Source organism: Hetaerina americana, unplaced genomic scaffold (genome assembly GCF_022747635.1).
Source record: "Hetaerina americana unplaced genomic scaffold, ioHetAmer1.1.p SCAF_12, whole genome shotgun sequence".
In the NCBI taxonomy this organism is placed as follows: domain Eukaryota; kingdom Metazoa; phylum Arthropoda; class Insecta; order Odonata; family Calopterygidae; genus Hetaerina; species Hetaerina americana.
Window position 1 is genome coordinate 27,497,997 of NW_027286292.1, and position 70,000 is coordinate 27,567,996.

Sequence of the window (70,000 nt, forward strand, 5' to 3'; positions counted from 1 at the left end):
CAAAGCAATATTTTAGGGTGATGCTATTTTGTAAGTCTCTGGGTATATGCTGGTTGTTCTGGTCTGAGCTCTATTTTCAGTGGTCCTACTGTTTGTGATATCTGTAAATTTATATATATATATACATATATATTGCTTTTGGTAATGGCCTCAAAATAGGCAATTCAATACATGCGTACAGTCTGATTTGAGAGTAATGCATATTTTAAATTTCTTTTTCATAGAAAGTAATGCCATTGAGAATATATGCAACCATAGATTTGTGATTAATGTGTAAAACCTATTCTTGTGTTCTGTGCAGTGACAGTCGTGGGGAATTTATTGTGACTTTGGATGGTATGAATGCTACCAAAATGTGCGAAAGTAAATGCTTTGAGTATGGCAAAAGCACCTATGGGTACAAATCATCCAGTGCCCTTATTCTTCTGTGTACTGAATAATGGAGTAATAGAATTTAATAATTTTTTATTTGCTTTTATTTTTTCCTATCCCCACCCATGTTACTCCTATAATTTCCTTTTTAACAGCTACATCGACAATCAAAGAAATTCTACAGCATAGTTAGTTCTGCAGCATGTGAAATTCACTTATCAGGTAGAGAGGGCATTTAGTGTCCTTGTATCACTTGCCGTTTTGCCTAAAGATTTGGGATCTGAAAGAATACTCTGCTGGATATTCAGAGTTGCCAAATATGAAGCTAGGTTGCTGAAAGCTAAATTCAGTAGGTAACCATTGTTAAATATGTATTCTAAAATACTCTTATTAAATATTGATAACAGGTGAGATTTCGAAAAATTTTAATTACTAGTCAATCCTATTTTTTAATTTTCATTTGGAGATTTATCTTACCTTCCCTAACTTATGTAACTTAAGATTAAGAGATGATTTTGCTGATAACCCAATGAAATGTATTTGAGGGTCAACAAAATGGTCCTTTCTTGGACCTCAGGTTATACATCATTTTCTCAAACTGTTAGTGGATATGCCATACAAATACTGGAAAATGGTGCCACTAATATTTTATGAATTATTGTTGCTTCCTTTATTGGGTTTGTGAGAGCATTCAACAGAGTGGATTGATCAAAGCTAATTATGATTCTTCATAATGTGCAAGTGGACTGTAGGGAGTATCCACCAATCCAAAACGTCTGTGTAACTGTGCTCATTTAAGTTGGATGTTGAGAAGTGGAAGAATAATCAGGAGTGACCCTGTAATACTTGGAGTGCACCTATTGTTAATCACCTTACAGAATCAATTAATATGGGGAACACTCATAAGAAATCAAAGTAATTTTCTCCATAAATAGGATATCTCGGGAAGGAATGTATGAGTTTCAGTTAAAGTAGGGGGTATAAATAGAGCAGATAATTTTTGACAGTATTTTAATTGAAGATAAGCATTTTAGAAATGGCATCGGCATTTACATAAAGCTGAGACTTCATAAAGATTTAAATCATTAAAGACTCCTGGGGGAATTTTGAAGGTAAAAATGAATGGAGGTGTTAAGGAGTAATAAGATTTTCAAGGCCATGGTAGAAGGAAGAATAGGCAAGAAGTAGTGGGGAGGGGAAAGAGATTTTATATGGTAATGGGGAGCTTGAATGTAAGAGAAATTGAATAAAGTATAATAGTTCTAGAGTTCATCAAAGGCCTTTTGCCAAAGATCATTTGCTTTAAGGAATGCCTGCACATATATTAGTACTTACCCATGCTTTATTTCTATTTTATTAGTGGCAGTTTAATACAGGCAATAATATTATGCCCCCACAAATTAATTTTCATGGACTGGTTGTGTTCATGTTTGACTTAAGTTATGGTCAATGCCACTAATTGATAGGCCCCTAACCATGAACGCTAAATCTTAAAAGAAGTGTAATTTTCTAAATTACAACATACTGGACTGAATTGTTAGTCCAAAAATTTATCTTACCTTCTAGACCAGAAAGCCCACAGAGGATAAGTCTGATGGAATCCTGTCAGAACCTGCTGACTTTTAAAAAGAGATGTTTCAGGCGTGATATGGTGGAATGTATGATTAATTAAAAATAGCAATTTTCCACAAAATAAAATTTGATAGGACTGGTTTCAATGTAACTACATCATCAGACCTGATGATGATGTAGTTACATTTAAACTGGTTAAATTAAATTTTATTTTGTGGAAAATTACTATTTTTAATTTATCTGCTGACTCTGTGAAGATGCTGAGTGAGATATGCCTAGAGGAGAGGGATATTTTAGTAAGCTCTGAGAGTGTGTCCTTGTTTACATTTGTTCCATTGGCAGACACATTACGTCTCCTGAGCACCAGATTAGATACTGGCATGGTGAAATGATTCCACCACTTATTGAAATATACCTTCTTCGAATTCAATGGAAAATTTTTTGAGCAAACAGATGGAGTTGGGTTGGGGTCCCCTTTGCCCACCATCATAGCTTATTTCTTCATGGAAGATTTTGAAGAAAAGCTATGAACTCAGCTCCTCAACCGCAACCAAAACACGAGTATGTCAACAACATTCATATTCTGGCCTCGTGGGAGGGATGTCCTTGACCAGTTCTTGCAACTTATGAATGGCCAAATCACCTCTACAATGGATGGCAATGCCATCTACCCTGTCTCAATATTCTAATTCATTGGAGATGGGATGGGAGACTTGGACAAGGTTCTACCGAAAGCCGACCCACACCAACCTGTATTTTGAATGGCAGGAGCCATCATCCCTCACAAATATGGGCTGTGCTGACATTTTGATTCATCAAGTCAGGTAAATCACTGAGGAAAACAGCTTGCCCCAAGAACTGAAGCATCTCAGGACAATCTTCCATCAGAATGGAAGTTGAGAATGCCAGATTTCACTGACCATTAAAAGGTCCTTCCACCCAAGAGAGTGGAAGCAGCAGAAGGAAAGGGAGTAGCCAATCACCAGAGTTGCTCTCCCATCTCTTCAATTTCCAGCAAAATATCAAGAATATTAGCCAGACACAACATTGGGATAATTCATTAACCACCAGCAAAACCCAAAGATCAACTCATTAAGTTAAGGACCAAATTGGCCTTAAGATAAGGCTGAAGGAATATAGGCACCATTTGTGGTTGGCACAGGAAGGAAAATCTGCTGAACATTGGATCAGCAATGACCAATCTATCCGGTTTAATGATACCGGATATTTTCCTGCTCCAAGGGCAATTGGGATTACCCAGTAAAAGAATCAGTTGAAATCTGATTAGAAATTTTAATCAGGATTCCAGGTATTCACTCAGTAATGCCTGGAAACCCATTTTGAATAAAATATGACAATGGTGCAATCACGGAAGGTATGTGGAATCTATCGTTCCATGCCGACCAATCAAATGGCACCTGATTCTGAAGGGAATGTATATAAGGCAGCCAAAAAGGGAGAGACTGCACTTTTGCCCAGAACAGCATTGCAAACGTTGGCCTGAATGGAGATGTATCACATGGTGGATTACCGGAAGAGTTTCTACCCTCAGTATACCAAAAAGCACCAGATCTTACTGCAATGAAGTTTTGTTTAATGCCACCGGATTTTTATTTTAATGAACTAGGTTTCAACACTTCAGGTGAGGAATAGAATAATGGATGCAATATACGCATAACCATGCATAAAGGTGAGGGGTAGGAGGCCAATGAGAAGCTTGGAAGGTGCGGGATGGGTAGGGGGGTTAGTCATCTGTATGTTTTAGGTTCCCTCGTAAGGCAGGAGGTAGGGCCTAGATGAAGTTTGGGAGCATGTGGTCTGTTGGGGAGGGCTCACTTCCACCCAGTATATTCAACTTATGGAATCATAAGTTCAAAGATCCTGAAGAAACTTCTCTGAATTCAGGTATGAAATTCACATCCCAACTCCCCATATCCCAAGTACTAACAATAATCACCAAGGCAGATAAAGTTAACTTGGTTGTTATCACTATTAAGCCTGGTTATTGGCAGAAACATCATTATTCCACTTCAGGCGAATGACTATGAGACATTAAACAAGGACCCAGCAATAGCCTTCCAAAAGAAACCAGGCTCTTCAGTAACATTCTGATGGCTTATTCAGTGAATGGGAGAAATACAGTTTAATCAAAAAAATACCACTATTGCCACAAGGGTATGTATGGATTAATTAAAATTCACGAAGAGTACATGCCCATCCGGTCTGTGGTAGCCAGAATAGCCATCGCCTGCTTCCAAACTCAATAATTTAAAGGAGCACACCAGATTTTCACCGAATTATAGTATTAAAAATGCCTTTGACTTAACAGAAAAGCTGAAGGAGACCTTCTCGCTAAATTAATTTCCTTTGATCCCACCAGTCTATTTACTGATATCCTGGAGCATAAGATTGCGCAATGGAAATGTTAAGAATTAGGAACAACAATCCAGTGCTCATTAGAGAAATCAAGGCCCTCATAAACATTTTGATTGTCTCAACCAAAATTACTTCCTTTTTATGGAATGATATTACCAACAACAAGGACTAGCAAATCACTTCTGATGGAATAAATATTCATGAATAATTTTGAAGAAATATTATTCAGTTCAGGCAACAAATTGGCGAAATATATATACCATTGGCATAGATGTCAACGATATGGATATTGATATATAGATAACGATCTTTGCTGTGGGACTGACACAAAAAGGCAAGGAGAATCCTTGTGTCTAAATTCCTTATATAAAAGGATAAATTTCACCTTTGAAATGATCTTATAGATACAAACCAGCTATGTATTTTTGACTTAACCATCCAATTATCAAATGACAAACATGATTTTTCCATTTACAGAAAACTGACAACCACGAACAAAGTCATCCCAGCAGATTCATGTCACCTGTTCTAAAAGGAATTGGCAGGCTTCCATGAACTAATCAAAATTCACTTCCAGAAAGCTAATTGCAATAAATAGTTAAAGGTAATGAACTGCAATATATTTTATATTGCAGTCATAGTTGGCTACAAACAAATTTATTGAAAATATATTGCAATAATACAGCCAAAAGCTAGCAAGCTAAATGGTGTCATCCCTATATCTTGAAGAAAATGAGGAAATGGTTAAAATTCCACTTCAGGAAACATTTCATATGTATTATCATCTTGCTTCCCAAATAATATGTGTAGGGTAGCATTTATACACCCTTATCTTTCAAAAAGTTGACTCTTCAATGTCAAAAATAAAATGTTTACCTTGAGGAGGAGAGGAATATATATTCTCTCTCATGTGAGGGCTGCCTGCCAAAATATATCAGCAAGAACAGTGTAGGCATAAGGGGTTGAAGAATACAGACAATTCCATCTGAAGAAGAATTCAAAGTTTGCCAACCACCTTGGGGAGAAACAACATACGAGCACTCTTGCACCAAAAATACTTCATTTTGAAAGATTGTATGCCCTAGAATCCCTAGAGATAGTGCAAAACTCAATCCACAATTAAGAAGAACCAAGGACCTGTGTAATCACTACCAATGAAGGATAAGTGGTGAAAGTGCTCTCCCTACCACACCCCATGCTCCCCACCCTTACCCAAGTCCTAACAACCCCCCTGCTGTCCTACAAGTGGGCCTAAAACACGATTAATGACTACCCTCCCCCAGCTCGAAGCTGCCCATTGTCAGCCCAGGTGGGGGTGGGGTAACGTCCTCACCTGCCAACCCAGAGATCACAGTTTCGATTCCCACGTAGGGCCTGGGTGTACATAATTGTCTTCAATGTAATGTCTACATTTACATCACTACCCTTCGAGCCACCCAAAAGGTGTGTGGCAGGGGGTTTCTCAAATGGGTGGGGGCTACAAAAATAAATAAATATAGATATATCCACGCGCAGTTCCTACCTTGTAGGTTTACACTTATTGTGTTGAACTGACTCCTGGGGGATTTTGACTACAAGCATGCTGCTCTCTTATCGTTCTTGGAATAATGACATTTTAAGCTTGTCAGTCTTGCAGTCCATCTCTCTAATCTTACATTCATGATCCCTCTGACCGTAATATGTTGGGGTTCGTATTATGTTCTTGATGTCATTGGTAAAGGACCCATCTTTAAATATTTTTAATTAGTTTAATCTATATTGTAAACACCACTGTGTAAAGGAATCCCAGCCCAAATTTCCTAGCAAAGTAGTTGCGCTACTGCGTTGGTCATAACAATGATTTTCAAATCTAGCCCCCTCCGCTGAACTCTATCTAATTCCTAAATCAAATTTATCTTTTGAGGATCTCATATATTGGCAGCTTACTCTAGGTGGGACCTGACTAGGGCAATAAAACATCGTTCCTTCACTTTTTGTCGCATTTACCTAGCACTCTTTTTACAACTCCCAATTTTTTATTAGCATGACTGCATATTTCTCGTATGTGCTTGGTGGAATAATATCTCGTTTGTCTAAGGGCTAGGTGGAAGAAGGAACTATTAAATCTCAATCCCGTCGAATGAAGTCATTAATTAATTAGTCATAAACTTAAAAAAATTGGCCTCTTACCCTCACCTTCCCCAAAACCTAAGTGGTGAAACCTAAATTGTGAAAATAACAGTCCAATAGAATTAGCCAAAGCTTTATTATTTCTTCCAAGATTGATTTGTTCAAAGTCAAGCCTGTAAGTTTCCTCCGTTAAAATATTCCTCTATCACCCAAACTTTTTTTTCCACCTTGAATCTTCATTCTTTTGATGACCAATGTATGTTCCAGTAATGCATTGTAAAAAAGTACTATTTCATCAAAGTTGAAAATAGTATCACTTGGACTATATTGGCCTAAAATTATCTTATTCATTGTGTGCCAGTCATTCGAGATGTGTTAGCATCCTCGTACGTTTAGGGAAACAATATTGTATCCGCTCTTTAAATTGGCAAGATAGCCTATAGATTTCTTTCAGTTGTTAATATTCATTTTCAGTGACTTCCACGACTATGGTGCAGGATTGGACCATGTTAAGAGATGTTTACTTACAGACAAAAATCTCGCATGGAACCTTCTTAAGTTCTTCATATTTTGCCCCTTTTGATGGTTTTCCTCTGCAGAGTTTAACCTGAATAAACTAGTCTCAATTTTCTCTTTCCCTCTGCCAAATAAACACACCCAAACATTCACAAGTATGTGAACTAAATGTAAAGGGAGCATTGTGAATTCCTCATAAAATTCTCTTTAAGCTGTTCCATTAAGCTTTTGGAATCGCCTACAAATTTATATGTGACACATGAAACATAAAGTACCCCAGATCACAGGCTCTATACTATTTGAGAATACATTATGGGCTGTCCATTTATAAAATTACCTATGCCACAAATTTTCAACTTGCATCATGTTAAGTTTATTTTCCCTTGATTATCCATTTTTATAGAAGATACAAAAATGTTGCATAGTTTTAATCATGTATGTATTTTATTATGCACTTAATGCTTAGCTAATAAACTTCTTATCAAATGCAGATATATGGAAGAAAAACTAGTGAAAATAAGAGAATAAAACATTTTGGAACAGTAGCAGTCGCTTATAAATGTTATAACATAAAAAACACCAATTCTGTATTCACTTCACTTTGTTACTTGATTCTAATTCTAATTATTAAACAGTCTATGAGTATCATCACAAGTCTTCTTTGGAAAAATGGGGATCCTCTTCAATGTGATCTATACCAGCACTTTCTGCCATTCTCACAGCTCTTTCTATTTGAGGAAATACATCTTCAACGCTGGTTTTGGTGTCCCAAGCATCCAAAACTAGACCATCACTACCCACAAGGTACTTATAAAAATTCCAATCTGGCTGCAACTTTGACTGAGCTGAAAGGAAAATTTGGCATTGAACTTTGTATTAGCATTGGTGATTTCAGTGAGATAAATTGTAACGAAGATCCAGCCAAAAAGTAATGCTTCCAGCTAGTGAAATATAAAATACTAGTCAGGAAATGGAATCGTTTAATGTGTGCTAAATCAAGACCCACTGGTATTAGCAAAATGTCAGTTTCTAAATAGTGGTAAAATGTCATTTCTTATACCACCATTTTGTGAAAAGTGATTAGTCTAACTTTGACATAAAATGTCATAAAGTTCTTCATATTAGACTAAATGAGGAAAAAATAGGAGCCAATAATAAGTATGAAAAGCAAAATGTGAAGTGATAATGTGAGACAAAACTGTAATCAGAAATAGTTAATACAGCATGTTGAGGTTTTTATCTTATGACCTGTTATAGGTAGTTTTTGGGTAGTCTCTAATGACAATATGCTTTTAAGTATCATAATAGGGTAGGACAAACAAGTTACCATGATATGTACCAAGAAGAATTAAGTTATTAGGGACCATCCAAAGCCTACCTTCATTCATAGAATACATAACAAAAACAATAATGACTTAGTGGGTTGTATTAAATACTTTTGTTTTACTACACTATTTCATTCTTCAGCTCTTCCTTACTCCTACTTGCCTTCACACTATCTTCAACACCTATTCTCTTATGAGGGTAAAAAAGAAACTTTACACTTCCATAATAAAGATTTAATATTTCACAACCATGGTTTCAATGCTGGGCATCATCATCAGGTAGCATACATCAACATTTTTTCAACTTACATAGTCTGGCTCCATGAGGGGAGTAGAGGAGAAGGGGGTAAGTTATATTAAGGTGCAGCAACCTATTAGTGGTCTAGGGGAGGGGGAGGATATGCATTGGAAGGTTACTGGCTCAAATTTGTGAAAGTTTATACTAATTAAATGAAGAAAAATGTAACACTCCTCCATTCTTAGAAATAGTGACGGAAAAAACAAACACATCGTGTTCTACATTTAATTGGGGGGGGGGGTTTGTCTACAATGGTTCGACCTTTATTAAGGGATGGCCAATGATCATCAATGCCTTGGTGGGGTGGGTGCAGAAAGATATTGGAGTCTTTTAAGAATTTTAGGAGGGGGGAATGGGAGAGGTATGTTTCATTGACCACCTCAAACCTCTCAGACTGAAGGGATTGCCAAATTTCCAACTCCTCCAAAGCATTCAATCTGCGTCATTTCATTACATTGAGAAGAATGTCTGCTGTGAATTTTATCTAAGAGGTGTTTGGCAAATTGGGATCTGTTGTCTTTCTTTGTGAAACATGAACAATGTTCTTTGATCCTAATATCGAATGTTCTCCCTGTCTGTCCAACATAGATTGCGTTGCAGTCGGCACAATTGAGTTTATAAACCCCAATTTGTTGCATTATTTCAATTTTGTATTTGGGTATATGGACTTAAGAGTTGAGTATGGGAACAATGACATGTCATCTATTTCTATTCAGGCCTCCCAATATAACAGTTACAGGGTAGATGTTTCACTGTCACTAACACTCAAGCCCAAGGTGAAGGGAAATCAAACTAAGCAGGAATGAAACCCATGACCCCTGGAACAAAGGATGAGAGAGATAATTTGCTTCCACCAAGGGGCTGACATGTAGCATATAACTAACATTCCTTAGAAGACAGTAGGAAATATCAAAAGTGAGCATTGCCATACCCATCCAGTCTAGAAATTATTAATTATTGTTACGAGCCATTCTTGTTTATCCAAAGAATTAATGCAATGAAATCAACCTTATAATACAACTGCAAGTAGTACTAAAATCTACAAGGAACTTAGTTGAATTTATAACACTGTATTACATTATGGAACTGATTTTGAGCCTCTGTGCAAGTCATTATGTCTACTGAATAGAGATGAGTAATCATATCAATATTTTTCTAAAGATAATCTATAAATAAATCCTAAGTGAGCTCTTACGATCTCAATATGTCGTGTATCAATTACGTATGGGGAAAATCAGGACATGTTGTAATCAAATTTAACTGTGATATTACAAAGCTGCATTAGTGGTAACTTTGGATTCATGATTAATTTGTGATAAAATTAATATTATTTAGTGAAGCTTTTCAAACTTAAAATGCAGCTCCAAGGCAATAGTCTCAAGTAAGTGGGTATCAACTGATCCTATTCAGTTCATCAGTACATTTATCATATCACTTCATCACACACTTGGCCAATTACATACATACATTGATGCATCATGTAATTTTTCGTCAGTCAAGAAAAGCCTAAAACTTAAATGTAATAAGGGAAAGTTATTGTCTTGCCCATTTATATTTTTTTCGCATCTGCCACATTCATAATATGCACGCCCCTCTGTTCCTGAAAACTGGAATATCTATTCTAGCCTCTTCAACCTCATTCATCCATGGCTTTTTCATTCTAACCCTTCCTCTAAAAACTATTCTCTCATCTATCACTTTGGTGATTCAAATTATTCATTCTTTCAGAAGACTAAACTAGCATAGAACTCTTCTTTTATAAATGTCTATAAATGGTGCACCCTTTTCACTTTTTCATGGCCACCCGATTCTTCACCCTATCTCTCCTATTGTTGGCCTATGAATTGCTAAAGGATTCCATATCCACTGCATTTAGTTTATTCCTGGTCTGGCATAACAAGGTTTCACTTCTACGCAATGTGGTGGTGAGGAGTAAACTTTGATGAACTGATATTATTTCTGCCTTCTACAATCATTTTGTATACATTCAAAACAATCATTATAGGTGCAATTAAACGCATTTATTACAAGCACATCCTTCGCTACTGCAAAGAAGAGTTTGTTGGAAATCATGACAATAATTGACATCACGCCATTGTTACGAAATCACTGTAGCTGAAATTCTTGCAGGTATAGCTGGAAAATCTTTTATGGCAAATGAATAAACAGTGGTAGATAAGCCACATTCCTGGTAGGAAAAATGTACAGCATTTTAAAACCATTAAAATTCACAGCGACCATGCAATGAATTTCTATTTCAACTTACTCTAATGTTTTTATCACCTCCTCTTAGGTATATATTTGAGGGCATGCATATGTCAGAAAGAGAAAAGCAATAACAGTACATAAAACAAGTAATGGCTAGTATAAGTAGTTATTTTTAGTCCCTTGCATCTTGTTATAACATTTTGACTGTACTACAAAAATCCTTCCTGCTGTCATTCATGCATTTTGACTTCATTCTAATCCAACATTAAATCTTCTTCCAAGATACACAAAATCCATTTGCCCAATATTTTACCATTTTTGTTCAGTATTGGATCCAATATAATTTAAATGAAACTTCACATTTTACTTATTGAATATGATTATTTTTTAGAAGAAGCATAACACTACTTAGCCAAGAAGTTATTGAGTGATATGATTGACCTGGGTTGTAATACTTGGCCAAATCCCAAATATTATGGCATAGGGCAATTGTTCCATATCTAGTTAAGATCTTTACTAGATCTCTAGACTACTGTAGTTTAGGATGCATTTGTCCTCAATTTCTTTCCCCTTAGCTGATTAACCTGCAAAAATGTCAATTCAACACTAACTCTGCGAAAAAATGTGAATTAATCCTCATGAATATTAAGATTAGTTGGCTGAGTTGAAGTTAAAATGTACAAGGTCCATATGATCCTAGACATGGTTTTATAATATTACTTATAAATATTTCCAAACTATTACAACAAAATGTAAAATGTCTCAAACAATTTTCCATTTAATTTCAGAACTAGTACAGACAGTTGTCTATAAGGTTTGAGTTGTGAGGGGCAAATTGTTTGGACACTTGGCTCACATTTAGCAATGCATGCTACTTGGTGATTCCAAGACAAAATGTGATAGTTGACGAAAAATGACTATAACACCAAACATTAATACCCCTCATAATTGTTCATGCAGCATTAGGCACGCTGATATGCTATAAAATTCGTCAGTGTACGACTTTATATTATTTCTGAATAACAACATTAAGCACATTTAAAATTTGTATCGCTGTGCATTTTATACTTTCTTCTGTTTTAACGTTAATTTTCCATTGATTGCCTGCATTTACACGTGTGCCTCTGTTTACCATGTGTAGCAAATGAATATACTATTGCTACATAATGTGCTTACAAACCTATTAAGCTTTTGAATGCTAGGTCAGCATTCTCTCCAAGCACATCTATTTTAGCAAAGATTGGGAACTCCACTCCATATTCGTTTACAGCGAATTCTTCAATTTGATCGTTTTCTGATGGTTCTTGTCCTCCAAACTGATTGCAGGGAAATGCAAGAATATTGAACTTCCCATTGAAGCTTAAAATATCTTGAAGTCTTTTCAGAGCTTTATAATGGGAATCAGTGTAACCACATTCACTCGCTACGTTCACGACCAAGGAAATCTATGGATAACAAAACAATTCGCAAATTACATAAAACGTCAGAACTTATCATCTTCGTCAACTGACATAAGTTAGTGATCAGGAAATTATTATTTAGAAAACCATCAGTGGCATAACGACAAGCCACAAGTTTGTCGTTGAGGCACTGATCAGCCGTTTGTCAGATCCCAGTGTGAAACAACATATGCGCTCGCTCCTTCAAATGAATTTACTAGGGCACCAAGAGTATTTGGATTGTAAAAACGTTGCGCAACAAAGATAACAAGTGCCGAATGAATAGCTAACGGCACGTCAAACTCCATGCATAACAAGTTTCATTTAAACGGTTACACTGCCATCAACAACTCAAGGCTGTGGATTATATGTAATTAAATACCTTTCCACGATATTTTTCGAGGGAGACCTCTTCGCCTCTAATATCCTTCACGGTATGAGTATAGAAGTCTTTAATGCCATTTCCCATTGAGAGCGCATTTTGAAAACACAACATCAGCAAAATGTAACAAGCATCCATTTTTATTCAAATAGGCGTTTCAGGAATCTTCTACTGAAAATCCAATCATCGTTAAACAACACAAAATACTGAGAGGAAGATAACCTAACCAATCTTCAAGAAGTCGAATTATACTTATTGCAATTTCTCACACTTCCTTTTCCTGATTTTTTTCATTGGCCCGCCAGAAGAGATCACATGGTGACGTTGGCAGTACGTTCGCCGGAAATACCCGAATCGTTCAAAATTGTTATCACGATTGATAAGTTAACAAGCTAATGTTAAATATATTTATTTGCATGTAAGAATAATTCCATTATTTTACTCTAAGTTGCGTGAATATATTCTACTTTCCACGATCGTCCAAGAATTTGCAACACCCAACACCTGTGACAGTTGGCTTTAACTGTGCTTAAAGTATCGATAGTGTGAATGATGTCAGTCAATTATGGACAATCGAGTAAAATCGATTATTCTATCGCTCTCATGGAGATCGATTGATCGTAGACTTAGCAAGAGCTCATCGTGTACACGTATGTGAAGATTGTATGCCAAGTGAATGGAAGTTTATGTTCCTAAGTGTACATGGTCAAGTGTTAATATTTCTAATGTTTACATGTTTGAATCAGTGCTAGTTCTCCGTTTTCGTCAATCATCTATGCTGGTTTTTCCATTGAAAGCTTAAGGTTACAGTAAATGTAGTCAACATACAAAATGAGTCAAGTAGACGTCAAGCAGGAGACATTTATAGCGGTGTTGAAGTCATTGCTGGCTGGAGGTATGATCGCAATGCTTTGTCTTAGGCGTGCTAGCCCTTTCGGCTTGTAATAAACTGTTTTTTTCTTGTATATGACTTTTTTCAATAGATTACGTTATGAGTACTTGCTGACCCATTTAAATGATTTCCTTCTATAGGAGTGGCTGGGATGTGCTCTAAAACAACTGTTGCGCCTCTAGATAGAATAAAGATATTGTTACAAGCTCATAATAAATTTTATGAAAATTTAGGTGAGGTGCCAAAATTTCCCTCTGTAAAGGATTGTCTTGTTTTTATATTAAATGAAGTTATTTTAAAAGTAAATTATGTTATAGGTGTCCTATCATCATTTAGAAGAATAATCAAGAATGAATCGTGGTTGGCTTTGTATAAAGGGAACGGTGCTCAAATGGTTAGAATTTTTCCTTATGCAGCCACACAGTTCACCGCATTCGAATTCTACAGAAAGGTAGTGATTTCTTTAATTTTTAAGTCTGTGAATGGCACACCAAGAAAAGGAAGTTTCTTTGCTGTATTCAATGAAGACGTTTCAGTGTTGCTCAGGATCACGTCACTTAAGAATATTTCTGATTATTCTTCTCTTCGTTTCTTATGATTGATCCTGTGAAAAACATTCATGTAAAATTCTTCTTGATTTTCTAATAACTGAATAGGGTACATTTTAGACATTTGGCGTTATCAACCCCTTGACTACTTAGTGGCTATCCCTTTACTCCTCTGGCTACCCCGTAACCCCCATTTTCACTTTGAAATGTAATAATGGAAAACCATGACCAACTCAACTAGTTAACACTGACCATTCCTATCATCCGTCCAGTAACGAACTGAATCGTGGAACGGTTGAATTAGATACTAACATTTCTGCCTGATGTACTCTTATATCAAACATTTCTAAAATCTGCCACACCTATTTATATTACACAAAGATGGATAGTATTGATAAGTTCAGTATTCTATTCCCATAATAATCTCAATATGCTTTGTTTTGTGATATTGTTATTATATTAGACCTTTAATAAAATATTGGATTTATTTAATTTAATAAAGTAGGTGACAGTTCAGGCTGTAGGCTTAAACTTAATTGTTTGCTGCCATGTGCCAGCACTCTACTTTTCTGGAGGACAAAATAATAATTTAAAATATTAAACCCGAATGGCATTATAGTATCCTCACTCCTTCGCCCCCCTTTAAGAGAATTGAGGACACCAAATCTTTGATAAATTCAATTTCACCCGACTCGGCATTGAGAAGCTACATTTTTAGTTAAATCAGGACTTTATTTAGTCATTTGGATCTAAATCGTAATGCTTAGTACTAAATAGTAAACTTTTATGGAGCGTGCATTAATCAATGGTGAAAGAATTGGAGATATTGTGATAGTGGATAAATATCAGTCATATGACACACTAATGATATAAGTGTAGACTTACACCAAGAAATTATTATTTTGTCCTCCAGGAAAAGAGGAACAAGGGAAATGCCTGTTTGAACCATGCCCTCGTTCCTATCAATCAATTGCCAATAGGAAACAAGGATTGGGAGAAAAGTTGAAAAGAGCCAGTGAAGTTCTTCGGTCAAAAGTACTGGTAACCAGTGTAAAATCTAACAATGTTGGAACAATTTTTGTTGCTGTTGTAATAATTGTTTATTTGTCCAAGAACCAGCGAGTGTTAAGGAAAAATTTTATGTTAATTATAGGATACGCTAAATAGGAATGAACAATATTAGCTACAAGAAAGGTATTCACTGGTGCTGTAGAACATTCTTTTCAGCTTGAGGCATTTCAGCTTACACTTTAGGGATGTAGAAATTATTGAGAATTGAAATTCAGCTAGCAGGTTATTGTGCAAAATGAGGCCCATATAATGAAGATAAGAACAGTTAGTACATACACAAGAAATATGAAGTGTAAAATTATTAACTTTTTATTATTAAATTAAATTTTATTATTAAATTAAAATTATTAACTCAAGTTATTAACTTTACGAGTGTTATACTTATGCAAATCGGCATTTCTAGAAAAAAATGTTATACTCTTTTATACAAACGCAATTGCAGTAGGAATATAAATGAATGGAAGAGGCAACATATTGATCTTCCTTGATCGAAGGGGAAGACTTAAAACATCATGCCCAGCATTCTCAATGAAGGGTAATATTTTCTTTTGCTGTTTAAACACAGAAAGTGCATGAGGGGAAGAACCCCAAAACAATATTATATCAGGTACATTATAATGGTAAAAAAGGTGATAATAGATTATGAGGAGAACACATTGCATAAACAGTGTAACACATAGTGCGAAAAAGAAAACACAAAGAGTTGTCTTCAGAAAACTGTCTATATGAGAACCCCAATGAAATTGGGAATTTAAATTAATGCCAAGAAATTTGGAAGATAGCCCGAGGCCAAGGTTTTCCATCTAAAGGAACTCTAGGGTGGGTGTGTTTTTGTGAGCAGATCTCTTAGCTTGTGACTTTTTCCTATTGATTTTAAGAGAAATGTGAAATGAATGAAATGCTCAATTATTTGAAAAGGAGGCTTAATTCAAGCGCAGATAAATGTGTGAGATGAAAATCCTTCCTATTTCAGAAATTGAACATTTGTAAGTTTTTAGAATAAACACTGGGGTACTAAAATTGAATATTACAAGTTTCGTGAACTTTGGCCAAAACATGTATGTTTCTTGTAGGAGTTTGTGGTATATACAGTGTTTGTGTTGATACATTTCATCAAATACAAGTTGCCAGAATTGAAAAAAAGGCAAAAGACCAATGCATGAGGAAGATGATTTACAAAAAAATGCCATATGATAACCCATTCAAAGCATGCAATTTAGCTGTTCCAACTCCAGGAATATATGTTTTAAAAGATACGCTGGAAGGTTATTTTGAGGTGATTAGTATTGGACATGTAACATTTAAACTGTTTGAAATGATGAACAATAAATTGGAAATTGTCAATGAATGACATTTAAAATATATGATAAGTGTTGTTAAATTATTTCCAAAACTTCAGTATTCTTTTGCTCTGAGGCAGCAACCACTATTTCAAGTCACTTCAAGGAATAACTCAAAGAGTTATTCCTGGAAAAAATTATGTTCATAGTACTTCATGTTTTTGCTGAGAATTACTCCATCTTGCTGTCCATTGTAATAATGCACTAGAAATCATCCCTGATGAAATTAGAAAATAAAGGAAGTTAGAAGAAAAAGAAATTACCTATTATCAAGAATAACATTTTAATCCATTTTTCAGACACTTACATCCGCTCTTGGGGAAAATTCACATATAGCAAAGTTTCTAGCTGGCTCTGGGGCAGGAGTTACTGCTGTGGCTCTTACCTACCCACTTGACACAATTAGAGCCAGACTAGCATTTCAAGTCAGTGGACAGCATGTATATACTGGAATTGTGGATGCAGCAGTACTGATTTTTCGCCAGGTATGTTTATTTTTTCCAAATGATTATTTTTTTTATCAAACTGTTTCCATTGAAATGTGTCATCTGTTTGTAAATATCAGAATAATGAATTTGAGAAATTAATGGTAAAGATTTGATAGAATGAATGATAAAGATTAATGGTAAAAGAAACTCTGGGTAAAGATTTCTTCTTGGCATTTAAATTTCATTCTGGTCATTGACTGCTGGTTGAAGTCATTTCCTTAAAATCATTTATTTAAGTGTCATAAATGCACTTAACCAATGAATAAGAAATTGACAAGATCTTTCTAAACTTTATTCCAATCAATCAAGTCAATACATCTTTGTGAAATTTAGAGTTGTATTTTGAAAACTCATTAAAGCAAGTGATGGAAGCTATCCGTTTTTCAAAATTATTGAAATCCATTTGCAAAACTCCTTGAATTTTTTATATGCATGAACGTAAAAGTAAAAATGGCAATTGTGCCATCTTGTAGGTTTAAATCCATTGTATGTGTTTGACATCTGATCATTAAGCATTTTTAATACACATGTTTTGTAAATGTTTTTTATTTGCTGTGCATGTACTTGATAGAGTTACTTAAAATGTTCTATCTTAAAATATTCTTAGGAGGGCTTACAATGCTCATAATTGTCTGTGCTTAAGGCTGCATCTGCATACAAGGTCTAGAAAATGCATAATCTAATAAGATTTTATTCTGTTTATGTTCTTCTTAAAATTGAATGTTCATTTTGCTTCAATTTCATATGGGTTCCAATGATTTTAAACATGTGTGGCAGTGATAATTTAATGCAATGAAAAGCAATTTTTTTTGTTTACTGCTTGGTGTATGCTGCAATGCCTAGTTTAAAAAACTTATATTAGTTTTAATTTGATAAAGACAATTGAATATAAACTTTTGAAAGAAAGAACACTCATGAATATTATTGATGTTATGACAGTCAAACTGTCATTCTCCAAATGCCATTCTTGTAAAAGGAGCAGAGAGAATAAGGGGGGTTGAAAGGGTAAGGAGGTAAAGGGATGGTGGCTTTTGGTTAATTTTAGTATGCAATATTAAGCCCGGGAGGTTCTAAAGATTATCAGACGTGATGATTGAAAGGCCATGTTGGAGCAGGTTAAACGAAGCGAGTCAGATTTTCTGTATCCATTCATAACTGTAGATGAAACTTGGATTTACTGCTACACTCCGGAGATAAAAGAACAACCAAAACAGCGGGCTGTGCAGGGTAAAACTTCCCCAAAAAAGGTGACGATGGTGTCAGAGGCCGGGAAGCTAATGACGACTGTTTATTGGATTAGTCACAGAATTATGTTCATAGATCATCTTCAAAAAGGTAACTCAATAACGGAAGAGTACAACACTTCGTCACTTTATGAACTGAATGCAGGCATTGCAAAAAAACAACCACATTTGAAGAAGAAGAAAGAGCTTTTCTATCAGGACAAGGCATATGCTGACACTTTGGTGGTTGCTATGGCTGAAATTCAAGAATTGAACTTTGAATCGGTTGAACACTTACTGTAATCACCAGATGTGGCTCCGAGTAACTTTTCGCTGTTTCCTAACTTTGAAGTTTTGCTTGGAGGACAGAGATTTTCATCAGACGAGAGGGTTATATCATAAATAAATGTCAGTTTTGGGGAGAAAGAAGTCTACTGCTATTTGGAAGGGTTAAAAATGTTAGCATTGAAAAGTGCCATGACTTAAAATGAGACTATGATGAAAAATGAATTTTAAGAAAGTCTTGTTTATTTAATAGGCTGGAAACTTTTCAGACTAACCACATACCCATATATATATCACTTCTAATCCCTCATTGTCATTCTGTCTTGTTGAAAATCCTGTCCAACTTGATTGACATTTCCAAATCTACGAGGCCACCTGGATTCCCCACTATCTCTTCTCCACCCATTTCTGCACTAAGTAATAGCCTACGCTGCTAATTCTGCCATCTATTTCAGCCTGCCACCTCTCCGACTCCAAAATCCTACTCCACTAAAGCTCCTGCTTTCCTTAATTATCTCATCCCTACTCCCGCTGCTTCCCATTGGCAATCATGTGACAGCTGCTTCTCTGTTTCGGTGATTCCTGAATATTCAATTAGCATAGAGATTAGAACACAGGAGATTGCCCAAACCGCCTTTTCTCCTTCAATCTTTCAAAACTCCTAGGCTTAATATTAGCCACTAAAAGTATCCAGGAGCTGCAAAGATTCCATCCCGTCAACCTTCGTCCCTTACCTCTCTCATCCCTTCCCAGCATCGTCTCTCCACTCCCCCCCCTCCCCCAGAACTTCATTTTGATGGTGACTGCTTCGCCATCGAAATATCAACCATGTTTGTGAGTGTCCTTTCTTTGTTTTTCCTTGTTTATTTAAGTTTTTAACCAGAACTTATATGTCTCTCTGTGTTGTCCCTGATGAGCATTCGTTTTCGTAAGATAAAGCAGGCTTAAATATCGCCTACTAAAACTAACCATTTTTAAAACCACCCGACCAACCTTGTACTTTTTCATATAATATCTAACCACATTTCACCAATGGCTTGTTACAATTAACTGTGGGAAAATAAAGCATTTAAAAAAGTGAAAATATTTACACAGCAGACTGGCACCATTGTGCATAGAAATCCTATGTATATCTTATACATAGGATTTCTGTGATAAATGATCACTCATTGTACTTGTATTTTTGGTGCCTTTCCATTGCCGTTGGTATCTTTTTAATTTACTCGCTTACTTTCTGAAGGGATTGAATGCAACAATTTCAGATTGTAAAAATCATTCACCTTGAACGGGATTCAAACCCGGATCCCTCAATGTCCGGTCAAATGCTTTAGCCAGTTTAGTTATCGAGGCGTCCTCCTATACTCTGAAATTGTTGAAATACTGTTGCAGCATCTCCCGCAGTTTCTTTGAAATTTGGATGGAATCTTACTTATCTTACTTTTTAATTTACTATCTTATCTTTTTCTTTTATTAATGTCTTACATCCATTTTTATAATTTGATTTGTGGACAAATAACAATGTTTTTGGTGAATGTGATTCTTTGCATTTGGATTTTTGATGAGGCAACTGATGATCATTCGAAAAAAGGACTTTGCCGATTGTTTTGAAAAGTTGAAATGATGCCGGGATAATAGTGTGAGGTCCCAAGGGAAGCACTTTGAAAGGGACTAAGGACTCATTACTCTAGGTTGGCTATTGTTCTCAAAATATTCCAAATCAGGCCCATAAGCAGTGGATTTTGTGATATAGTATAACCTGAAAGACATTAGCACCATCTGTCTCGATCAGTTTGCTAGTGCTGGCTAAAACTTGGCTTATGGAATTGGATGTTGCCTGGATGCTGGTCAGAGATAATGAGGGATGTTTCACAGTAATGGTAATGAGCAGGGGATAAGTTTTTTTTGGGGAGTAGAGAGGTTAATTGAGAAAAAGTCATCAATAGTGACCATGTGGTCGTGCTGCCACTTTTGTCTCCACATTTGATTGACTCACTTCTTTGGTGTATTTGTGCATAAGCCAATTTCCTAAGTAATCAATAAAAAGTTTTTCAATTCCTAAATAAAACTTAACACAAATACAGAACTCAATTTGAGATCTAAAATAATATATACAGTTAATTGATGGACGAATTTTGTAGACAGTGTTGTAAGTAATTATTAGAGGTATGCAAAGCTACTAATTTGACTCTATTTTACATTCTGAATTCTATTTAATGACTATGGGGTTCAGGGAAAATTTTCAATTGGACAAATGACGTATAAAGTTACAATATGCCAAAACTAATTTACTATCTCTTCATGACTTTTAATTCAAAAGTTCTTATTTTTTGTTGAATTTTGGGATAACATAAATGGGAATGGCACATCTTTTAAGTTCTGGCATACTACTATTCTCCACGGGGATCGAGATGGTGCAGTTGCTAACGTACTGCCTTCCCACCTAGAGGACCCGGGTTCAAATCCCGGCAGCAGCATATTTTTCAGTGGTATCCCGATTTCTACTTGAGGTGATTTGTTGAGGGTACTTTAAGTGAGTATGACGTCCGTCGGAAGGGACGTGAAGCTGCAGACCCCTTGGCGCCTTGTGTTAAGAGTAAGCTAATGCTGATGCTGGGTTTCTACTTACCCTTCCTTTCCTGTCCATTCCTAATGGCGCAAATAACGTCTGCTGTCAGCCGCCTCCCTTAAAAACTACGTCTACTACTGCCACCATTCTTTGTTTCGCATTCCCATCTGATCAAAATATTCTTGATACAATGAAGAATTTTGTATGTTGCATCTTTGTGATTGTGAGGTCTTCGGTTCAGTCTTTTTGTAAAACCTGGTATTTATCATATTTCAACAGGAAATGACTCTCACTCATGGGAGACTCACACTCATGATATTGGGGTTATATTTTCCCTTCTGTAAAGGGATTTGATTGGGTCAAGTAGCAGAGCCCTGGTTTTCTTGGTGCATAGGGCAAATAATGCTTCAGAGCACAATATTATTTAATGAAGTCCATTGCTTCTTTTACTTCCGTAAGGCTGCATATTATAGCCCATATATCAAGAATGGTTAACACTGAGATAGATGTGTAATCACTCATGGCATCTTTTGTGCCTGAGTCAGCTTTTGTTTCCAATTAGTACCACATACTCAGATAGTGTCTACAGTGACTTTAAATATATTGGCTCTTTTGTGTATCATTGGTGAATGTATGATCCTTATTGTATTAACTTTAACATGGTGGTACAGTGGGGAACCAAGACTGGTTTCTGTTGATTTTATTCATGTAAATAAATTGATGCTTGTCCCAATATGCAAAGTTTTAATTTGGATTGCTTGTATTAGTCATTCAGTATTTTATAATATAGTCTTGATTAAAATTGTTACTGATTTTACAGCTGCTGCTTGGTAAATACAGGATTGCATATGGCTGCTGTTATGATTTTGTAATAGCCAATAAATAATTTGCCTTGATAAATTTCATTTTTTTCCAAGTCATAATCAAAAAAATCATCCAAATTTCTAGCTCAGGAAATATTCTTTTAATTTTGAAGGGTTATGCCCTGTATCACAAATAATGAAATTCCGCATTATTTTTCAATAATGTTCAAGAAGATACTATTAATTTTTCATAACTTGTGGTTTATATATTTCATCACACCCTTAAAATTTAGTTTATTCATTAAACTGGTTAATTAATGATTTTATGATCAAATTCAATGCTAACCTGTTTTAATTCTGATGATATTTAAACAGATGATTTGACAAATATAGTAAACTTTCATTAACCCAAAGAACCTGGCCTGCCATGAACTGTTAATCATCTGAGAGGGAACAGGAAAACACTCCCATGTCATGTTTTATGTTTCCGAGACGTGATCTTTTGTGCTCCTGAATTGCTTCTGTTAAAATCAGTTCCTGTAGACTGTGGCTTCAGAGCCTCATTGAAGTCTTGTGCATTGTAGGGCTATCCACTGCAATATTTGGTCGGTAACAAATGGGCAGATATCATTCACTGACTCCTACAAGTTTTGGGTTAAGTTTTGACTGTAGAAAGTAAAATTTGTTTACAAACTAACTTGCATTCTCATAGTTAACCACTATTTCTCAAGTTACCATTAAAATAATTCAATGAATAATATATTTTAGGTTGCTCATGCATCCCTGAAATGCTTCAGCACAATTTCTTCAAAAAGTGTATTTTCTACAGTATGATTGTGATTTTTGGGGGTTGATTCAAATTGGGGATTGTCTTATAATCAGGTAATCCAGTAGTTCTTTAAAGTGGTTAGCAGCATCAATGAACCTATTCTTAAGTTGCCTGTAACCATCTGTGTATGCATAATGAATAAATGAGCATGCCTTGTGAATGTATGTTTAAATCTCCAAAATATGTACCTGAACACTACAGGAAGGTCACAAAGGTCTCTACCTTCTGTGATAGAAGGGAGTAAGTTAAGCAAACAAGGAAGGGGTAGGAATACAAGGTCTGTCCTAAAAAGAGAAAGACGTGAGTTGATTAAAAAATTTATAGCTAAATTGATATATTCACTCGAAAGTCTTCTAAGTAACACCCTTGTGCGTCCAGACACCACTGCCAGCAGATTTTTCAGGCCTTATATGCCTTCTGGAAGGTGGCATCTGGAAAGCTGCTAAGCTCCCTTGTCATGGACTGTTGTAATGGTTCTATTCAGCCGTGGTGTTGACCTTTCAGCGTAGATTTGAGGTGGGGGAAGAGGAAGAAGTCTAGAGGGGCATTGTCTAAAAATTTTGGATCCTCCTTCACATAGTTGAGAAGCTCTTGGCAGATCCAGGCGCAAGTTTCCTTTAATTAGTCCTAGGGCAATCATGGGCACTCTTTTCTCTTGACCATGTTTTTGGTCAAAAGTCGATGTACATCACTTTAGGGATGCCAAGTTCATTGAAAGCTATGGGAACACTTAATCTGCGATACCTCTTCTACAAAGCCTTCAGTCTTGCAAGATTTTTGCCACTTTTTGAGGTTGAAGGGCATCCTAAACATTAGGCATTTTCAACATTTTTTTCTGCCCTCTTGAAACAATTTGTGCCACTCAAAAACACCAGATCTACTCAAGTTGTTATCACCATCAGCTGCCTTGAGTATGTCACGAGTCTCTTTCCAGGTTTTGCCCATTTTTAGGCAAAATTTGATGTGGTAGTGCTGTTCCCATAATGAGTTCACGATGGAGCATAACAAAGCTACATTATGAGGTTTTTCTAACAAACGATTAGCACTCAGAAAGGCTGGGAGCCAATGGCCAGTAGCCACCAGCCCTTTCTGAGACTCCTCCCTCGAACCCAGCCTGAAAAACTGTCACCCATCCATTTTTCTATCCATGAAAAAATAAGTGATACTACTTTTGGGACAGACCTTGTATGCATTTATATCAAGACCATATTTAATGCATATTTCGGTAATGTGTTTTTTGATTATTGATGCTACATCATGCATCAATTAGCATGGACTATTAAGACGGTGTAAAAAATATTTTAAAAAAGATTAATAACATTTTTTTAAGCCACTCAAGATTTACTCAATATTTTGGTGGTCCTAGCCACTTTCCTCAGAGTATGAAGAGTAATGGCGGTGACTCATCATTCTAATCAGTTATTCATCATTTGAGGGTGTGCAGCCTTGTTTAAACTTATTTACTCTATTCTAAACAGTCTTAAACACAAGAGCAGATGTTCCTTGACCTTCATCCAACTTGTCTTTGTTCTCTTTTGGTGTTAAGTCTTCTAAATAAATAAAAAAGTGTTGCTTCAGTTGGCTATGAAAATGAAAGCATGCAATGGATTTGGGTTTATTGAACGACCCACATATGTTAATTAAATGGTTTTAATTAACTGCCAAATAAATTAACTCCAATTTTAGAGTATTCTTTAAAGTGCTATCCATGTTTTAGACATTTCCTCTTTGTAAATGGCTTGAATATTATAAGTGGGGTACAAAAATATTAAATGGGCTTATGATAATTCATGCAAGGGCAATTGAAAACATAAAATGACAAAAATTTGAGATCATAGTTTTTGAACTTTTTTTCATCCCAACTATCAGCCAGAAGTTACATTAGATAATCCTAAAAATTATAATTTACCCTGTGGTTTATGATGCAAGAAAAGGTAGGGTTTGAAGGTGTTTTGACGATGGCAGTGAATGATTGTGGTATAGATTTTGCAATATGGAACAGGAATGGACAAGGATAAACCAATGTGCCTAGAATGATAGAACACTAACCAGGCTGTTTCAGTATTTTAGTTTATAAGTGTGTAGGTGAAGTAAATGGAGTTTATTTTTTTTAACTTCAGAAAAGATCACTAGAAATATTTTTTAATGACCTATCTTTAATCTATTAGTGTAAAATCATGTGAATTATGTTGCCAGTAAAATTTGGTACAAATTTGGTACAATTTGGTACAAATGTCCCTTTATCTTTAAAATACATGCTTTATTAAAACATTGCTACATAATATTTTCTTCTTTCAGTACTACTTTGGAATAGGGTTATAGTGAAAATGAGTACCTGATTTTATTACAGGTAATACAAAATGCAAATGTGATAAATTTCAGCGTTAAGATTTGTTTTAGTTATCTCCTATTCATTTTCAAATGGCATTCTGATGTAAATTTGTTTTTAAGTGTCATTTCAAGTGTCAAGTCAAACATAAATAGTAATCCAAATGGTTGATAAAAATAGCAAGGGCCTTAAATTTCATGGGATGGTTGAGAATTGGAACTGTGCGAGGGAAGTTTGGTTAAGCCCTTCATAAGTTTCATTGCACTCTCATAGCTAATTATTGCATCTGATTTTCCTGAATGAAATTTCATGCAATTTATGGAAATGCTCGCATGTTTTTTTTGTGTGTTTGAAAAATTCAGCTGAACAGTTTGAGTGATCAGAATGTTCAGGTACAGTTAAGTGCTTACACAACTAAATGGTTGTTAAATAGGTTAATGGGATATGTAGTGATGAGATAGAAGCAGTGATGGGATGCTTTGCCATGTTCAGTGGTAATTTTTATTCATAATTTTCTATTAATTTAAAATTATTATGATTGTTATCCCTTGTTCCTCTTTATTTCTTTTGTACTGCACTCCCATAGTGATTCTTTCCATGCAATACCCTATGAATTAACATCATTGCATGAAATAAACTTGACTAGGTATTATTCCCTGCCACCAAAGTACTGTATGAAGTAATTTCATAAAATATGGATTTCTCAATGGGTCAATTGGCCATAATTCACCTGACCCAAAAGAAAAGGAATGATTTAATATTCTCATTTCTAGAGTGTGAACCCCTCTAGGAAATATTATATTTTTAAATAGTCTTTTTTTCTGAACTTATTCAGTTAAAAATGAGTGGTAAGTTCTGCTGTGAGGGAAAATTTTCAAATGAAGGAGAAAAGCACCAATCATAATGATGTTAGTGCAGGATATCCCATTTACTGTTGTTATGGTTTTGTTAATACTTTGGTCACTTTACTCATGGGTCCTATATGAAATGCATTCATATAAGTAATTTCCATTGATTTGTCATGTTAAACACAGATTTGATGAATTCTTCAGAGATAAAGTTTACATATAGTACAAATAAAGTGATAATTAATAAAATTCACTGATTTTTATGTATGGTAATTATAGTGAATCACTTTTTGAATTGCGGGAGAGTAAAAGCATGCACAGATAAAAAAATATATCTTTAAATGTCTTGTCTGGGTTGAAACCAGTTTGAAGTATCTCACTGCTCTTTTAACACCATTATTGTTATATCTGATTCTTGTATTGTAGGCTTTGTGGTGCATAAGGGCAGTCATCTCAATTCCTATGGTACGAAGTCTGTTCAAAAAGTATCACAACTTTTGTGTTTTTTTCAAAAATTATTTATTTATTCATGAATATCTATTTTGTCCCCGTCTAAGTAATCCCCATTAGATATTATACACTTGTGCCAAAGTTTTTTCCAATCCTCGAAGCACTTCAAAAAATCATTTTTTGTGATCTTGTTGAGCTCCTCCTTGGATGCAGTCTTTATCTCATCAATCACGGCGTTTCAGGAACAAGAAAAATTTACTGGGGGCCAGATCTGGTGACTACGGTGGCTGCGGAATCATTAATGTGTTATTTTTGGCCAAAAATTTGCTCACAAGCAACGATCTGTGAGCAGAGGCGTTGTCATGGTGCAAAAGTCAATTTTTGTTCATCCACAAATCCAGGCAGATGCGGATGGCTTTGCGTAAATTGTGCATAACTTGCGGGTAATATTCCTTTTTTACCATTCTACCGTGTGACAAGAACTCATGATGCACCATGCCCCCGTAATCGAAGAAATCTGTAAGCAAAACTTTCACATTCGACCGAACTTGGCGTTTTTTTTCGGTCTTGGCTCTTGCTGCAGCTTCCATTAAGATGATTGAGCTTTAGTTTCCATGTCATAACCATAAACCCATGATTTGCCACCAGTTATAACCCTCTGGAGCAAATTTGGGTCATCAAGGACAGAGTCCAATACCTCATTAGCAATGTTAATGCATTGCTGTTTTTGGTCGAAATTGAGCAATTTTGGCACGAATTTCGTGGTGACCCCTGCCATGCCAAATCATTGGTAAAAATCGAATGGCACAAGCCAATCGATATGTTTAGGTCCTCAGCAACTTCTCTAACGGTGATTCGACGATTGCCAATTCTTTTGTCTTGACTTCATCAATGTTTTCGTCTGTTGTTGACGTGCTCAGGCATCCGGCATGCTCTTCCCCATTCATCTCTTCTCGGCCCTCTGAGAATATTTTGTACCACTGATAAACGTTGCTTCGGTCCAAGGTAGCTTCTCCATATGCCACAGTCAACATTCGGAAATGTGTCCGCGCACTTAATTTTGTTTTTCACACAAAATTTGATACAGATTCTTTGATCCATTTTTTGGAACAGGCACAAATCGAAGACAAGCCAAAACACGTCCCAGCAAAACAGCTGTCAAAAATTAACGGAACATTCAAAATGGCCAAAATTTTTGGGATAAGTGAGAGACATAAGTACCAACATAATGCCACAAAAAAATCGAAAATCAAATATACGTAACCCGCGGGAATTCAGAAGTTGCGATACTTTTCGAACAGACCACGTACACCAGTCATAAAAGAAAAAATATAACTATACAATACCACCAATTTCTGAATAATACCATCAATCTTCCTTCCTCTCTCCTTTCTTATTTTCAGTTGTCCACTCCACTCCATTTGCAAATCCCACTGAATGGCATTTTCTTCCAATTTGCTCTCTCATGGCACAAGCAGACATGAAACCTCACCTCACTGTGGTCTGTCAATCCATACTGGCACTAAGAAGTACTAGACTCGTCAGTAATGGTGGAGGCTGTAGGTGCACTTTTGTTCACAGATGGTATATTTACGTCATATTAATTCTGAAAATTTGGAAAAGTACTTTTCCTACGTTAGTTATCTTTTGAAATTTTAAAATGTGATTTTCAATATGTTTCATTTGTGGTTACATTTTAATTTAGGTTTCTGTCCAAGGCACTTGAACTAAGTAGACAAATAAAACATTCTTCTAAAATAACAAAATATGCTTCTGAAATCTTGAATTATTCCAAATTTTAAGGTTTTGGATACCCGACAGTATATTTATGTTTGAATAATTGGGAATATTTTAGTGCTATTGAAAAATGTTAATTAATTGAAGGCAGTTGGAAGTGGATGAACTTTCACAAGGAGGTGAGGATGTCAATCATAATTTCCAAATGTCAGTTGTAACTCCAAATATTATAGTTTTATAGTTTAAATTTTACTTTTTGAAATTATTTGTCCTTATTCATGGAATGTCTGAAATGGTTAGTGTCTGGATAAAATTTTCGTATTTAGTTTGAAATTTTCCCAGTTGAAAGGAAGTAATGTTTTTGTGTAGGAATGGTAGCTAAATTTTTGGCGGAAAGAGAATGATATCTGGTTTCTGGGTCGATGACCAACGTCTGTGATGTAAGTGGGACTTGGTGTGGGATGAGGGAAAAGTAGGGACCAAAAGGGAATGGTAACTCACAGTGCTTGATTCCTCACTGGAGACTCTATTGACCACGGGTTTCTGCGAGAAAAGCTAGACATAGGTGTCGCTTTCACCTTATTGAAGTGGTACAAGAGAAAGGATGATCATCTGGGTTGGGATGTGGTGTAAGAGAAGGTAAGGGCAGGTGGTGAGGGAAAAAGAGGTCCTGCAGGCATGCATTGTCAATGGATTCACCCGTGAGCACTTAAGCACCCTGAGTTATCATTTATATTGTAATCCTTAACTTTCCCTCATGCACATCTCTCAACGTATCACAATCATTGGCCATTGGAAATCCGTGTACTTAGTATTAAATTTGTTATGGTTTAGTTTTTTTTATTATCTTTATGCACAAAAATTTTATTTGCCTATTTAATTTCATTTTTCATTGGTATCGATTTGAAAACTGAAAACAATTTCTTAAATAGCTAAGCAATGATCTATGGAATTTGTAATATGAGCTCAGGATTATTTATTGAGGGATCCAATACCTTAAATGGCATATCATCATGGTGTAGCTGGATGTCTTGGTCAAGGGAGTTTAAAATCAGAGATATTAACCTTAACAATGCTAAAGGAAATTTAAATATTATATTGAATAGTTCAAGTACCAATGTTCAGAGCATGTACTTCTTGTGGATGATTATGTTTTAACTAATGGTAAAACACTGATGCATTGTAAAATCTAAAGGATCACATATCAGCTTATGTGTAAAATTTTTAACTCTATCAAATGTTTTTTCTTTTGTCAGTGTTTATGTTGAGTTAATGATTAGATTTAATGAAATGTTAATTGTTCAATTAATTTGTGGTTGTGTGTTAGTTTCTCTTTATGTTCTAAACAAATATTTCATCATAAAACTTGCATAAAATACTACATCTTAAAATTTCTTGTTGATTAATTTTTTTAATTTGCAATTAACTGTACCATAAATCATCCATGTTGATATGATAGAAAAATACTTTTTCTCACCTCACCAAAGTATGAATCAGTAATTCAATGGTTGAATGCAATGCATGAAAACCTGCTGAGCCCATGAAGAGCCACTTCAAAAGAACATACAGTAAATAACAACTACTAAACAATCTTTTTTTGTTCCTCTTAAGAATTCCAGAATCTGCTAGATTTAACCAATTTCAGTGTTCTCAATCATACAATATTTTACTTGTAACATAAAGGAATAATTCTATCACCATACTACAATGGGTTGGACAGTAGTTGTTAAAAAATGGAATTATGGGAGAGTGTTGCCTCTCGAAAATCTTGACCACTGTATGAGGAAATGCCTTGTATAAATCTGATGCATAGTATTATTGTCGTGGCACCTTCCGTAAGCCCTTTGAGGGTATAATGTGGACCTAGATTTAAAATTGAGTAATTCTTCCATTATTTGTTTTGCCATGTCTAGCAGACCTAATATTTGGTTGTTTGATGAGAATCAAGATATGTATTTGGTATTTCATTGTGGAAATTATTTTCTAATTAGGTTTATAAAATGATTTCACTGGATCATTCAATAGCTGTTGGCATAGCATTCATCCCCTTAATGAGTGTGGTGAATTTTCACTTTTTTGTGAAGGTGATACTATTTTCATAACCATGAAGAACCACCACTGATGAAGTTCTGTTCAAATTAGTTGGTGACTATTTCAGACATTGTGGAATTTTTGATTCTACCCTAAGACACTATCCTCTCCATTGTTAGTCTCACTCTTTCATCTTAACTCGACATTCTTCGGAGACTGCATCTTTTCCTGACAGAGGACCTCATCATTTATTATGACAACATGATGCTTATGCTGACATATGAATATTTACCAGTCAAACTTGTGACACAGCAGTGATACATTATTGACTTAAACTCTCATATTTGCTTATTGACTTATTGCAGGTAATTTACAATATGTTGGGGTGTTACTGTGTTCCATATATATGTATTTAAAATGTAAAGGGTTGGTTTTGATGTATGTGCAGGAATCCCTTTCCTACTCTATTTTTGCAAACTACTTTACTATGATGTGGTTGAATACCTATTTAATTATTATCTTTAAGACTATACTTTCTAATTGTTTACTGTTCAGCTTCTCAATCTATGTCCCAGCTATTCATAATTCACATTTTATTCCCCTTAGTCAACTACTGTCAACTATGACGCAGGTGTTGTATCAATTTGGTGTGCTGTGAGTTGGTGGAAAACCATTTTAATTTTCATTAACGTAGTAATTTTGGAAGCTAAACAATATTTTGATGACATCTGCATAAATATATCAAAATAGTGGTTTGTTGCATACTCTTTTGCCAACCATGGAATTTTCCAGTAATGACCTTAACTTTTCATGGTTTCTTGACAGCTGCTGTATTTTTTTTCTTAGTTATTGAATTAGTATTTTACAAATACATTTCTTCTTGAATCAGTATTCCTCCATCAGTCCTTGTATATATTTCAATCATCAGTTTTATTGTGAGCTATCAAAGAGATTATTGGGATATACTTAGAAATGTAGGTATACAGTGAAAGTATGGCATATTTAGAATGATTATTATTGTGTCTTTCCAGGAAGGTGGAATTAGTGCACTCTATAGGGGATTTACCCCTACAATATGTGGAATGATACCATATGCTGGACTATCTTTTTATTGCTTTGGAACTCTCAAATATTTATGCATGAAGTATCTTTCTCATTTTACCTGCACTCCCTGCTCCAAAAACACAGGTAAGAACTTTAATGAAGTGAATGTGTTTCCTCAGAACACTTTCGTTGCTGAAAAGGGTACAGCCCTGGGTTGCTAACCTGCTGGTCCCAGGTGCAAATTGAGTGGGTTCTCATCACTGCCCGGCAAAGAAAATATGTTAAATGTTTCTAAACATGTACAATTGTACCTCACTTAACGAACACCTCATATAACTTGTTATTCATGTAATAAGCAAAATTATTTTGCTCAGAAAGGGCTCACTGAACGAGTGACTTTATATAACAAGTGACAAGGAGAGGGAAATTACCAGACTGATTGCTTGCCTGCTTCTTAAGTTAGTGTGTAGCACACATTCTGCTAGCATCTTAGTGTCGCTATTGATCATACATTCTTTCAAACTTGTGCTCAGACATATTATTTCTGATTCTTTGTTCAATGTTTAATATTGTTTTGTGCGTAGTTTTAAAAATGCCCCCGAAGGAATATCCACCAGGAGACAGCCATAAGAGCATAAAATGTAAGTGGCTGCACTAGTATGCAGATACAATTGTTTGACATTGAAAATTTGCGTTTACTTCTGAGCAAGGACAAGGTTAAGGAGGAATGTGCTTCAAAGGGTGTGGCAAGAATAAAAATGCAATGTTTAGGTATGTATTCTCTAAGACGTTGAAAGGTTGCTTCTCTTATAGATAAATGAGAAGCAATTGCAATGTGGCATTGTCGAATTTTTGGCGTTATGTATGGTAATTATGTCTCTCACTTATCCCAAAAATTTTGGCCATTTTGAATGTTCCGTTAATTTTTGACAGCTGTTTTGCTGGGACGTGTTTTGGCTTGTCTTCGATTTGTGCCTGTTCCAAAAAATGGATCAAAGAATCTGTATCAAATTTTGTGTGAAAAACAAAATTAAGTGCGCGGACACATTTCCGAATGTTGACTGTGGCATATGGAGAAGCTACCTTGGACCGAAGCAACGTTTATCAGTGGTACAAAATATTCTCAGAGGGCCGAGAAGAGATGAATGGGGAAGAGCATGCCGGATGCCTGAGCACGTCAACAACAGACGAAAACATTGATGAAGTCAAGACAAAAGAATTGGCAATCGTCGAATCACCGTTAGAGAAGTTGCTGAGGACCTAAACATATCGATTGGCTTGTGCCATTCGATTTTTACCAATGATTTGGCATGGCAGGGGTCACCACGAAATTCGTGCCAAAATTGCTCAATTTCGACCAAAAACAGCAATGCATTAACATTGCTAATGAGGTATTGGACTCTGTCCTTGATGACCCAAATTTGCTCCAGAGGGTTATAACTGGTGGCAAATCATGGGTTTATGGTTATGACATGGAAACTAAAGCTCAATCATCTTAATGGAAGCTGCAGCAAGAGCCAAGACCGAAAAAAAACGCCAAGTTCGGTCGAATGTGAAAGTTTTGCTTACAGATTTCTTCGATTACGGGGGCATGGTGCATCATGAGTTCTTGTCACACGGTAGAATGGTAAAAAAGGAATATTACCCGCAAGTTATGCACAATTTACGCAAAGCCATCCGCATCTGCCTGGATTTGTGGATGAACAAAAATTGACTTTTGCACCATGACAACGCCTCTGCTCACAGATCGTTGCTTGTGAGCAAATTTTTGGCCAAAAATAACACATTAATGATTCCGCAGCCACCGTAGTCACCAGATCTGGCCCCCTGTAAATTTTTCTTGTTCCTGAAACGCCGTGATTGATGAGATAAAGACTGCATCCAAGGAGGAGCTCAACAAGATCACAAAAAATGATTTTTTGAAGTGCTTCGAGGATTGGAAAAAACTTTGGCACAAGTGTATAATATCTAATGGGGATTACTTAGACGGGGACAAAATAGATATTCATGAATAAATAAATAATTTTTGAAAAAAACACAAAAGTTGTGATACTTTTTGAACAGACCTTGTATGTCTGGGAAAATTATAGAGCAAGAAAAGTGTATGGTCATTAAATATGCATGATTGGATTTACTAAGTTTGGAAACCAACCTCTGGTTACAAGTCGAGTGCCCCTCTTATAATGGCTATTATATTTTATTTCCTTGATAAATTAGCATTTATTTTACTTTTAAATGCATGGTCTTGATTGAGCATTCGTTCCATTACTCTCCATGTGAGCTATCAATTAAAATTAATTTTTAACTCTAAATGATAGAGCACACAATACAATAATGAGAATTCTGAAGCTTGAAGAAAGCTGTGAAAAGTGTAATACCAGAGGTGGAAGATGCTATTACTTTGGGGAATGATTTAAATTCATTATTCAGCCAGTTTTTGCGACAAATTCCAAGTGTATTGTCTTATGACTTCAGTATATGTGAGCCTTAATTGCGGTGTTCTTGTATAACTTCCTATTGAAATTTTGTATAATTAAGTGAGATTTGTGTTTGCGTCATAAATAGGCTGATGCTGAAATAATCGAATGCTTATGTAAATTTTTGATATTGAGCAGAACTATCTAATTCTCTATCTAGTATTAACCATAGAATAATACGTTCATTTTCAGGTGGCCTTGTTTTAATATTACCAGCTAAGTTGTTGTGTGGCGGCTTGGCAGGTGCAGTAGCTCAAAGTGTCTCATATCCCCTGGATGTAACACGTAGAAGAATGCAATTAGCCCTGATGCCTAAAACTGAGGCCCAACGATTCGGGTGAGTCTTACATTCAATGATTTCTTTGACAGTTGTGTCTCATAATAGCACCATAATCTAAACTTCTTGCTTATGAGGGAGCTTTCTTGGATTGTGGTAGTTTTAGGAGGAGACTTATGTGTTTCTGTTCATGGGGAGCTTGAGCATATTTTTTTTCATCAGAATGTATATCCTGGAGTCATTTACTTAATTATTTGCTGGACTGAAGGTTCCTTCTAATCTCAAAAGAAATGATCTTGGGGATTGCTCAGATGAAACCATAATTGAATTTATAGTAAGCTAAAAACCATCACTAAGTATTGGTATATATGATTAAATCATCTTGATGTCATATTACACATCAGTGTTGCATGTAGGGTTTTGCAAACACATTTCAGCTCAGTTTTGAGACCAAGAGGTATAATGTGGTGCACAGTGCAAGAAATGTTTCCCCATGCCCATTTTAAGATCAGATGTTTCAAATGAAAAAACTGCCTTCCAGATTTAATTGAACCATTATGAAGTAGAATTGGTTAATTTGCAAATGGTCAAACCTGAACTGCATGTTGTACATCAACATACTACCTTGATCAAAAATTTCCCGGAATAACCACCATGTGGCGCTCCCATCGTTCCGATTTGAGTTCTGTTTTTTTTGTTAAATTGGTACATCTGTTGTTGATATTCCCTTTAAATCTTAGTGTCATAACTTGACATTTGCAAAAGTTACGTAGCCAAGAGTACATCTATCTCTGTGTGTGTTGGCGATTTTTTACAATTTCAGAAATGGATTTAAATTTGCAACAACGAACTTGTATTAAATTTTGCGTAAAAAACGGATTTAGTGGCGCACGGACGTTGGAAATGTTGGAAAAGTGTTTCGGCAACGATTCTCTAAAAAAACGGTCGTTTACCAGTGGCACGAGCGGTTCAGAAGTGGTCGTGAGTCAATCGAAGATGATGAACGCAGTGGCAGACCATCGACATCGAAAGTCGGTGAAAAAATTGATAAAGTAAAAGAAATGTTGGTCAATAACCGCAAATTAACCATCAGAGAAATAGCGGAGGACTTGAACATTGCCTATGGATCCGCCCAAGACATTGTGGTTAATGATTTGGGTTTCCGTCATGTAGCAGCAAAGTTGGTGCCGAAAGACCTCAATTTCATGCAAAAAAGAGACCGTGTTGACGTCGCAAAAGACATGATTTGCGAGGCTGAATCCGATCCCACATTCATCAAAAGGATCATTACTGGAGACGAGACGTGGGTTTATGAGTACGACACGCAATCCAGACATCAGGCAAGTGAATGGCGTTCACCAAATGAGCCGAGACCAAAAAAACCACGTCGTTTTCAGTCAAAAAAGAAGGCAATGCTGACGGTTTTCATGGATTACAACGGTGTAGTGCATCATGAATTTTTGCCAGAAGGCCAGACAGTAAACAAAGAGTATTATTTGGGCGTTATGAGACGTTTGCGTGAAGCAATTCGCCGAAAGAGACCAGAAATGTGGGCAGAAAACTCGTGGATTTTGCACCATGATAACGCACCGTCGCACAGTGCTATCATTATTCGTAATTTTTTGACGAAAAATGCAACAAATACCATCCAACAGCCACCGAATTCACCTGATTTGGCTCCCTGTGACTTCTTTCTGTTCAATCGAGTTAAAAAACCATTACGGGGAACGCGTTTTAGCAGCCGAGAGGAAGTAATGGAAAAATCGCAGGAAGCACTGATGGACATACCGAAAACCGAATATAAAAAATGTTTCGAGGATTGGATCAAGTGCTGGCATAAGTGTGTTGCAGTCGATGGGGATTACTTTGAAGGGGACAATATAGATTTAGATGAATAAACTTGTATTTTTAATTTTCTGAATAAATTCCGGGAAATTTTTGATCAAGGTAGTAAACACCCTGCAATCCACTATTAAGGTGTGTGGTAGTACATATACAGCACTACAAATAACAGAAATTGGTAGTTGAGTTCATGGCATTGTTTCTTTATGTGAAGATTTGATCATTAGGTTGGTTAGGAAAGAGTTGCTGACCTGTTGAATATTTCCATTCGATCCCAAGCCGTGTATGTATGAAGCAATTTGCAATCTATGGCATAATAAATTTGATGAAGTTGACAATACCCATATATTTCAATTTTCATTAACTAAGGAGTAAATAAAATAAAACATTATCAAACAAGTTTTTGTGCGATATGGACAGCTCTAAATAATTGCTATGTGTGTAGCCATTGTCATTCTATTTTGAAAATAATTGAAAACTTTGTATTTATCAAGGAGTATAAGAAATCATGAGGTAATTATAATGTTTAAATTGGTTTTTGTTGGATTCAGATATTAGTTCAGTATTAGAAGTAGTAGCTGCAAACTTCCAGAGGTTCATCAATTTACCATTCTTCATGAAGTTTCATGGTATATAGAGTGAACTTTCGATTATCCATGTGCCTACATAACAGTTTCAGGTTTAACTTTGTGGAATTCTTTCATTATGAGGGTAAAAAGAAACTTAACATTTCCACAAGGAAGATTTAATATTTCACGGCCATGGTTTCGATGATGCGCTTGCGATCATCCTCATTATGATAATCAGCATCAAAACCATGGTCATGAAATATTAAATCTTTATTATGGAAATGTTAAGTTTCTTTTTACCCTCATATCCATGTGCCATTTATCTGTGCTATTCTCTCTTCCCAGCACCTGAAAATTTTTTGAAACATCATAACCATAAAAACAATTAAATGTTTTGACAATTCAATATATATATTAACGAAAGTTTGAAATACCTTTTTCCATAAATGATTTGGCCTTTGGTCACATAGTTGCTAGAGCTCATTGTCATTATAGTATCCATCATTTTTGTATAGATTATTGAGGTGGTTTCCCATTGACTTCGTCAATTGCATTTTTTACATTGTTGACATTTAAAACTGATAGCTTTAGGAGCAAAATGTATTACAAAACACTAAGCATGCTCAGCACCATTTCATATTTTCACTTGTAAATAATGTGTGAAGTTGCCATCCCTCCCTTAAAATCTCAGCTGTAGTGGCCAAAAATTAGAAATTTTGATACTAATGGTAAGCCTGGCCAGTTCTTTTTCTTCTTGGTTCAAATACCTTCTATGCCTTCATTTTGCCCAACACTTCCCAGAATAACGAGATTGTTTTAGCTGATCTTTGCTGTCAGCTTTGTCAATTATGAGTTTATGACACACCAAAATGAATATGATACACCAAAGGAATGACTAACGCACCAGTTCAGGATTTTTCAACTAAGTTTTAATTCAATTCCCATGATTTGCTGACTATAAAACTTATCAGGTTGCAGTTGTAGCAGTTTGGGCATTGTTATCTGTAAACATTCACACTCTCTCTAACCTGGTGTATACTTTTTAGTACATGGTGACTCAATTGAAATTCATATGATAAGGGTGGTTTAACATCCTTACAGAAATAAGCCCCGCTGATGGAGGAAGTGCAAAAAAATTTTTTGGGTTGAGGCTGACTCACCTCATTGTATGGAATTCTTCATTTGGTGGTCTCAAAAAAGTTCTTGAATCAAATATTTATCAAGCATTTAGCTGAAAATGGAAATATTTTTTGGTTTTTGGATATTTATTAATTTTACTTAAATATATTGTTTTCTTTCTAATATTCCATGAGAATATTAATTTGAAATTGTTCCTTCTTTATTTTTGGGTAGCACTGGTATGCTTCAAACACTGATGCTAATCTACAAAGAAGATGGTGTTGTTAAAGGCCTCTACAGAGGAATGTCTATCAATTATTTGAGAGCAATACCTATGACAGCTGTTTCATTTTCTACATATGAAATTATGGGACAGTTACTTGGACTTGACACTGGGATGAAATTATAGTATTATGCCTTTAACCACCTTGTGCAATAATTGTTCTGTGATGTGCTTAAAGCAACATTTTCGTTCTTCCAATTAAGCATTGCTACAGTGTCATTCATCATGCAGATTTAAAATGCATTCTGTAATCCTCAAGAGTTAACTCTAAACTCAGTTGTCATTTGTTAAAATCTCAGCAAGGCATGTAGCATATGAGTTGTTGTAATCTTGGTTGCTGTTATTTTCTTTTTAAAATTTCTTCAGGACTGGCCCTTTAATGAGTGCTTGGAATAGATTAGGCAGTCCTGCTGTTAGGAAACAGGCATGTTTTTATGATAGATATATTAAAATCAATGTTAACATATGTTGTATTTTGGATGCGTGTGGTTTTGAAGAATACCACTTGATTATTAACTTTGTAACATTCCACGTACGTCTTGAGGAAGCAACCCTATGGCTTATATGAAGTCACCAATGATCAGGAAGCCAACACCATTGTCACTAATGGCCTTGATTGCTATTATTTTCATGGAAGTGACCTATTTGAAATTAAAATGGTTTGTCAGGGGTATATTATCCAAAGAAATGTTAAATTCCAAGAAACTGCGGGAGATGCCGCAACAGTAACTTTTAACGGAGTCATCCACTAATATGCATTTCAAAGCAACAATTTCAGAGGGTAAAAATCATTAACCTTTCAAGGCGAATGATTTTTACGCTCTGAAATTGTTGCCAAGAAATGTAGTCAATGAATCATAAGTGGATATTTCAAAAATCTCGTTAAACAGCAATTAGGAAAAATATAGTTCCTTGTGATAAACTGGTTAAATTGACTTCAAATTCATGCAAAACTGCTCTCTGTCACAAATTTTCTCATTTTCCAGTGATCAAAATGTTAAAAAATTGAGTTTAAAAATCGATCACCTTGACCAGAATTTTATTTCCAGCCAAGCGTTTCAACCAATTAAGCTACCAAATCATCCTCTTAGCTTGTGAATTTTTCACGCTTTAAAGGGATCAAGATGTTATGATGAATGTCCCCAGTCAAGGCAAATGATATTTAAACTAAGATATTTCTGTATTTTGTATTGAGTGACTTCATTCAAGCAACTGTCATGGCATCTCCATTAGTTTTTTAATTTTTTATAGACAATAGGCAAGCCCTCAAAAAATTCTCATTAGGAGAGGATAAAATGAATAGTGCTGGTGACAGGTCAGTAAAGGTGAGAAGTGGACAAGAAAGAAGAAAGGTAATTGGAAAAGAAGAGAGGGAAATCCAGAGATGAGATGATGGAAGCATGTAAAATGGGAAAATAGATCAATCAAAAATCAGAAATAACACTAGGGAAAATCAAGTGAATTAAGGTTTGTCAGCATACCATGCAAATTCATGAAGTGAACAGGGTGGAGGTCTGAGAGCAACTGAGCTTTCAAGAGGCTACACGACATCTTCTGCATCCTTGTTGGTCCCTGCTAAGTCAAATGCCAAGTTGTCCATGTCTCCTGGATGACTTGGGTCAGCTCCTCGGTTCCAAAGATAATAATAGTGTAAAAAATAATGTGAAAACTGTAATAGTGCTGCTGCAGGTATGAAAATTGAGTATAGTGATGTATGCTGGTGAAGCAATGCTGCACAAAATCAATCAGTTTTATGAAAATGTTGCTTAAATCTTAACAACCCGAAATCCATCCAGTAATTATTCTTAATGACTGAAATAACTTTCATTGTATCATGTATTTATTGATTTCATCTCATCCCATGCAGAATGACATGCTTGTTCTTCAAATGTACCAGTCAGGAATTGCTCAATCGGTATGAATATGCTTTGGTTTGAGGGAGAGTTTTGTACCAATTCTTGAAACTGAATTATGTATGTATCTGAATTTCAGTTAACCAGTAATGATGTTCAAGTTTTTTAGATTCATAGATTACTGAGTGCTGTTATTCATTTATGCATTCCTTTACTCCCTCTGTGTAATATCTTTGCTCCTTCAAGATTGTTCCTAAAATTGACAAATAACCTACCCTAATTTCTTTCTATATTAGTGCTAGAGCATATTTTAGAAATTTCATGCAGTGTTTGGAGCATTTTAGATGACTATTGCAGTTTTTACTGCTTTATTGTAAAGTATAGAAATTATATTTTTACTATTCAGATTATTCTTGTATGAAATGCGTATTATTATGGTGAAAAGGGTTTTTTTCTCAGCATACATTCAGTATTGTTGTATAAATACATTCAATTAGTCATGAAAATTATGGTTTACTTATTTTTATTTGTTTTATACATTATTGTAATTTTTCGAAATGCAACGAATCATTTGTTTTACCATTGTTAATGTAGGGCAAATTATCATTTCTTTTCGAGGATCATCACCTTAAGAAATGCTGTAGTTGAAATGGGTAATTTTTGTTGCCAAAAAATGTTAATTATTTGCCTTCAGAATTGGTGAAATTGATGTGCTTTTTGCCTTCCTCGATTAATGCCAAGCCACCACAATTGTATAATACAAGAATATTCATGATCATGAAGAATTTATATGGGCTGGTGTTTTCCAGCTGCAATGACAATTTACTTTAATGCCCATGGCATTGATGTCTTATTTCCATTGAAGCCATAGACTCCATGCTCCGAGACCTTCCTCAGCATCACATAATAATTTTATCCCATGGTTTAAACATGTAAATTTTTTAATTTCATTATGATTAGGTAATACAAATTTGCAATGTTCAATGGAAAATAATATGATTGGATGGTATAATTTTTATGGAAAATTTCAAGCAATAAACTTTTTATAACAATATTAAATTTTAGCATTGAATACGGAAGAGTAAGTATGACTACATAAAAAAATATATTTTTTAATTCAGTGACAGTACTTTGATTCACTAGCATTAAAAAAAAACAGTTCAGCAATCTTTGTAATGTATGATTTTTCTTTGTTATTTGTCTTTCCAAAATATGAAGTTTGTAGAATGATATCATTTGAATACATTTCTGTGTAGACTGAAAACATATTAATTAGATATTCTTCCATGAGTTATCTCCATTCCAATAATATGAAGTATGTCAAGGTGATTGATTCCTTAATGGCCCTACTGATCTTTTTACTTTGCCATTTTGTACTACCTGCAGGGTTACCATTTACCTAAATTCTTTTTAGGAAAGGTAATGGAGTTTTTATATGTACCTTAATACATAATCAATAATGTGGGAGAATTAAATATTATCACTATGAAAGTTTACACATAGTGGCTGCCTTCTCATAATTCCCAAGATTAGTAACAGTTGAGAAAGGAAAATGTTTATTGGAAGATAAATTTTTTTCAACTGACGTTGGAAGATAAATTTTTTTCAACATTGGCCTTGAACAGTAGGGGACTTTAAGAAAAATAACTTACAAATCCAAAGTTTGAGTGTGGCAAAGTTGAGAAAATATTGAAAAACTGGCCTCCATCTGTCTTAGGCCCAATAATATCCTTGTGGCATTTGTTCAGTTAAAGAAAATTCACTGCATATTTTGATAAAAGCACTGATGACTTCAAACCATAATGTGTTGCTGGAACAAGATTCAATGTAATAATCTTAAGAAAATTTTCTGTTAAATTCATCTGAGAAGATCTCTAAAAAGTTACTGGCTAGACCTGCACTGGCAGAGGGGGGCAAAGGGGAACCATGCCCCCGATAAAATTTTGGTCCTCTCAAAATTCAAGATTTGCAAAATGAAGCCCAGCCATTTTAACGTACCAAGAGGATTAGCCAGAAGGAATTGGTCTACTTCTAAAAGTAGTTGACAGCAAAAGGGCGGGTAGCAATAGTTAGGAAGCTTCATTTATCTTTTTTCCCTAATCCTCTCCCAATTCCCATTCTCATAGATTCCGTCCTGCTGGTGCCTGTGTACTCGCAGGAGTTTACTTAGATTAGCCCCTTTTAGATTTTTAATGAGAATAGACTGGAAAAAGTAGATTTAAGGATAATATCTGAAGTATCTAAATTTTAAAGGAGGGCTTTTCTGCAAGGATATCAGCATTTTTAGCCTTTTTTACTGCCTGTGTGTGTCAAGTTGCTTCATAATAATTTCCCTCAATGTACAATTTCTACTCCTTATTCTTTCATCCCTCTGTCTCCTATGAAAAGACTGAGGAATTTTACTGTATATCATCTCAATTTGTTGGTGTATATCATTGCAATTGTTTGTATTGGTTCTCTTTTTTTATACACACTTATGACCTTTTTAAGACCAAATAATTTATCCTCTTCTTATTTAAGCCGGTAATTGGTATTTGTGTGTGTATTTTTTAATTTGTCCATCTATCGTTTGAATGATGAAGTCTTGCCTTTTTATTATTATTATTGCACTTGCAATTTTTCAGGCATTGTTATTTTTGCGTGAGATCCATAATTCATTGGTATTTTGTGTTTACATTACATTCAAGATCTTTTAGTGACAAATTATGTTTTCCATTTATGGAAAACCAGTTCATATTAGTATGATACTGAAGGAAAATCCAGTTGCATGCTTTTCTTTACCTTATACATCGGCCCTAATTTTATTTGGAACTAGTCACCAGGTTTTTATGCTTACTAGACCCTGAAATCAATTGGTTTTTTTGGTAGCATTTGGAATTTGTTTTAGTATAACCATGAAAACATTGTTTTTACGCTGAAAAAGTTACTGAAATATAAAAAATACTTCCTAGAAGAATATTAAAGCATTTTAAAATTAATATTTATACCTAATTACCTGGGCCAATTTTTAAATTAAATTCTTTTGCTGCTGGGTCTATATTCTGGTAATATTTCATGGATGATTTTTGTCTTTATGGACAATTTGACCCCACTTAATATATCAGGTTATATGACCCCATGTATCCCTGGATGAAGGGATTAAATATCTTCCTGAATACCTGAAATTTTACTCTTATGTAAAATGGAGTGATCAAATTAGTAATTGGATAGCGGGCAGGTAATCAAATCTAATATTGGCTAACCATGTTCTGTGTTAATTCTTTCATGGCATATCCATATTAGAGAGGATCATCTTATTTCTCTTCCTAGCTTTAAGCCTTGTTCTGTAGGTAGGGATACTAAGAAAATTTATTTCAAAAAATAATTTGGATTTGTTTCATCTCTTTCATGTTATTATTTAGTAATTGTGACAGGCTTGCCTGCTCTTGATGGGGAGAAAGGTAATTTCTTTCATATTGCGAATTTAATTATTTGATCATCCAGACCAGAAGAAGTCACATTGATGGCAGTCAAGTTATTTCAAGCATATGCATACATTTGGGTTGGTGCAGTGCTGTATAATCAGAATCAGATTCAAAGCAAAATATATAAGAGCATAATTTGGATTTGTTTCATCTCTTTCATGTTATTATTTAGTAATTGTGACAGGCTTGCCTGCTCTTGATGGGGAGAAAGGTAATTTCTTTCATATTGCGAATTTAATTATTTGATCATCCAGACCAGAAGAAATCACATTGATGGCAGTCAAGTTATTTCAAGCATATGCATACATTTGGGTTGGTGCAGTGCTGTATAATCAGAATCAGATTCAAAGCAAAATATATAAGAGCTGGAACCTAACCATATGCTGTTAGGTTGTTTTTACATTTCCAAGCCTCCCATGTGACCATGATATCTATTGTGGAGGAACAAATATCCCAGGAAACATTTTTAGATCGAAGTATAATATGTTTCCTGTAATGTATACAACAGACATTCAATTAATCTGGGTATTCTGAAAAACATTGTGGCTAAACTGCAAAGGTATATATGAACATATTGTATGTACTTCACCCATAAAAACATAACATACATTCTACATACATTCCTCCAATTAGACATCACAGATAGTGGGCACTAAAATATGATGATCATAGCCATTCTTACTTCCTAGCTTCATATCCGGGTTTATTTATTTATTTATCGCAATCTATATAGACAAGCATTACGTTGCAAAGCACTCAATATGGTTTTAGAAATGATGTGCAGGTTAAGAAGTTTCATTATAAACGTATGCAGAAAAGTTATTGTCAACTTAGCATGCAGTATACGTCATACCTTAATTGAATATCCTATGGGTTTGATGAACATTTATATCTCCAAAAGTGTGCCAGACATAATATTTACACATGGGGTAGCATTTATATTGTATTGATGAATTATAACGAAAAAATCAATGATGTAATATGTTTTGTTTACATTTTTTTTAATCAAGAGTTGGTTGAGTGAGCTGCTCTTCTAGGATAATTATTTCACTTTCATTCTGGACAATCAAGTCTCTAACTGGGCCTATTTCTTATCATGTCATAATATGTTATCTGTTGTGCAGATATGTGGGTGACAATTTTATATATGTATATGCATACATACATATACTAGCAGCAACAACATTTAGTACATATTAAATAATCGAGGAAAATAATGATGAATGAGAAAAGGACACTCGTATATATTTTTACACTTTGATGGTAATGTCACTTATGTTGAAAAATGGTCTCCATTTTGGAATAAATGTATGTCTGTGTATATATGAACACATATGTGTATATATATATTTATATATATGTATAAATATATATACATACATATATCGATGTGTGTGTATATGCATGTACATACATAGGATTTGTTAGATTTTAATTTCTAAATAAAATATCGGGCGCCTTTCCTCCAAGTTATCACCAGTGATTGGGTTTCAATTATATTATTATTTGCATTAATTTTATTTTGTGTACCAGTTACTTTTATTTGCAATCAAAAAATCAATTAAGAATGACTAATTAATTAAGGGGTTGACAATAATTAATCAACACTTGACAATATTATATGACTTTACAATAGAATGACTTGTTGAAATGGTTTATATTGTTTTTCAAGTGTGATTCACGTTTTTCTAAGTTTTGCATATTGTCTTGAAGAAGGTATTGGTTTTCCATTATTGTTATGTTTTTAAGCTCCTGTTTATGGAAGCAATATATTATTTGTTGCACTATTAATGTTGTTATATTATATATAAAGTTTTTTATTTGGTCATATTTTATTAATATTATACATTGTGGATAATTAATTTTTTTCTAAATAAAAAATATTGTTTAAATGTCTAGATTTTCATTTGAGGCATACTTGCTGAGCTCAGCAGAGAGCACATTCACATTTTAATTTGTCCGTTCGTATGTGCACCATTCTTTGCTACACCGTTTGAAATGCAACTCATTTTAAGAACAAGAAAGGAATACCAAATTTACAGCAAAACAATCAAATTCTCATTTGCCATTGAAAATTTGTAGTTGTTAAATTGATAGATGTAGAACTTTTAATGGGAATTGTTAGTTTTTATACCTAGGGAGACAACAGAATAACGTATGTAAGCAAATTGAAGGTAATTCACTTGTGTGCATTTACTGCATTTTACATACTCTTCAGCCCTCACTGACTTCAGTCATTCAAATTCAAAATCATCAGTTATTAGGGAGGAGGATTCTCACAATACAATACCATAGGCAATCTAGAGGAGAATATGCCCAAATGCAAAGTTGTTAGAACATCTGGGCTAACAGAATTATTTTAAAAAGAGTAAATAGTTAGTATTTTACATCAAAATGTGATATAGGGCATTGACATATTCAATGTTTTCAGACTTACATTGTGGAAATGCATTATCACTGAAGTAAAAATACCAATGTATCTTTCCACTCAAATTTATTCGGTATGACTAGTTTCAATACATCAGCATCATCCCCGGGTATAGAGTTACACATACAGGTCGGTTATATATATATATATAAATATATATATATTTATATATATATATATATATTTATATATATATATATATATTTATATATATATAAAACCGACCTGTATGTGTGTATATATATATATATATATATATATATATATATATGGGGACCACCTCTTTCCCCTTATCACCTCCACTACAAATAGTTCCCCATTGGGGACCACTAAGAGAAGTCGTTGGATTTATAATTATTATATTGCTACCGAGTCATTTTGCATGTCATTATATTCTTTTGGACATCTTTGCTACCCTCACACATTGCACCTTTCAGGCACAAGTTTTTCTTTGAAATAAGCTCAGGGGGTCACTGTGGTATGAACTTGGCTTCAGTAATTTAATTAGTAAACCAGAATTAGTCTGTTAACTGTGAACACAGATTTTCCTTTCTTACTTCCCAAAGGTGTTTTTACCGTCTTGTATAGCGCACCAATTTCACACTTCCTCTCTAAACTTTCCATATCTGCGCACTACCATGGTTCTTTTAATATATTTGTTACCCCTCTCAATGTATAACTCTTTGTACTTTCTTCTACTTAACTCTGTGTTTACATTCTTCCATTTCTTTCAAGAGCAAAAATACAGCCAAGTATAAAAATAATGTGAAATAGATAAAAATTTAAATTATCTATTCAAAGTCATCGTTATTTTACTTAGTCAAATTTTAATTGAAAAATGTTATAGTTAAAAGGTATTGCTCAGTACTTTTGATTTAGAAGACCCTCGAAAAATGGAAGGACTAATTTATTTTGATTTATCCCAAACATAGGCCATTCTTATTTGCTTCACTGGCTTGTTACAAACCAGGCCGGTGTCAGTGATCGGCCCATTTTTCAGGCTTATTCCCGGCCTTCTACGAGCGAGGGTCAGAAGTAAGAGATTCTGACAGACCTCTCCCCTCCTAAATGAGTAGGTAGGGGAGAGTAGCATCTTCCCGTGAAGATAAGTCAGCAATCACACATACATTGTGTGATTGCTGACTTATGATTGTTGTGCATTTGGCTGTGACAAAAGGAGGAAAACAATTCAACTTTCTGAGGGTAATTGAGAGGTAAGTAAGTTGCATAATAAGATTCATACTGAATAAAGTCATGCACACATGTTGCCAGTCAATGATGGAATTCACTTTTAGCTTTAATAATCATCCAAAGTTATTTCATGAGTAGAGTAACTATATTATACTCATGCGGAAATCGATTAATGAAGAATTAGTTCCCTGTGTGTTACCTGCTGTATGTTTGGAAATTGTTATCATACCTATAGAATTCCATTGTAATGTACATATTATGTGCTACATGTTGGCTCAGAGAGTAATATTAATTGATATGTCAAGGGAAACATTTACATTTCTCAAAATTTTAGTTGTTTTACATGAGGATGACTCAACAGGCCAATTGCTTTTATGGCGGTGGTAATGTTCCGGAATAGAAGCCTGAAATTCACACTTAAAATGCAGTGTTATTTATAAATAATTTGTATTAATTATAACTAAATCTTACTTATAATTGCATGCTTTCAAGAGAACATCCATTTCTGTGTGGATAAATTGACAGATTATCACAAAAATATAGCCAGCGGTCAATAGGGAATAATGGTTTGCTGCGGGCATGATTGAAAATTTTCAGTGGCAGCCACCAAATAATAGCAGTTCTGGAGTGTTGCTTGTATTTGATGAGTTAATCGTGTAATATAAATAATATTTGAAAAAGTTAATCACTTCAACCTTTTTTCTATATCATGGTTAAAAATTGATTTATTAAAACGGCATCTGTTCATCTTATAATCTGATTTAATATATTAGTTTTTTGTGTGATTTATTTATTACCTCTATCATTGCAGCAGGAGTCCATACATTAGGAGAGGTGAGAAATGAGATTTTTTCCTTTTTTAATAGAATATTGTTTGTCAGCCTTATGTACACCTTTATTTTGCTCTTGTATGTGTTTTGGGCATGGATGATCTAGCTACAGCACAATTCCTGATGGAAGTGGATTGTAATTTTGACAGCTTCAGTGGGGGGATGGATAACCAGCACAAGAAACCCTTTAGTTGACTATCAGGAATTTGCCCTCGTATGGACCACTGGCAATCAGAATTGCAGATTGCAAAAATCAGGTAATGGGAGTTCCTGGGAAAGAAAATGGTAATCCATCCTCCTTTGTTGGATGTGTGCTTAAGAACTATAAGAGCTGTAATGTTGTTGTGGGTTGAACTGAAAACTAAGGAGTTCTTGGACCTCAACACAAGAAATCTTAATGTAGATCCAATAGAAAATGTTTTCAATATTATCAGGTAAAACTGGGAATAATGAACCCCAATACACATCAGTTCTGGAGAGCATTGGAAACTGCATTATTTAATATTTTGCTTTCCAACCTGACCCAAGGAAATACCATGGACGATGGAATATTTTTTGACCAACTTATTCTCTCTTTTTCAGGAGCATATTCATTACTGTACATGAGAACCAGCTGACGGTAAAGAAAAGTTGATGTTAAGTAACCAAGAAATATATTCAGTTGTATATATGGGTATTCATATGGTGCAGACAATTCTCAAGATTCATCATTGCGACCAATGTAGAGAAACCTTAGAGTAGAACTTAATTTATTACAGGATCCCTTCTTATAATTCCTTATAGATGATGACCAAAAAAACAACCTGTCGCTCTAAAGAACCTCTATCTGCTATTAGCCAAAGCATCACTGCGGATAATCGTGAATTAACATAATTAGGTCACAAGAAAAATTTCTCTGATTTAACACACCAATATTGTCTAATGAAGTTATTTTCAATTTTGCTCGTAACAACCTCATAGACTTGCTTTTGAGAATTTATTCCTTTCAGTTATCACTGAAGTATCATGAATAATATTAGCCCTTTTTTTTAGCAGTTTTATATTTTTTATCTTATGCTGTGTCTTTCATATTATTCAGGCCGTGCATAATGTACTGATTCTACTTAATGGGTTCTCCATATGCCTCCTGGGGATCTTTTTTCCGCATGAGTTTTACCTATGAAATGAGAGAAATGCCTGCCCAGTTAATAACCTCTTGTGTAAGTGGAATATTCCGCCATAATATTTGTTTTTTTACAACTTTATTGTGATGTTGCCATCTTAAATTACTTTCATGGTGATTGCAGCAGTCATAGTCATCCGTTTAATAAATTATAGAAAAGCAAGTTTATCCTTCAACTGCTATTTGATCAGATTTCGTATAAATTTCTCATAAGTGCACAATTCCTTGTACAATGCCACAATTTTTATATAATTCTTTTTCTTATTTGCAAAGCCAGTTATTAAAAAATAAGAGTCGCGATTAGAATATTGTAGTGCTAACTATCAAAATTTGGCGTTTCTTTTTAAATATTTGCTGTTAAAATATGCATTTAAATGAGAGGTCAATTTTTTCATTAATAATTTGTGGTTTTTGAATTTATTAGTGGGCGTTTCTACGTTCAATTGACATAAATCGGCCTATGCTGAAGTTTTTATTTCCTGCGTACATTACCCAACTTATTTCCTAATGTCGGGGCTCAGTTTTGGTATTAAGAATTACGGGAAATAATTGAGAATTAATAATATATGAAGGCTGCATTGAAAATACGAAAACTAAATTTATTTTTAAAGCAGTAGAGCTTAAATTAGACCTTAGAGCAGTAAATTGGTTTTAACGCCATCTGTCAGCTAATAATGTAACTATATCGTGGTTTCATTTAATAACAGTTTTGAGCGGGCATCTCATGGAAATCAGAGTGGAAGGTCTAACAAAGGGAGAGGGTAAGCATTGGTCCCAAATTTTATCTACGCACCCGAAAATCTGTAATACCCAAGAGCGAGTTCGAGACATTGGTTTTGTGTTAAGCGTGAAAGGTTATCCAGGCTTTTCACATATTATTATTAAATGCAATGGGTACAGACTTAACTGAACTTACCCCACGAAGGGCTAGACCACGACTGCATCCGGCCGTTACATACTACATTTTTGAGTGATACCCTTACACATTTTTCCACGAAGTAAAAGGCCACATCTCCGAAACCAGGCCCAAATCACCTTAATCACGCCCAAATGGGCACTAGCATTCCCTCTAATCGTTAGCATTCGCAAACCGTACGCTCATTACGTAGTGTAGCGAACCTGGATCGGGGCTACCGAAGGTAATTAAACTGAAGTTGTCCCAAACAGTCGTCTTTCATAGCGGAATTACAAGCGTTTAAACATCTCCTTGACACACGTTTTTTTCCTTGACATTAACCAGCCCACTAAGCAGTACTCCCTCTATTTGCATGTAAATGGAAACCCTACACTCATGGCCTAGTATAGGATTCAGGACCCTCTATTCGAGAAGAGAGTGGTATTTGCACGCATTAGAAAGTACAAAAATATATGTCTTAAACAAAGAAATTTTTTCTTGTAATTTAAATGTAGCACTAAGCTTTAATCCTTCTATTTGCATGTGATCGGAAACCCCTTACACTAGTTTAGGATACAGGTTCAATTAATCGTGACGCGAGTCGTCTTTTCAAGGTCAAATCAGAAAGTAAATTTTGTCTTGAAATTTAGCTTATAAATAAAGCAGTACTCCCTCTATATGCATGAGAAAGGAAACCTTATGTCATTGCATATTATAGGATTGAGGGCTCACCGAACGTGTCAACGACGATAAACTGAAATTAGCCCACGATAACAGCTGTCTCTCAGCAAATTTTCCGAGTGCTGGACAATGTCTCCTAAAGTAGATCATTTTGTTTTGGAAATTTCTCTGGCATTCTAAGTAGTACTCCCTCAATTTGCATTATAACGGTTACCCATTTCTCATGCCCAAGTTTAGGATCTACGGCCCACTATTTGTCACAAGAGTTGCCTTTTCAAGCACAATTCAGGAAGTACTAAATAATATCTCCTAAACTAGACCATTTTTCCATGAAATTAAAACCGTACCCACTGTATTTCCATATAAATAATTTGTTTCCGTGGAAGCAATATTTATCATGAAATTCAACAATAGCGCTAAGCAATAGTCCCTCTTATCAGATATCTTACTTGTGAAGGTGTCTGTGGCAACAGCAAGATTTGACATTGCTTTAACCACAAATAGTTCCCCATTAAGGACCACTAGGAGAAGTCGTGGGATATAGAATTATTACATTGCTACTGGGTCATTTTGCATGTCATTATAGTCTTTCGGAAATCTTTACTCCCCTCCCCAAAAGGTACACTTTTGAGGTGCAAGTTTTTCCTTGAAATAAAGCGCAGGGGGTCAATATGGTATGAACTTGGCATCAGTAATTTATGAAGTAAATTAGTGTGCATTACTAAAAACCTTTGAATAAACAACATTTACCACTTGTAAGGATTCTTCATTTCCTTAGTCAGTAGAGAATGGCATAAATCAACTTCAATACTGAAAAAAGGAAGAGCCTAACTGAGCTGCGTCTTGCTGTTGTCATCAGAAAATAAAGTAATTTTGAAACTCCAAAGGGTAGCTGTTATTTACATCAAAGTATTCATCTTTAACACTTCTCTAAAATGGGTGAACATTACCCTTGTGGCTAATGTTTTAAATTTAGGTTGACACCTTCTCTTACCTGTTTATGTACAAATGGCAAATGGTTCCTTATGTTAGGCATTAGCGGCACTTCATAGCCACACAGCATGAAATGTGCTCTTGGACCTTGCAAGTATGAGAGAGATGACATGGAAAGGGAAGCATTATTCATTGTTATTTTTTGTGAAGCCTCTTGATATTTAAAATATGTGTACAAAGTGGGTCCATACTTGAAGACACAAGAATTTGACCTCTTCTTGCCCATTGGACTGTTTTCAATATAAGATTGCTTGAGAAATTTACTTTGGGAAATGGTCACACACTACAAAACTTTGCACTAATCCCTTGGTCATAACAAGCAATAGTATTATTATTGTTGTTATTCTACCAATTAAGTTAGTTTTTGGTGTGACCAAATTACGTTGCCATGGGTAAGCAACGGTGTTGTTGAAAAAACTTCAGATTTTAAAAAACAATAGTATCCAGGGTTTGTTTTTCGACTTAAATGTATTAATTTTAATTCTTTGTTGCCATGGATTCTCATTTGAATTAAAGCAGATATGAAATGAGCTAGAATAAAGGTTCCCATTCCTATTTGTCAGGAAATAATGGAAATAGTTGTTGTGGGGAAACCTCCACATTATTGGCCACTGTAGTTTTTAAAAATTATTAAGGTACGAGGTATAAATTATATTCTTCTAGGTAATATATAGAATCTGGTTGCTCAGGTTGAGTAATTCCAATCGTTTAGATTCTAGTTAAATTATTACTATTATTGTTATAGTTAACCTACGAGTTAGGTTAGGATTTGGATGGGTATAACTACCAAATAAATATATTCTCTCTTCTGACAAAACAACCCCAAAACCTACTCCACATTAAAGTCACTCGTCATCTCCATACACTTTCTTTCTCCCTTCATTCCATCCAACATCCCTGCCCTGAAAAATTCCAAGAAACTGCATTAGTAACTTTTAACAGAGTCATCCAATTAGTGTGCATTGCAATGCATCAATTTCAGAGTGTAAAAAATATTCATCTTGACAGGGATTCGAATCTGGATTCCTCGATGTATGGCCGAGTGCTCTAGCCAGTTAAGTCATTTTTTTCCTGCCTTACATCATCTTGTTGATGATCCTGAAAACCACTTAAGCTGCATGCGATATCAAACTTATTATTCTGTAGTCCTCACTTTAGCTTAGGAACTAACACTGATATCACAAAGTAAAGTCTTCCAGATTTCTTTCTCATAGATGTTACGAGTAAGTCTGTTTGCTGTTTACACAGATTTTCCTTTCTTACTTCCCGTAAGTGTTTTTACCTTCATGTGTAGTGCACCAATTTCACACTTCCTCTCTAAACTTTCTATATCCTTGCACTATCCTGGTCTTATACCACACCTCTTTTACCATATTTGTTACCCCTCTCAATGTATTATTTAACTCTCTGTACTTCCTCCTACCTAACTCTGTGTTTACATTCTCCAATTTCTTTCAAGGGCAAAAATGCAGCCAAGCATGAAAATAATGTAAATTAGATAAATGCTTAATTTTATATATGAAAGCTAAGCTCACCATAGATAGTTGAGAAATGAAAGAAACTTTTTGTTGTTTGGCGTGCATGCATAAGATTGTTGGACAGAATGATGGGAGGAGTTATAAGGAGTTGAAGAGGGATTTTTTGTCGAGTAGGAAGTTGGGTTACGTTTTGTTAGATGATACTAGATATTTGTTTGGTAGTTGTGTCCATCCAAAACCTACTCTAACTGGTAAATTACATAGTAATAATTATTTACTCTTTAGCAGAATAGTGTACACTCTATTTGTGGTGAACTTTTATGACAGTGAATATGGAGGAGGAAGAATGGTATTTCTGACTTGCATAAAAGAATGCAAGGGAAAAAAATGCTAAGAACCATTGTGTTTGGTAATCTTGAAAGGTTGTTTATTATTTCAGTTGTTCCAGAACCCTCTCAGGGCGAACCTGCTCCACCAGGTCTTTAAGATTTAGTTCAACAGCGCAGTGAGGTAGAGGGCAATGGGAAGTCTTTGGAAACACCACCATCAGGATGTAAGTTGAATTAGCAAAGTTGTGATTCTAAAGTTAAAAACATCGTGATGCCTTGATTATCAATTTGAGTTACCTATTATTATTTGATGATGTCATGGTAGTCCAGGAGTCTACTGACTGGAGGGCCTGGGTTCGATTCCTGGGCATGCCTCTATGGGGACTCTCAGCTCCACCCAAGCTTTGTGACTTTTGGGTACCAGGCCTTCCTGGTAGCCGACACTGGGAAAGGAACTGGCCCTCCTACCCTAACGGGTGAATTCCACATGCTGTTAGGCTTAGTACTGGTTGAACTCTACCATCATCTACCAAACAGACCTTTGGGTGTTTATTATAATTATTTGCTAGAAGAATTGAGATGTCAGCATTTACATAACTTCAAAATAGTGACAAGGGAAGACCAAGTCAAATGAATACTTATGAGAAGATCAGTTATGGTTCAAGAAGAGGAGGGGCACATGTGATGCCATAGCAAAGAAGATGTTGCTAATAGAGATGAGCATAGAAGTCAACGGAGAAATATTTTTGTTTAATGGCTTCTGAAAAGGTATTTGAATAGAGTGAGTTAAGAGTGAATTATTATTATTGTTGAATGTGTTGTATAAAATAGAAGTAGATTGGAGGAATAGGAGAATCTCAATTTGTAAGGGTCTCTGACTGCTCATGCATGAGTAGCAAATACAAAGTCTGGATGGGCAGTTTTGGGAAAAGGAGTAAGACAGGGTTGTCCATTATCACCTGCGCTGCTCAATACAAGATTTGCTTGTAAAATATGGGAACAATTTTTCCTGACCTGACAGTACGTCGCATTGTGCAGGCTCGGTGGTGGGGGGTCTGACCTTCAACTGGCGCCCAAATCAAGAATGACCCATTGTTGATGTGTGTACTAGATCAGCCATGCTCATGCCTTGTTCCCAATTTACAAAGATTTTACTTCTCATTTCAACTGTTATTTTTACTCTCCTATGGTTTTCTTCTCATGACTTTTTCTTCAGGAATATTTTTAAAACTTTGCTCATATTATTACACTTGCACAAAAAAGTTAAAATAATATTCAACAATTTCAGTGTGTAAAAATCATTCACCTTGACAGGGATTGGAATCCGAATCCCTCAATGTCCGGTCGAGTGCTTTAGCCAGTTAAGCTATTGGGGCATCCTCTTAGACTCTGAAATTTTGGGGTTTTTAAAGGAACAAGATGTTGGGAAATTGTTGCATTGAAATGCACCTTGGCGGATGACTCCGTTAAAAGTTACTGTTGCGGCATCTCTTGCAGTTTCTTTGGAATTTAAAATAATATGTTTGAATACAAGTTTGGAAAGTTGTGTGAATACTAGTGACACTAAGATGCTAGCGGAACGAGAGCTAAACGTAAATTTAAGTAGCAGGCACTGTTTCAGGAATTCCCCTATTCTCATTACTAAGTATCTTATTAAGGGAGTCATTTTCGGGACCGATATTTTCACTCGTTATGCGAATTACTTGCTATTTGAGGTTTCATTGTGTTGATCAGTCTTTTATCTTCCAATGTGTAATCTTCCTTCAGACTTCTGAATCACTGACTTTAAATTCATTTCTTTGGGAAGATAATACTATTGTGACATGAATAAAAAAATTTTAATTGAAAACTTATAAGGGAATTTTGCATAAAAAAGTGGTGATTTTGTTAGAAATTATTTATAATATTTGTATTTTACTTCCAAATAGGTTTGGAATTCCTTTAGGAAGCCATCGACAAAAAAGAGCCGAAGAATACTGTGTACATCTGTCTCCTCTGTAACAAAAGAATGCCAACGTGTATTGTAATTTCAACCCCAACTCATCAAGCAAAATATCTTGTGAGTATACAGTTATTTAGTAGTTTTATAAAAGCAAAAACCATAGAAATAGCATGATCCCGAATGTCCATGGATTCCAAAAAAATTAGGTCTTCGTGAGAGGAAAGATCTAAATTTGACTCGGGAATTTTTACCTGGGTACTTCACTAAAATTAGAGGAAGGATTCTTTCAGTAATCAAAGAAAAATATTTGAAAACTATCTAAAAGTCTTCTGCAGAATCATGCATAATTGCTTCCATCTAACTAGTCCTAATATGTGGAAATTAATCTCAGTCGTCCATGCCATGCTTCACAATTTAGGAAACAAATCGCCATCAAAATATGCAGTTTTATGTAGGAGAAAACTTGAAGTACTGCCTTTCTTGTTTTACAAGATTGATTCTACAGTCAGACTCTGCCGGAAGTTGCTTTGTGAGGTACAGACTTGGGCTGACAGAATATTTTCTCTCAGAGAGCGTTATATTTCTCTATCTTGGGAGAAAACAAGTTATAAACTAGGGTTTGGAGAATCAGCTGTTTTGGGAGATTTGGAAGTGCATTTCTCTGGAGAAAACAAGCTACAGACTTGGGCCCCAGATGTAAAATTTCTGGGGAAAAATCTATATTATAACCATTATCCACAAGGTACTTAGCAAAGTTTGAATTTGAATTCTTGTGTTTGAAACAGGCGATGTGTTCTTTTAGTCTCTCCTTAAACTTTCTGCCAGTCTGCCCGATATATACAGCTAAGTACTCATACTTAAGTTAATATAGTCCACTCTTTTCAAACTTTGGGATTTTGTCTTTAGATTTAGAGAGATTCCTTAGATTGCAATTGTTGTGGAAGCGGTTTTAATATTGAGACTCAGTTGAGCCTTGGTGGCATGGAGGGGCAAATTACCCAAGAAAAGGAATTTCCTTTATTTATCTGGACGGGTAAAGGTTCCATAAATGGATCTGATTGCCATTTTTTCCCTTTGCTTCCTCTAGAGCCTTTCAATCATTTGCGCTTAGTATCCATTGTTAATTGCGATTTGTTTTATAATATTTAAATCTAAGAAAATTGGCATTGGACATTGAATTTTTAGTAAATGGTGAAGTATTGAATGGAAGGCGTAAGGTTTTCGAGAGATATGTATTGATGTTCCATTGATGACTTGGTCAGTGAAAGTGTCTTTTTTAAAAATGGAGAATTTAAACTTTTCATATTCCCGAGAAATCGCAAATCCAGGAATTTGAGGCACCACTTAATTTCTTTTTCTGTTGTGAATATTATGGCATTGTCCAGTGAATACCAAAGGTGCAAGGAAAAATCAAGTTGCCTCGCAGACCCTGACCACACAAAATATCATCTACATAGATGGCCAAGCACTGATGTTTATTAACAAAGGTCCATGTACAAAATGTTTTTTTATAAAAAGTATTGGGAAAAGTTTAAAAAAAAATACAAAATATGTAGAGCTATTTCAGATGCCTCAAAATTCTTCAAAGTTTATCCCTTGAGTGTTTACACACTTTTTCCAGTGGCTTTTCCAAGACTCAATGGCTCTCTTGTAGATGGATTTTGGAGGGTCTTTTAGGGTATGCGAGCAAGCTACTATGATAGCTTCTTTGATGGTTCCATGGTGAAGTCCTTTGAGGGAGAATATCTCCTTTGAGAAAAGGAATTAGTTTGCAGGTGCCAAGTCGAGACTGTAATGGGGTGTGGGAATTATTGCAATGCCGTTTTTCATCAGATAGTAGCAGACACTCAACTCTGCTTATGGTCGTCTGTCAAGACCTTCAGGACAAGTTTAGCATAGATCTTTCACATTGCCAAATTTTCAGTGATAATGGTGTGCACTGTCATCTTGTCTATGTCAATATGATCCGTGATCATGCGCACACTTAATCAATGGTCTGAATTCAGCACTTAATGCACACGTTGCACGCTTTCAGCCGATTTCCCCTTGTCTAACGCAAAATTAAGTGGCATACGGCTGTTCAATTGTATGCTGTATTTGTGCTTGGACCAAGTCACTCGACAGGGGTTCCCCAAAAAAACGATCTAGCCTGAACGAAGGCTCACAGATGATTGGTGCTTGGAGAGTGTTGAAGGTCAGACCCCCCACCATTGAGCCTGCACAGTGCGAGCATACTGTGACATACAGTTCCGTCAGGAAAAATTTGCTGCCGATACTTTCTATACAAACCTTGTAGATATCTGCAAGTAATGGAGGTAAGGGAGAGCCCATAGCCAACCCTTCTAATTGTTTGAAATGTGATTGTTGAATTTAAGTTAGTTTTGAGAGACACACGTCTTCAGAGAAGAGTTTAGGTCAAGCACAATAGGAGTGGGGACACGTTTCTGCATGAGTATGTCTTGGGCAAAGTCTGAGTATGTCTTGGGACGGCTTTTTGGTGGGAACCCTGAGAAACAGGTTGGCTGCGTCAAAGGAGATGTGTGTGCTCTTGAGGGAAAGTATTATTTGGGATAAGTGAACTGCCAGATTGGCTGAGTTGGTGACACCATATCTTAAAAAAACTTGGAATGTTGTCTGCACACTTGGTTGAGTCTTCTGGCTAAGAGATGATTGGGGGCTGACACATTTGAGACCACTGATCTGATCCAGATTCCTGGTTTGTGAACTTTTGGAAGGCCAAAAAACCATGGCACAGAGGGATTTTATTTGCGCTAACTTCTATAAATTGTGTGGTAAGAATAGTGTAGAACAGGATTTTAACACTGATTTTATGCCCTTTTGAAAATTAGCTGGTGGATATTTTCGTGTAAAAATATGGGAAATTGTGGAATTATACCAAGTATGAAGTTTTATTCAACATGCTTCTTGATAATGCTTTAAATGCTGGAAAAAAGTCATGTGCAATATTTAAAGGAATATTTAATGATACATTGTTTAGGGTCGTGCGAATGTGTGCCTGGTCAGTGTTGCCAGGTTCACCTAACTTTTTGGGTTATTTCAGATCAAAATTATTCAATTGTTTAGGAATTTGGCCCAGGTTTGCCCATAATTGAGCCTCCCTTTGAAGTAATGTGAGTACTGCTAGATTATTTTGAAAACTAATTCAGTAAAAAGGAGTTAGAAGTAATGTCAAACAATGAAACTTTCAAGTAATTTTTCTCTTTGTTCCTCTAATTCCATTTCACTAATCAAAGTTTTTGATGCCTAACCCTTTGATGTCGTAGATTCTGGTAGAAATTAATAAAAAATAATTAGCAGCAAAATTTCACCTCACTTATGGTTAAGTTAAAAATGAGGTTTCTAAGACAATCAATTAGAATTGATAAGCGAAAGGTCACAAGATCCAAATACAAGGACAGTTGTTTGCAAATAAGTATGAAATACTTCAGTTTGATGGCATATTCAATTGTTGAGGATTTTAGCCTGCGTCAATGATTGAATATACCTTTGAAGCTGCTTGAGTACTGCAAGATTATTTTGAAACTCATTCAGTAAAGAGGAGGTAGAAGTAACATCAAATAATGGAATGCTCAAGTAATTTTTTTCTTTTTTCTTCTGACTCCATTTCTCTCATCAAATATTTGGTTGCCTCATCCTTAAGCATTGGCTGGGAATGCTAATAGGATGTTTTAAACAATTATATACCATTATATTTCACCTCTTTATGTTTTATTTATTATAGAAAAAAGTTTGCAGGACTCTGGAATTGATAAGCAGAGGAACAAGATCCAAATTTAACAATAGTAGTTAAAAAATTTAATAAATACATTACTTTGGGGGTACATTGAACTGTTGAAGAATTTGATCCAGGCCAATAATTGAATGTACCTCTAAAGTTGTGTGAGTGGCGCAAGATTTTTTGAAAACTCATCCAATAAAAATGAGGTAAAAGTAACATCAAACACTGGAACTTTTCATGCAATTTTTCTCTTTTTTATCTTTCCTCCTCCGTTACTCCAAGTGCATTTTTCTTATGTAATTTATGGTTGCCCCACCCAGAAAAACTAGAAATTTGTAAAAACAGCTGCATGAAGGGGCGTTGCTAAGCCGAAACTCATGCAATTGCATTCGTAGTGGCCATCTGGTGTGCTGAAAGTTGTATATTCTTTACTTTGGTTGTCCATCTGCACCTGCCAGTATCCACTGCTTTAATCCATTGTGGAAAAGTATTGTGCGCCGCCTAATTGATGGAGTCTCGTTGATGTTCTGTAAGGGAAAAATTTAACAAGTACATTACTTTGGTGGTCATTCAACTGTTGAAGAATTTGAACCAGGCCAATAATTGAGTGTACCTTTAAAGTTCTGCGAGTAACACAAGATTTTCCTTTCTTGTGACGCTGTTGAGGGCGCGGTAGTCTGTACTAGGGGTGATATTGAGTAGGCTCCCCATTTATAGATTTTTCCTAGACTAAAGTCATTGGGAATGTCCAGGGGCTTGTTGATGGTAATGTAACTCCCTCAGCTAGCATTTCAGCGATTACCTTCTCGAGGTACGGTCTTTGGGAAAAAGGGATGTGATAGGACCATTTTTCCATGGGTGCCACCCCGCTAACATCTATCAAATTTCATACTACATCAGTGCAGCCTAAGGAGGCACCACCATGTCTGAATATTTCTGATTATTTGGTTAATTGGGATTTTAGTGATTTTAAAGCTTCCATGGGTACATTTTTGAAGTTGAAAAGCAATAACAGTTCTTTTCGCTGCTCAGGCTCCTCTGGCCCTAATTCGACCTCTTCCACAGAAAGTTCATTAATTGTTGGAGCTAAATCCTTTGTAGTTATGACTCTTACAGTAATTTCAGCTCCTCTCTTCATAACCTGATCATTTCCTTCAATGTTACAGAAAAGGGTAGGAAATGTTCCCTCGCTGTTCACTCTCGTCAAAATAGGTAGGACTTCATGATCGTCTAATTCCACAAAAATCTCTTTTCCAGCTAACTCTGGGCTTGGGGCACAAGTCAAACAACTTGACAGTGTGGAAATTTTTTCTCTGTTTGTTAGGCGTGCAGTTGAATTGTTGATGTTTGAGAAATTTTCCTTTCCCTCCTTGCGAGACTGCACCATTCCTTGATCCCTTTACTAGATGCAAACACTCATCAGGATCTGACCGAGTAGCCAAATATTCAAATATTTTTCCTTCTAGCTTCCTCATCATTTTGCTGTTGACTAAGTCATTCAATTTATGTAACTTATCTGCGTCGTCCTCTAGACCACTTCGCTGTCAACAATACCCGTTTCCTCAAGATAAATTAAATCTTTGTTTCTCTCTTTCTCTAATTGCTCCTTAAACTTATCATTAACAAAGTCAGTCAAGGTATAAAAGGCATTCTCGGGATGTGTCAGCCTCTCGACCTCTTCATTATATTTAACATAGTTTCCTCGACAGAAATCAAATCTGCATCCCTCTCAAATCGTACCCTTTTATAAGTATTAACAAAGTCATTCAAGTTATGAAATGCAATTTCAGGATGCGTTGGCCTCTCTACCTCCTCGTTTTACTCTCCAGAAATTAAAATTAAGGCTATTACTTTCGGGGAATTTGGACTCTAACCTAACCTTATGTGTTGCCTTAACTGCCATTATGTCTAGGTCAAAGAAAATACTATATTTTTTCATAAAGTCTAGCCTGATAATTCTCTTGTAATCAGTTTCTCCTAAATTTATAATGAGGGTGTCAAGGGGATAGGAGTGGTCATCTATCCAGAAGGGGATGAAGCTCTGCCTTACAATTTGCAGTTCATGACTGGAGGCACCTCTCAGGTCAGTCATATGCCAAGACTTCTAGATTTCCAAAGGGGAATACTCTCACATGCACAATAGTGACCGTGGCTCCAGTGTCCACGAGGAAGCGATGTATCCTGTTCAGTATCCACACCCGAACCATCATCCCGCTAACAAGGGAGATTGCCGAAATTACTTCGTCCCCGACTCTTTGGTCAGGGCTGACCTATTTCCTGAATTGGAGTGAGAAGGGCAGTCTAGAGGAAGATGACCCAACTGCTTACAAAGACCGCAAACTGATCGTGGACACTCTTTAGAGAAATGGCCCGCATCCCTGTGTTGGAAGTAGTTATGCGGTTACAATTGACAATTACAGGCTATATTTCCCACTCATCCACAGGAGTAACAACTTTGTGTGGCATCCATTGTTTCCCGCCCACGCATCTGTTTGGTGGCCCTAATTCCATTATGGGCAGGAGGCCTGGAGGTGGGAGGGCTTGGTTTTGCATTTACTCGAGTCTCATAACACCTGTAGGCCAGCCCTTTCATTGCCATCAGAAACGTACTCACAAGGGATGTAGGAGAATGCTATTGTGGCAAGGGATCACCGAGAGGGAATTGGAGTGAACTGATGGTACATTTGGTAGCGTAATTCCTGACAGTGGATTCTTTGTTCAGTGCAAATTCCTATGCTTCTAGAATGTTCATAGGGTTGCGAACTAGCACTAATCACCCTATTTCCTCTTTTAGTCCTTAGAGAAATGTTGCCAAAAGTCTCTTTTCCAACATTGTCTTTGTTCCCTCTGAGTTTGGACCCTTGAAAGTATCTTGAAGTTGGTGTGCAATTTTTCTAAGATGCGTGGTATATGTGGAAAAACTCTTGAAGTGTCTGTTTCATGAACATAAGCTCCAAAGATGAGGCGAAATTTGAGATGAAAAACTGCCTGAAGTAATTTGAAAAGTTCTCGTTACTCTCTAATACTTGGGTATTTGCGGACATAAATTTGACGGCAGATCCACTCAAACGCAAACAAGCCATGTTCTGGGTTTGGGACTCATGCCACATAACAAGATGGCTGGTAATTTTTAGACATTCTAAAAATCGGTCCATGAAGATGTCTTCATCCCCACTAAAGCATGGTATGAAATACGCATAGGCGCCTAATACAAAAGGTATGGGTGTACTTCCCATCTGGGGGGAACCAATAGGTGCAAGTTGCTCAATTGTATTTAGGAAGGGGATCGTTTCAATTAGATTCCCCCCTTGGCTATTGGCTCTGGAGACCACGACAATAAGTGGGTGAGGGGGCAATCCAATGGTAAAAGTGGTCCATGAATGGTGTTGTTCTATTCATTTAATTGCACACTAACTGCGAAGTGGGCTTAAGGCCGACTCCTCTCCTTAACTTGTGCGCTACCACAGAACAGAAAGATGATTAAGGCACTTGCTTTGGTCCGGTGTGGAAGGAGGTGTCGGACCAGGATCCCTTGGTATGGCTGGTCGGAGGAGTGGTGCAGGTAGGAGGGAGGTGTCGATCTAAAATCCCTCGGGAGGGCTGGTCAGAGGAGTCATACCCTGGAGCCAGGGACAGCAGGCCAGGGGAGGAGGCGTTGGCAGTCAAGGTGGGAGGGGAGCCGACCAAGAATCCCATTTAAGGGCTGGTCGGAGGAGAAGGGGTAAGAGCCAACCATGTATCCTGCTTAAGGGCCAGTCGGCAGGAGGTGGGAGTTGACAGAAATCTCTATTGAGTCAGTCGGAGGGGCAGGGGTGGGAGTCGACCAAGATCTCTACTGAGCCAGTCGGAGGAATCAACTGCTCTGTGGAGGACCCTATGCTATTTTTATCCCTCATGGAAGGGGTTATCTCTTATGATGTGTTGGTCAAGGAACAGCAGGAGTTAGGAAGCAGTGATTCAACGTTTCTGAATCATAGGTGATTTGCCCTCTTGTCTAATCATCCCCTGCTCTGGGTGCCGGGAAGTCTTCTAGAGGTCCTCGGACCTCACAACATAGTCAGTCTATAAATTAGGTGATTAGCAGTAATGCACAAGGGGTCTGCATTAAGGTACCCACATTACAAGTGGCTATTTTTTGTAAAAACTAGGAATTGTTAATTTTGCATCTTATTTTTGGAAGGGAATTGTCCACTTTCATAGGATTTTAATTAAACTATTTATTGTTTGTAATCATACAAACAATTTAGTGTACAAATTTTGTAAACATTTTCATTTTTGTAAAAAAGTATTTGTAAATAATTGTTTAATTTGTCTGGGTTTTTGCATTACACCCTGTATGTATACCTAATTTATTAATTTCATTCTCATTTTAATTTTTTTAGAAAAGTTGTTTACCTGCTGTCATTCAGTGTTGTGACAAGAAGTAAAGTGATCTGGAATCAGGAAACAAGTTTCCCTCAGTAATAAAGATGTTTGTGATAAGATTGAAGCAAAAGTTGGACGTCAGAAACCATCTGTTGTTGAGGTGGATACCCTTCTAAATAATAAGCCTTAATTTAAAACAAAAATAATGCCTCAGCACAGAAAGAGGTAAGAACTGATATTTTCCCTGATTTCTTGGTATCATTATTGGCAGAATAATTATCTTGTTACATTGGCTTCCTACGTGCTATGTAAATTCAATAAAAATTAATAATATTAAAATGTTTGTACTCTTCTGTTGAATTAAAAATAACTTGTCTAAATGTTCTATTTTGAATTAATTTTTTCATCCTTTCAGAACATCAGGGCTTCAGCTAAATGAAATAATTGATATGAAGGTTGAGTGTGATCAGCATAATCAAGACTCGTAGAAGAGGGGAAGAAATTTTTAACTCTGCAAGGAATAATTTGAGGCCAATGTTTGAAGTATTGGATAAACTAGGGGAACCTGGTATGGTGGATGTACTTGTATTTTTCATGAATGGTAATTTCTTGTCTTCTCATACATATTAGCTAAAATAATCTCTTTTTTCTTGGTTTCTGTCTTTGGAATATGAATAAGAAGACACTGATGAAATTCAGGTGTTAAGGTAAGAAGGATATGTGTATTCTGTTAATTAGAGTTATGGTTCGCACACCATTTGTATGTCATAATGCACTCTGAATGAACATTTTTCTACTGTGGAGATTGATTTTTATATGTTACAACTAGGCTTATAATTATATCTTTGTTTGAATAATGTTTTGTAAAACAATACATAGAGTGTGAATAGATATTTAAATTAGTCTTCTTATTCTGTCATATACACAAAAACAGACTTAATGGGATGAAAATACCAGCAGCACATATTAATGAGTGGAATTTGGCATAATTTATGCATGTAACTATTAACTAATTCGCAGGGGTGTTTCTTGGGATTATGGAGCCTTTAGGGCTCAATGTTTCTTCTCGCATTGCAGCGAGCTACTTAGCTAAGTGATGCTCCTTTCCACTGTCTTCATATACTCTTGGCTTTTCTTTTCACATTTTGACTGTTAGGTTTAATGGACAACCTTTCTCTTTTCGACTGTTAGTTTAGACAAATTTGATGTTCGATGAGGCCTTTAAAACCCCCCATGGAGAAGACGTCCCCATGTGTGTGGCAGGTAGAATTCATTGTTGCAGTTCAATTGCATGGCTGTTTTGAAACCTCTATTGACTCACAATTGGCCGAGTCCTTTGTTTCTTGGTTAAGTTGTATTGTTGAATTATATTTTATGTTGTAATGCAGAAGTTAATATACTGGCTTCCCACCCTGAGGGCCTGGGTTTATATCCAGTAGTGGCCTCATTTTTCAGTTGTAGCCCAATCCCCACTTGGTATGATGAAAAGTGGGGAGCACTCTCAGTTATTATGCCATCCATCTGGTGGGATGCTAAATTGTGCAACTCTTGGTGCCTTTAGTTTAGTGTTGGCTAATGCTGGGTTTCTCTCCACCATCCATTCCTATAATATCCTACTCTTACCTGATTACCCACCTATCCCTTCACAACATCTCATTCAGCTATCCTTGTTCACCCTTAATTAGGGGCAAGATTTTATAAGAACAGGATTATTTTGTTACTTAACTTTAGGCATTTTGTTGTTTCCTTAGTAAAGCGACTATAATTTCTGAAATCAATGAGGTAGTCGAATCTTTCATGTAAATATGAGCCACTTTTATGAATTACATTCTTCATTTATCTTACATTCCCCTTGTAATTTATTTTTGGAGAAAAAATGCCATGGATAAGAGGGACATGCCATGGAAGTCAGGAATCAGGGGCGAGTTTGTTTTTTATTGTGTTATGATAGTGGTAACTCTTTTAGTTTTGTGAAATCTGTAATGCACCAAACAATTTGATTATTATAAATTTTGGATTCATAACAAAAATTGAGCTGTAGAAGTTTTGTGAGCAGGTGTTATATTTTTTCAGGGCATATTGAAGTAATATGAGGGTAGTTAAAAAGTTTGCAAAAGTGCATAAAATGGTCATGGAGGACCGCAGACTGAAAGTACAAGAAATTGAGAGTAGGGATGTTGTCTGAACAGGCGTTTAAATATTAGAATTGGATAGGAGAAAAATACTTGCTAGATAGGTGCCACGACTCCTGATGCAGGATTATAAGTGCATCAGAATGGAAAGTTCCGAACAATGTTTGACCTATTTTTAAGAGCAACCAGCAAGATTTTCTGTCCTGGTTTGTGACCACAGATGAAACTTGGGTCCACTGCTATACCTCAGAGACAAAACAGCAGCCTAAGCAGTGGAAAAATTTTGATTTATCACCACCAATATAATCAAAGGCAATATGTACAGTTGGCTGGAAAGGTGATGACTTCAGTTTTCTGGGATGTGAGAGGGATTCCAGTGATAGATTATTTTCACCTGGTCAAAAAATTAATCGAGAATACTACACCCACCTCATTCGCTTGATTTGGTTCTGTCAGATTTCCATCTCTTCCCCAAGATCGAAATTTTCCTTGGTGGATGGAGATTCTCTTCAAACAAAGAACTAGCAGCGGAAGTAGATGGGTATTTTGCAGGCCTGAAGGAATCTAATTTTTGAGATGGAATTAAGACATTGGAATGTTGCTGGACCAAGTGCATCAGTGTACTGGGATACTTCATCAAAAATAAAAAAGTTTCACGGAGATAAGTCATTAAGTCATTTATTTCTATTCCTTTCTGAGAACTTTTCTAATTACCCTTGTACTTTCCAGCCACAAATATTATGGTTTTTAAGTTTCCAATTTCAATTGGAAAAAATTATGCTATCTTAATTAAAGGTATTTTTTGCAATGTATTTTAACTTATTAAAATTAAATAAATGTCTTTGAAGTGGCATAGAAATCAATTTCTTTTCATCCTACATACACTTTTGCCTAGTGAAGGTTCTGGAAAGTATTGGACGGAAAAGGATGGAGGATGTTAATTGGATCCAAAGAACAACAAATGAGGAAATGCTAGGTATGGTGGGGGAGATAGATAGTTGTCTTTATTTTGGGGTGAGATTGAGGTTATGGAGTCTCTTCTAACACCTAACCCCTCATCAGGTCATCGGACATTATCAAGATTAAACGTATAGATAAATTTCACAACGTGCACGTGGATAGGAATAAAATTAATGCATGCAATATCTTAGGACTAACATACAGCAACACAATACATTAGTTGTCTAGTTGAATTGCATACTGTGAAACAATGTATACAGCATACACGCATACAATACATACACATTTTATATATTCACATACCAATACATACAAACCATACTTAATCAAAAATATTCTTGGTTATAATTACAAATGCCAGAATATTGCAGTATGATGCTCCTGCAAAAGAAATATGAAGGATCTCTAATTCTATTTAAAGCTGAATTTTTACAGGTTTGTTTGCTGGGAAATCAATGATTTATGAATTGCATGCTTTAATGATGGAAGAGAAGGTGAATTGGTTATGATGAGTGACAGCTTATTCCTCTGAGGACATGCTGTGACTGCAAATGACGAGATGTATGTAGTTGTTCTGTGATGGGGGATAATGAGTTTCTGATTCCCTGTGGTATTTACTTTATGAATTCTATCAAGACCTTTGAAGTCATAGGCAAAATATTGAGGGGATTAATTTAGTATTTGATAGATCAGTGACAGTACATGGGGTTTCCCGCAAGATTCCAGAATAACCAGTTTAATTTTAGTAGGAAAAGTCATTGCTGGGAGAAATCATAAGGAGACGGGAACAATGGGTGTATTAATCGGCAGTGGGGTGTTGAAGACTGTGATGGAGAAGAGAATGTTAGGCAAGGGAGGAATGGGCAGGAATAGAATAAGGATGTTGGATGGAATGAAAGGAGGGAGGAAGTATACAGAGTTCAAGAGAGGCTTGTTGTAGAATAGGATGTTATGCTGGTTCATTAGGAAAAGAAAAATGGATTGTCGCTTTACTGTTTAGTAGCTTGTCTCCGTACAAATCCTTCCAGAATCAGTAGATTACCTTTAATAATAATTGCTTTATTTCTTTCAAATTCAAGCTCTTTCTACTAAGCATTAAATAATTTATTGTTTATATCGCAAAAAATTGGTTATTGCATTTCATAAGGTGAACCCTATTTTATGGTCTTACCAATATGTACTTTGGTTTGTTTTTGCTAAGCTACGTAATTTCCATGTGGTGTTTCATTTTCTGGAAAATCTCATAACTGAATGATAATGTTTTCAATAGTGTCATCAGAAGAGGGAAACCCATGTTTGGTAATAATTATGGACGAGAAGAAGCAAACTCTTCGAAGCAAGACCATGAAACAGCTGAAGGTGACATTAAGCCTCATGATGATAAATCTCTGAATATAAGTGAAAGAAGTAGCGAAACACAATCAGGTAATTTTGTATTCACTGAATGTTAACTAGCAGCTTGAGTGCAAACAATGTTTGATCAATAAATTATTTATGGATATGTGTATCAGGGTCAAAAGTATAATTGAAAGCTATCTTTATTGTTCATAAGTCTTCATCTTTTTGTAGTTCTACCACTGGTGTAGTTCTTAGCTTTGCTTTTTGGTATAATTTATGATAGTTACGGTGAAAAAGTGTATGAAGCTATCAGCAGTTGCAATGTTGAGCAAAAGCTTGATCAAAGAAAGAAATGATTACCTTAAAAGAAGTATAATGCACAATTTATATGTTTTGTGTTATCACAAAGATGTATCATATCACTTGTCTTCTCGGTGACGTAAATAATGATTACATTTGTTTCTCTGTATACAGTCTTAATGATTATTTTGTTTCTAAACTAACTGGTCATAGAAAACATCTTATATAAACATGTAATGCACACCAATATATGAATTTCTGGATTTTGAGATTTGTGAAGAAAAGTCACTTAGCTACAATGTTCCTTAGTTACATTTTTATAGGCATAAATAACTATGAATTTGTACAATAAATGAATATAGAAATTCATTAAAAATGTGGACATTTTGTCTTAAAAATATGCATAAAAAATGGGGTGTGTCTTACGCATCAGTGCATCCCATATGCTGGCAACTATGAGCTCCTTGTGTATTTCCTGAAAAAGAAGAGCTGCTTTTATCATTTCTTCCAAGGATAAATTTTTCTTTTGGCTTCCATACATGAGTTGTTCAGCAACTCCTTAGAAAATCCAAGAGATGACACTTATACAAGGTCTGTCCCAAGAGTAATAAGACTGAATGGATTAAAAATGTTTATTGCAAGAGTTGATACATTCTCTCAAAAGTCTTTTAAGCAGCACCCTTGTGTGTCCACACACTGCTGGCAGTGTGTTTTCCATGCCTCGTACACCTACTAGAAGACGGCGCCCGGAATGCTGCCAAGCTCCCCTGTCACAGCCTGTTGTAAAGCTAATCGAGCCATAGTGATGTCCTTTCAGCATGGATTTGAGGTAGGGGATGAGCAAAAAGTCTGATTGGGCAATGTCTAAAAAATTTGGATTCTCACTCACATGGTTAGGAAGCTCTTGGCAGATACACATACCAGTTTCCTTTTGTTTGTCTAAGACCACTAATGGTACCAACTTTGCATATACCTTTCTCATGCCCATGTTTTCAGTCACAAGTTGATGCACATCTCTTTTAGGGATGCCAAGTTCAGGAGAAACCATACGAATACTTAATCTGCGCTCCCTGTCCAACAAAGCCATCACTCTTGCAAGCTTTTCGTCACTTTTTGAGGTTGAAGGGCGCCCTGAACGTTCTGCGTTTTCGACATCTTCTCTGCCCTCCCAAAACAACTTGTGCCACTCAAAAACTATTCAAGACGTAATCACCATAAGCTGCCTTGAGCATGTCACGAGTATCTTTCCCGGTTTAGCCCAGTTTCGGGCAAAATTTGATGATGTAGTGTTGTTCCAGTAATAGTTCATGAAGAAGTGTAACGTGGTCACATTAGAGAGGTTTCACAAATGAACGATTTGCCCTCCGCAAAGCCTGGTAGCCAACTGCCACTTGCCTTTAATCTTTCCCGAGACTCCTCTCCCTCGAACAAGCCAGCTGCCCGTCCAATCATCTATCCGGGGAATAATAAATCATACTAATTTTGAAACAGCCCTTATAGTATTAGAAAAGATTGGCTTATAGTAGCCCTTATCTTTCTCTAGACAGCTGTTCAGGTCAACAGTTACATGGCAGCTAAAGTTAACTCTGGTTCTTAATGCAACTTATCCTGAGGACACCCATAATTATGGAGGTTTATCTCCTATGATTTGATCAATAGCTCATATAACTTAACATTTTATGAGAGAAAAACGGAGTATGCAATGATCAACAAAACCATAAATACCCTGTGGCCACCAAAAAGTGTGTGTCAGGGTGTGTAAGCACCAGGTGGAAAGGGTTAGATCAAACACTTCTATTTTAAAGGCTTAACCCTGAAAGAGATCATAGCAAAGCTTGATGAAGTTCATGGCACATCTACTCCAGTATTAGTGAGTGTTTGGAATTGGGTAAATGAGTATAAAAGTGGCAATGCATCCACAAATGATGAACATCATTCAGGACACCCAGTGGAAGTCACTTCCTCTGGAATTATGAACCAAATGCGCAATATGTTTTCAGTGATTGACCCATCAAATTTAGTGAAATGGTTGAGGAGAGGCATATCTCTAGGAACAGTGTTTCAATTTTGCATGAAAAATTGGGTGTGAAAAATATCTCAGGGAAATGGATGCACTTTCTCCTAGTGGAGAATGAACACAATCATCTGGTCGATTCGTAGGCTGGTTAGTAGTGAAATTTAACACGTAATTTTCTGTATGCTTTGTGGTTTATCAACTGTAGTTTTTTTCTACTGCTTGGTCATTCAGGAATGAAACCCCAATGGTAAATGA

At 35.7% G+C, this 70,000-nt stretch overlaps 3 protein-coding genes across 6 annotated transcripts in view; 2 read left to right on the top strand and 1 right to left on the bottom strand.

The window, feature by feature from the left end:
* Positions 1 to 7,312: 7,312 nt before the first annotated feature.
* On the bottom strand, positions 7,313 to 13,079 carry LOC139685743 (glutathione peroxidase 7-like). 3 transcript variants are annotated; one of them, XM_071582808.1, is made up of 4 exons: positions 12,867 to 13,079; positions 12,598 to 12,768; positions 11,957 to 12,221; positions 7,313 to 7,790 (listed from the first exon to the last, which is right to left on the bottom strand). In XM_071582808.1, the coding sequence occupies exons 2-4, from the start codon at positions 12,733 to 12,735 to the stop codon at positions 7,594 to 7,596; spliced, it is 600 nt and encodes a 199-aa protein (XP_071438909.1). In that variant the 5' UTR covers positions 12,736 to 12,768; positions 12,867 to 13,079; the 3' UTR covers positions 7,313 to 7,593. The 3 variants fall into 3 exon arrangements, with proteins under 3 accessions (XP_071438909.1, XP_071438908.1, XP_071438910.1); XM_071582807.1 differs by lacking the exon at positions 12,867 to 13,079 and having other exon boundaries at positions 12,598 to 12,860; XM_071582809.1 differs by lacking the exons at positions 12,598 to 12,768; positions 12,867 to 13,079 and adding an exon at positions 12,324 to 12,459.
* Positions 13,080 to 13,239: 160 nt separating this feature from the next.
* Positions 13,240 to 44,778, top strand: LOC139685744 (solute carrier family 25 member 16-like). Its single transcript, XM_071582810.1, has 7 exons — positions 13,240 to 13,492; positions 13,630 to 13,722; positions 13,807 to 13,940; positions 16,748 to 16,933; positions 31,069 to 31,225; positions 33,751 to 33,895; positions 37,600 to 44,778. Exons 1-7 carry the CDS (start codon positions 13,429 to 13,431, stop codon positions 37,772 to 37,774), a joined length of 954 nt encoding a protein of 317 aa, XP_071438911.1. The 5' UTR covers positions 13,240 to 13,428; the 3' UTR covers positions 37,775 to 44,778.
* A 4,488-nt stretch (positions 44,779 to 49,266) lies between these two features.
* Positions 49,267 to 70,000, top strand: part of LOC139685896 (uncharacterized G-patch domain protein DDB_G0278987-like) — a 22,234-nt gene continuing 1,500 nt past the window's right edge. The window contains exons 1-7 of one of the 2 annotated variants that reach the window (XM_071583026.1): positions 49,267 to 49,337; positions 53,063 to 53,176; positions 54,881 to 55,011; positions 63,016 to 63,223; positions 63,414 to 63,566; positions 63,678 to 63,705; positions 67,361 to 67,515. In XM_071583026.1, the coding sequence (XP_071439127.1) occupies positions 63,533 to 63,566; positions 63,678 to 63,705; positions 67,361 to 67,515 (217 nt within the window). In that variant the 5' untranslated portion in view covers positions 49,267 to 49,337; positions 53,063 to 53,176; positions 54,881 to 55,011; positions 63,016 to 63,223; positions 63,414 to 63,532. The remainder of the gene's footprint in view (positions 49,338 to 53,062; positions 53,177 to 54,880; positions 55,012 to 63,015; positions 63,224 to 63,413; positions 63,567 to 63,677; positions 63,706 to 67,360; positions 67,516 to 70,000) is intronic. The other variant, XM_071583027.1, reaches the window with a different exon arrangement.

What these genes read in the sequence shown, in the direction of transcription:
- LOC139685743 (XM_071582808.1), bottom strand. Translation starts at nt 12,735, where the DNA reads ATGGATGCTTGTTACATTTTGCTGATGTTGTGTTTTCAAAATGCGCTC. An exon ending in TCGAAAAATATCGTGGAAAG is followed by an intron (nt 12,222 to 12,597) that starts GTATTTAATTAC and finishes TGTTATCCATAG; the next exon opens with ATTTCCTTGGTCGTGAACGT. An exon ending in AGCATTCAAAAGCTTAATAG is followed by an intron (nt 7,791 to 11,956) that starts GTTTGTAAGCAC and finishes TTTTCCTTTCAG; the next exon opens with CTCAGTCAAAGTTGCAGCCA.
- LOC139685744 (XM_071582810.1), top strand. Translation starts at nt 13,429, where the DNA reads ATGAGTCAAGTAGACGTCAAGCAGGAGACATTTATAGCGGTGTTGAAG. An exon ending in GAAGTCATTGCTGGCTGGAG is followed by an intron (nt 13,493 to 13,629) that starts GTATGATCGCAA and finishes TTCCTTCTATAG; the next exon opens with GAGTGGCTGGGATGTGCTCT. An exon ending in CAGTACTGATTTTTCGCCAG is followed by an intron (nt 16,934 to 31,068) that starts GTATGTTTATTT and finishes GTGTCTTTCCAG; the next exon opens with GAAGGTGGAATTAGTGCACT.